The sequence below is a fragment of the Jatropha curcas genome, chromosome 9 (genome assembly GCF_041381405.1).
Source record: "Jatropha curcas cultivar XTBG-Jc1 chromosome 9, XTBG_Jcur_1.0, whole genome shotgun sequence".
In the NCBI taxonomy this organism is placed as follows: Eukaryota; Viridiplantae; Streptophyta; class Magnoliopsida; order Malpighiales; family Euphorbiaceae; genus Jatropha; species Jatropha curcas.
Window position 1 is genome coordinate 7,132,710 of NC_143159.1, and position 71,719 is coordinate 7,204,428.

The 71,719-nt window shown below is 30.9% G+C and overlaps 7 protein-coding genes across 8 annotated transcripts; 5 read left to right on the forward strand and 2 right to left on the reverse strand.

Moving 5' to 3' along the window:
• The first annotated feature begins 386 nt into the window (after nt 1–386).
• On the forward strand, nt 387–9,621 carry USP (UDP-sugar pyrophosphorylase). Its single transcript, XM_012222943.4, has 18 exons — nt 387–521; nt 670–799; nt 928–1,032; nt 1,456–1,572; nt 2,198–2,338; nt 3,836–3,935; nt 4,550–4,677; nt 4,768–4,839; nt 4,917–4,981; nt 5,369–5,429; nt 5,548–5,665; nt 6,085–6,209; nt 6,729–6,805; nt 7,010–7,115; nt 7,310–7,369; nt 8,291–8,371; nt 8,480–8,719; nt 9,184–9,621. The coding sequence occupies exons 2-18, from the start codon at nt 695–697 to the stop codon at nt 9,349–9,351; spliced, it is 1,869 nt and encodes a 622-aa protein (XP_012078333.1). The 5' UTR covers nt 387–521; nt 670–694; the 3' UTR covers nt 9,352–9,621.
• A 6,965-nt stretch (nt 9,622–16,586) lies between these two features.
• Nucleotides 16,587–17,447, forward strand: LOC105639007 (Calcium-binding EF-hand family protein). Its single transcript, XM_012222944.4, has one exon. The coding sequence runs from the start codon at nt 16,753–16,755 to the stop codon at nt 17,227–17,229; it is 477 nt and encodes a 158-aa protein (XP_012078334.1). The 5' UTR covers nt 16,587–16,752; the 3' UTR covers nt 17,230–17,447.
• An 11,147-nt stretch (nt 17,448–28,594) lies between these two features.
• LOC105639008 (putative methyltransferase PMT10) lies at nt 28,595–32,335 on the forward strand. The gene is made up of 9 exons (XM_012222945.4): nt 28,595–29,475; nt 29,770–29,919; nt 30,004–30,274; nt 30,403–30,513; nt 30,678–30,837; nt 31,058–31,315; nt 31,408–31,530; nt 31,736–31,813; nt 31,903–32,335. Exons 1-9 carry the CDS (start codon nt 28,855–28,857, stop codon nt 32,108–32,110), a joined length of 1,980 nt encoding a protein of 659 aa, XP_012078335.1. The 5' UTR covers nt 28,595–28,854; the 3' UTR covers nt 32,111–32,335.
• A 491-nt stretch (nt 32,336–32,826) lies between these two features.
• LOC105639009 (BTB/POZ domain-containing protein) lies at nt 32,827–34,852 on the reverse strand. Its single transcript, XM_012222946.3, has 2 exons — nt 34,438–34,852; nt 32,827–33,592 (listed from the first exon to the last, which is right to left on the reverse strand). The coding sequence occupies exons 1-2, from the start codon at nt 34,780–34,782 to the stop codon at nt 33,134–33,136; spliced, it is 804 nt and encodes a 267-aa protein (XP_012078336.1). The 5' UTR covers nt 34,783–34,852; the 3' UTR covers nt 32,827–33,133.
• A 4,784-nt stretch (nt 34,853–39,636) lies between these two features.
• On the forward strand, nt 39,637–47,319 carry LOC105639010 (RING/FYVE/PHD-type zinc finger family protein). 2 transcript variants are annotated; one of them, XM_012222947.4, is made up of 6 exons: nt 39,638–39,813; nt 40,256–40,578; nt 44,053–44,229; nt 44,338–44,667; nt 45,450–45,539; nt 45,956–47,319. In XM_012222947.4, the coding sequence occupies exons 2-6, from the start codon at nt 40,333–40,335 to the stop codon at nt 46,850–46,852; spliced, it is 1,740 nt and encodes a 579-aa protein (XP_012078337.1). In that variant the 5' UTR covers nt 39,638–39,813; nt 40,256–40,332; the 3' UTR covers nt 46,853–47,319. The 2 variants fall into 2 exon arrangements, with proteins under 2 accessions (XP_089582151.1, XP_012078337.1); XM_089726025.1 differs by lacking the exon at nt 44,053–44,229 and having other exon boundaries at nt 39,637–39,813.
• A 1,636-nt stretch (nt 47,320–48,955) lies between these two features.
• On the reverse strand, nt 48,956–50,656 carry LOC105639011 (protein SRG1). The gene is made up of 4 exons (XM_012222948.3): nt 50,371–50,656; nt 50,038–50,285; nt 49,556–49,880; nt 48,956–49,449 (listed from the first exon to the last, which is right to left on the reverse strand). The coding sequence occupies exons 1-4, from the start codon at nt 50,608–50,610 to the stop codon at nt 49,183–49,185; spliced, it is 1,080 nt and encodes a 359-aa protein (XP_012078338.1). The 5' UTR covers nt 50,611–50,656; the 3' UTR covers nt 48,956–49,182.
• Nucleotides 50,657–69,003: 18,347 nt separating this feature from the next.
• Nucleotides 69,004–70,545, forward strand: LOC105639012 (bidirectional sugar transporter SWEET9). The gene is made up of 6 exons (XM_089726072.1): nt 69,004–69,162; nt 69,253–69,289; nt 69,370–69,580; nt 69,753–69,914; nt 70,004–70,123; nt 70,218–70,545. The coding sequence occupies exons 1-6, from the start codon at nt 69,114–69,116 to the stop codon at nt 70,431–70,433; spliced, it is 795 nt and encodes a 264-aa protein (XP_089582198.1). The 5' UTR covers nt 69,004–69,113; the 3' UTR covers nt 70,434–70,545.
• The last annotated feature ends 1,174 nt before the right edge of the window (nt 70,546–71,719 follow it).

Genomic DNA, 71,719 nt, shown 5'->3' on the forward strand with positions numbered 1-71,719 from the left:
TGTTAAAGGCTACTTTAAAAATAGTTGTCGAGGAAAAATTACGATGTCACCTTAAAAGTACATTAAAAGCTAAGATAGTCTAAGGAGTTCTTTAACAATAGGAGCTATTAACGATTAGCTCTTAGCTACTAATAGTTATTGATTGTTAGCTATTAGCTTTTAACTTGTAGTTGTTTATATAATATTTTTAATTAACTTTGTTCAATAAAAATAACTGTTCAGTTAATTGTTTAACTTAAAAATGACAATTTAATTAATTGAATTTTAAAAATTTAATTAAAAGATAAACAGTAAATATGAAAAACTAATATTAGCGTGTTTAACGGCTCACAGGGAATTTCGCTCGGCCTCTAAAATTAAAAGTTACATTGTGGGAGCATACAAGTAGTCGAGATTGAATTTTTACTTCATAAAAATACCAAAAAGCTAATTCAAAAGACGTTGGGAATCCTGGAAGCTGGTGCGGAACGCTATCTTAAAGTTGTCGAACAGAGTAGAAGTGAACTAACGGTTGGTAACCGGTAAGTTCCAGTAGCCAGTCAACTTTTTTCCAAAATCAAAAGATCCACAATTTTAAATGATTGGCGACAGCAGAGCTTCCTTTCACGTAACTCGAACTCTGTTTTTCATATAACCAATCTCTCACCGATCGGATATTATAATATTTAGTTACAGAGAACAACAACATCAACAAATGGAATCCACTACGGAAGCTCTTTCGAAGCTTAACATCAATGGCGATTTTGCGTCCTCCGTCCCTAATTTACATAAAAACCTTCACCTTCTCCCCCCTGAGCAGGTATATACATACTGTTTGTGTGTGCATGTATTTGTTTTGTACTTTTCTTTATTTTTTTTTTTATGTATGGATGAATGCGGTTCTTGTTGTTGTTGGAAATGATGGTGGTGGTGGTGGTGACTTGGCAGATTGAGCTGGCGAAAATATTAGTAGAAATGGGGCAGAGTCATCTGTTTGAGCATTGGCCAGAACCTGGCGTTGATGATGAGGAGAAGAAAGCTTTGTTCGATCAGGTTTTGTTATTTTTTTTAAAAAATTTTATATTTAATCAAGAATTTTGTTTTAAATTGTTTTTTTCATGCGTTGATGAAAGTGGATCTGTTGATAAGAAAATAGGAATTACTTGAGAATTCAGAGAGTGGTCTGATTGGTTTTTAAACGACTTGATCTATTAGGCCCAAACCAGCAACTATGATGCTGTCCGGTAAGCAAATTTTGAATTTGATGCTACTTGTAAAGAACCCAAATTTGATGCTACTAAAGTTAAAGACATTTCATTCTTCCTTCTTAAGGGTATTTGGATTATAGGTGTAGTGTATATACAAGTGATTTTTGGTTGTCCAAATGAACGTTATACTGTAAACAAGTTGCATTTCTTCTTTTTAATTTAATTTTGTCAGCTAGTAACTTTAATGGCATTTGGGTGATCTATCTAGGTGGCTCGCCTCAATTCCAGCTACCCTGGAGGTTTGGCATCATATATTAAAACAGCAAGAGAACTGTTGGCCGATTCAAAAGCAGGAAAGAACCCCTTTGATGGCTTTACACCGTCTGTAAGTGAATATGGAATATCATGTTTAAAACTCAGTACTGTTTGTTCTGTGATTTGACTGATAATGCAGCAGCAGAAACTTAGTTTGCTATATTTTCTCCTTTAAATGCATTGTTCATGTTTAATGTAACATGGAACTGTTTTCGTATTGCAATGGTACTGCTTATTTTTCTCCTGAAATAATGAAATTTTTGGTTTTTATATCTTATCATGGTCCTGTGATTGTGAATTTAACTGTTGTCATGTTGTGCGCTTCAGAATAAATGTAATTTGAGGCTGCTCTGCTGTTATTAATTACTGAATATCTCTTTCCTCCATACTGTAATAATATCCTCTTGGTGTCAAAATTTTTTGACTTGATCCTTCTTCTGCAGTAGTGGAGCAACTTAGCCATTAAGCTTGATGATGGACTTTTGAATCAATTTGTGTTAATTTAAGAGTTCAAGCTGAAATAATGCAAGTAATCAATCAAATGATGAACGTGTCAAATTATATTCACCCTCAGCATTGACCATTTGTAGTTTATGCTTTGCACATAAATATTGGTCTTTTTGATGAGTGACATATGAAAAATGATACAGCAAATAACTAGAATCTTGGCTGATTCAGTATTAATAATATTTCAGGTTCCAACAGGAGAAAATTTAACTTTTGGTGACGAAAACTTTGTCAAATTTGAGGAGGCAGGAGTTAGAGAAGCCCAGAATGCTGCATTTGTGCTTGTTGCAGGTGGTCTTGGCGAACGTCTTGGATACAATGGAATAAAGGTGACTACCAATAGTCTCTGTTAACTTGCAAGGAAAGGAATTGCTAGTAATATACTATGATATATTAGTAATGCAGTAAACCCTGCTATCTTATTGTTGTTCTTATCTGCTTATACTACCTACCACTAAGGAGAAACTATGGCAAATCTTTTTCCCCTTAGCTCTCTCTAGGTTTAGTTCTTAGTTGAAGCACTTCTTTTTCACCAATTCTTTTATTGTATTTGATTTAAACAGTTTTATTTATCTCGACTCATTTGCCTTTTCCGTAGATGAGCAAATTATCATTATTTTGTTTTCTCCTTCTTTTATCCCTAGTTGGCTTGACCTCAAACTGCATATCCACTTGCAATTTCTCCTTATCCTTGAAATGACAAATCTGACTTCAAAATATTAGGAGCCTTTTCATTGCTTAATGAGCAGAATGACTTTTGAGGGGCCAAAAGCAATAAGACTAAAAACAAAGGCTTATGCAATCATTTCTACCTCTAATTTGGTTATTTGGCCCAAAACAATATTCCTTTTTACAGAGTCAATATGCAACTCAAATAAATGCATCCATCTAATTAGGTTCTATATGGATAATCTTTCTCAGTTTTACTCATTTAGCTCTATCTTTATAGAATGGTCTAATTCTCCTATATGCATTTTTACCATTTGTTTCGAGTCATCTTAGAATCACCTTGCATTTTGTTCTTCCATATCTTGAATATGCTATAAACTCTTTGTACCACTGCACCTATAATCATTGATGCCTAAACCATCTTAATTGCCACTTTTCCAAACCCCTCCCCCCCCCCCTCTTTTTTATGGGTGCCACTTCCACTTTTCTACAAATGGACTAATCCTGTATTTGATAATTTGTTCGGGTATTTCTGCATAACACCCCTATTGTTGCCTTGCTAATTTTATGGATTATGTTTCTTCAGTGTCCAACACCCCCATGGCCAGTCCAGTTCCATTTTTGTAGAACTTATCAACTTATCAGGGATTTCATGATCCAAAAGACCCCATTGCTGTTTCCTTTTCACGATTGTCATTCTCCTCATTCTTTCAATCCTGTTGTATGATAGAAAAGAGGTACAAAATTGCATACTTCGTAAAGCTTTCATACTCTCTAGATTAACTTGCTTCACTCTATTCTCCTAACATATATCATTTTCAGTTCTCCTCCTTAACTTGAATATGCTAGACGGTCAGTTTTTTTCTCCATTTCTCCAAATTAACTTCAAACTGAATCATCATCAGCAAAAAACACGCATCAATGATGAGAAATTAGTTTGTGTTGCCCCCTAATGTTTGCATATTAGTGATTGTTTCTCTCATATGCTCAGTCTCACTTGGTATTTAGTCGCAAAAAAAATAAAAAGGTAAAATGGAAAAAGAGAAGTAGAATCCTTCATGACTGTCAAAAGGAGTTTGGGAAGTGGAACTTCCCCAAGTCAAATGTTTTTATGACTATGTACCAACATTGTTAAAAGTTCTTTTTCATATATGCAGGTGGCTCTTCCAATGGAAACCACTACAGGAACTTGTTTCCTGCAGCATTACATAGAGTCGGTTCTAGCTCTTCAGGAAGCAAGCTATAGACTGACACAAGGTTTGACACCCACAGCTTATTGCCACAATAATATGTCTTGCCATTTGTTATGTTATATGTTCGATAACTATAATTTTACCAGATGTTCTTAGAAAAGTGGGAAAAGGCATAGCACAGAAAAATAACAAAATAAAAAAAAGAAGTGAAATTTTTTATTTTGTGTACTGAAAAAAGGAAAAAGAACAAATTTTAATTAATTTAACACACAGAGAAAGGAATGCTGCTTTTTTTGTTTTCATATGAAAGGCTCACTCTGAATTCTCGCTAAATGATTTCTTAATTGGAACTTTTAGGCCTACACGTTTTCTAAGATAGTGTTTATTATTTTTCTTTGTGGAGCAAGAAAGTGCAAAAAGTTCATTCAATGAACCTCTGCCTTGGTCTGGGGAACTAACCCAATGTTAAAGACATGTTAAAGGACAAATTTTGAAGTTTTGAATTATTTTATGCCTGATTTGTCATTAAGTTAGCATGAAACTTCTGTAGTTTGCAGCTAAAATTGACAACAATTGAAGCTTCTCAACTGAGGATGCATATTTCCTGATTTATAAATTATGACTCACTCATGATGCATTTTGCATTTTCTAGTAACCTTTTTGCTTTTACAAATTCAGGTGAATGTCAAAGGGATATTCCTTTTGTTATAATGACATCAGATGACACACATTCTCGTACATTAGAGCTCTTAGAATCAAATTCTTATTTTGGAATGAAAACATCACAGATCATACTTCTTAAGCAGGTATGAGATTAGTCATTAATGTAATTATTGGAAATCTTGTAAATATGTATATTAGCTGTATTGAAGTGTAAATTTTACTGTTTATTCCAGGAAAAAGTTGCATGCTTAGAAGATAATGATGCCAGGCTTGCTCTGGATCCACATAACAAATATAGGATTCAGGTAGGTATAATGCATATTATGTCATACATTATGACTTCAAAGCTGTTTGCACTCTTAACATTAAGTGGTTGTTTTAGACAAAACCTCACGGCCATGGCGATGTCCATTCACTTCTTTATTCTAGTGGCCTTCTTAGTAAATGGTATGTCTCAATGCTTTTCTAATTTGTGGAATTTGTTCATGAATCATGCTTTTGTTTCTTTTTTAAAGATATTCATTGTGTGAACTTCTATTTGTTTAACTTGAACTCACCATTTGAAATGTTGCTAGAATCACAAAAGTACAATTTGCTATCAAACAGTAATTTAAAGCCTCCTTTTCTTCCATTTTCTCACTTATGCGAAGAATTAATTGATTGGACCTAATCTAGATTAATGGCATGAAGTGCACCCTCTTGTTTTTCCCATTCCTATGTACATGGGTAGCAGTAAATATGATTGTCATGTTGTGTAACTTTGCCCTTTACACGATCTTTGGTTTAGCTATCGGTAGTGTCCTGATTTTAGTGCTACTTGCATTATTTTTTCAGGAGAGATGCTGGTTTGAGATGGGTTCTATTTTTCCAAGATACAAATGGACTTCTTTTCAAGGTTTGGTTGCTTAAATGCTTCTTGGTTTGTCCTTGTTTATGGAGTTTATTAATTATTATTAGAGATGTGTTCAGCTATAGATAGAGAATAATTGGTATTCGTACTTGAACTTGTGTAGGCAATTCCAGCTTCATTGGGCGTCAGTGCTACCAAACAATACCATGTTAACTCTCTTGCTGTTCCTCGGAAAGCTAAAGAAGCTATAGGAGGAATTACCAAGCTTACTCATGCTGATGGTATCATAAAAATCATTTCTTTTTCCAAATCAATATGCAATAAATATAGTATAACATTTTTTAGTTGCCCGTTAAAACAAGAAAGTTGTATCATGATTGTTTTTACATGGATAGTTATTCTCAACGGTTTTGGCCCTGAACCTAGGGGTTTTCTATTGGGTGATGGTTTCTTCTTATTCTTTGGGCTTGGAGGTTTGTGGGTGGAAGGCATGGGGCAAGAGGGGCATTGCTTGGTGCATTTCTTCTTGTTGCTATGAAATATATTTTCTTTTGGTATTTATGTTAAACCTTCTGGATACTGTTTTGAATATTTCAGAGCTTTTAGCAACTTAAGGGCAGGTACATATATGCACAGTGGTTAATGGATTCTATACTTTTTTGTCACAAACTCACATCACAAGACAAAATTCACTTTTCAGGGAGGTCGATGGTGATTAATGTTGAATACAATCAGCTTGATCCTCTTCTTAGAGCAACTGGGCATCCTGATGGAGATGTCAACTGCGAGACAGGCTATTCTCCTTTCCCAGGAAATATCAATCAAGTAAATTTCATGATATTTATCTGGCACTAATTTGTCTCCAAGAAGCATGTAACTGAATATAGTAACTGGTACAATGAAAAATGGATACTAATTATTTTTATATCTGTTGGCTCCATTATCACTCATAAAGATCCTTGGCATTCTAAAACTGGTCATCAGATTTTTCACAGGATGGCATGTAAATTTTGGAAATTTTTGTTTCTCATTCCATTAACTCCATTAAATTCTCTCATTTTCCCATCTTTCTCCCTTCCCACCTGGATTTGGAAGTGGGTACTACTTTAGTTGTCCATTATCTTCACAAACTGGTTGCTGGTGTTGATAAAATGAAATTCCTTAGATCAAATATAGGAATAAGAGATTGATCATAAAGACAGTAAATGAGATATCTCATATTTTGTTGATGGTGTATGGTAGAGTAACAACGTTATTGTTAATTTGGAGATTATGTTATGTTACAATGTTTGTCAAATTGTTCAATGCTTTGACTTTTCGTGTCAAATCTTAATTCTCTTGCAGTTGATTTTGGAACTTGGTCCTTATATTGAGGAGCTGAAGAAAACAGGAGGCGCTATTAAGGAGTTTGTTAACCCAAAGTAATTCTTTCTTCTGTTCTTTACATTTTTTATAACAACTCATTTGTATTATGTTAAGTGAAAAAATTTTGGAAGGTAATTCTTTCTTGTCATGCTGCAATGATCCTCTGATCCAGTACATTCATTTTAATTTTCGATCATTTGATTACTGTATAAAAGGGCAACACAGAATTCTTATCAGTTGTTTATTTATTCCTGCATCAGATACAAAGATGCCAGCAAAACTTCATTTAAATCTTCAACTCGACTTGAATGTATGATGCAAGATTATCCAAAAACATTGCCCCCATCAGCAAGGGTCGGATTTACGGTAATTATCTTGTCCAGAGGAGAAACATGATTTTAGTTTCTCACACTTCAGCATTCAGTTTAGATTGACTCACCATTGCTTATTTTATCTGTAATGAAAACAATTTCCTACCTGTGTTGTCATAGTATCTCCCTTCCTGGTGCTGTTGTTACTGTTATGGACATTGCTAAACCAGTTCTTACTTGTGGGATTAGGTGATGGATACGTGGCTTGCTTATGCACCTGTGAAGAACAATCCTGAGGATGCTGCTAAGGTAATGCCTTCCCTGAACATAAATTGTCTCTGTATTCAAGTTCGGAATATTGGAAATGTTCATCTGAAGACTGAACAATGGTTTTGAAAAAAATTGGAGGCCTGGATGTGGCTGTTCTTCAAAGTTAGAGACAGAGAAATCTCTGGAAAGTTGTACCAAGTTTTTTCCAGCTTGGTGGAATATATTCAATTGTGTTTTTTCTATTTTCTTTGTGCCACATTGTTGAGATACCTTTTCTGATGGGTTCTGGAAATGGTTGAGTCTCAGTTTCCTCTCAAAATGCATAGAAAATGCTGTCGAAAGTTCAAATTGGAATCTTGGGCATTTCTTTTCTCATTAGGATTTTCCTAAATAAGTATCTAAACATGATTTTCTCTAGTTGATTTTAATTTGTTCACTTGCTTGCACCTATTTTGTGAGTGTCTTAATGTCGTTATTGATTTACAGAAAAACAGCTAAACTTGATTTCTCTGATACTTTCACCTTCATGCAGGGGGTCTATATAGATTCTCATCTCTTATTAGTATTTGTGAGTTGAATATTTTGCTATCCACAAAAAAAAAAAAAAAAAAAAAAAGAAGTGAAGATAGTAAGGTTAGTCAATGGTTGAATTTAGATAGTATAGTATCTATTACGTAACTGAGAGATTGTGAGTTACTGGTTTGATATTGTTGGTCCTTCTATGGAGAAAAAATTGTTGGACTAAGCTTTCTGCATGTCCTGTCAAATCTCAGAAGATATTAAAGAAAGTAACAAAACACTATCGTAAGTGCATAATTACATTATTGCAGATGTATTAAATCGAAATTTAGAGGTTTATTTGATCCTTCTGTTGAATGGGAACTTTTCTGATTGGGATTCAATCTGAATTTACATTTCCAGTTTGATTTATTTTTTCTTATTTGATTGAATTTAATGAAGGTACCAAAAGGAAATCCATATCACAGTGCAACTTCTGGAGAAATGGCCATCTATCGTGCAAACAGCCTCATTCTCAGAAAGGTAAACTGTGCTATTTTTGGTACATTTCAATTATTGGAACCTTTCTCTCTATTTCTCAATTTAGTTTTCTCTTTTCACACCGACTCATTGTCTATTTATCTGCTCTAGGTTGGGGTACAAGTAGGTGATCCAGTTCAACAAGTGTTTAATGGGCAGGAGGTGGAAGTATGGCCTCGTATCACATGGAAACCAAAATGGGGATTGACATTTTCAGATGTCAAAAGAAAAGTTTCTGGTAGTTGCTCAATCTCTCAAAGGTCCACAATGGCCATTAAGGGTCGTAATATCTTTGTTGAAGATCTGTCCCTGGACGGAGCACTTGTGATTGAGTCTGTTGATGGAGCAGAGGTATGTATCCAGTAATGATAATTGACATGTCGACTGTGAAATGTGGCAACTGTCATGACGTTCTTTTTTTTTTTTTTTTTTAATTATCTTCTTTTTTCTGTTTTTCATTCTCACAAAGAAAAAAAAAACGAAATAAAATAAAATTATGTTTTTGTTCTTCGCCAAGAAGTTTGAAATTCTGCTACTTTTCCACATAACTTGACACTAGTATACTTCCTTGTTAACACAAGGGTGTAACAGCGTGATGTAAATTTATTTTTTGAATTTGACATTTCATTGGATCCAAAACACACTATCTGAAAATAAATCTGTTCGTTTTATTGACTCCAATTGGCACTTCAATTCCAAAATTAACCATTTCTCTGATACCTTGGCCTCTATGCAGAATTCAATATTTTGATGTCTATAAAACTATTTATGCAAGTCCATAACTTACATTCTTCCGATGATGAACCTTTTAACAGGTAAAAGTAGGAGGTTCTGTGCAGAACAAGGGTTGGATCATCGAAAGTGTTGACTACAAAGATACCTCAGTACCCGAAGAGATAAGGATCAGGGGTTTCAGAATCAAAAAAATCGAGCAGCTCGAGAAGCATTATAGTGAGCCCGGCAAATTTGACTTGAAGGCTTGAAGGTGAACTTACACAGAGACAACTCCTTTGTAGAGTTGATTTTCTTGACAAAGTTCAATGAATAAAATTGTAATTTACGCTTCAAGTTAGAAAAACAAAAAATCTCAGTAGTTCTTCCATTTCCTTTATTTGTTTTAGGGGTTTCACTCATTCTTTCTTTGTTTTTCTGGTCCCTTCTTCTGTGGAAGGAATAAGAATAATACTGAATTTTATTTTGCACAAAAAATTTTCCTGCATTTGAATAAAATGGCATGTGTTTTGTTCCTTGTACATGCATATGCTTAAACTTGAGATGACTTAAGGTTGTACAGTGTTTGGTGATAATCTCTCCTGCAGACAAAAGAATGATGCAGCAAGTAAAAATATTATTGTTTTGGTGTTGAATAGATAAATTCATACCTAAATTTTGTTACTTGTGTTATTTTAATCTTATGGGACTCAATTTTTATCTTAATCTATCAAACACTTCTACTTCTAAAATTAAACATATTAAATACTTTTTATAACTTGAATTATATCAATTAAGTACTTATTTAAAGGTTGAAAAATATGAAAATTATTGATTTAAAAGTTGTGTTAACTGCCAATAATATTGGTATTTAAATATTAATATTATTAAGATATATCTAATTATCTTTGAATAAAATTCTTAATAAATGTAGAAAAATAACCTAAAAATCCCCCACAAATCTCTCCCTACAACGGTTAACAAATAAAAGATTTGATTTTCTCCACTATTTCATCAAGAAATTCTTAAGTAGACTCAGTCTAACACGTCAGCTTATATACTCACCTAATAAAATATAGCCAAATCAGTATTTTATTTTTTCCAAAACTTATTCCTTATTAATTCTTTCGCGTTTCCCTCCAAAACTTATTCCTTATTAATTCTTTCACATTTCCCGTTTAGTTACAAATAATAAATGGAGTTACTGATGTGTATAGAAGCAAAAAAAAAAAAAAAAAAAAAAAAAAAAAAAAAGCAAAATGCTAATGGAGCTATATTTTATTTAGTGAGTCTATAGTTAACGTGGTAGACTGAATCTGCCTAAGACTTTTTCATTGGAAAAAAGGATTCAAACTTAGATTTATTGATAAATCGTAGCTATTTTTATCGCCGGGAAAAAAGCATGTCCTGATTCTATAAAAATAAAAAATAAAAAGAGGAACTTTGTATTTTCTTTTCTATTTGATTCCTTTTTTTTTTTTGTTGAGGTGTAGGAAGAACGTGATAGGTTGTGGACCAAACATTAAATCACGAATTTATGTTTTTATGACATTAGTGAATTTACCACAAAAGGTGGACATGTAGCCTTATACAGTCATAGAATTACGATTTATATCGAATTAATCGAATTTTTTTTTATGAAAAGATCAATTTAAAAAAAAAAAAGAAATGCAACCATTTCGGTTTGTCAATTTTTTAAATTTTGTATTCAGCTTAAAAATTATAATTATAATGAAATAACTTAACTACTTGATTTAACTGTTTGTGATAATTGATAGATGTTAACAGTGAATTTTATAACTTTAACTTCAACTTTATGACTTTCAACTTTAAGATACCTATTGTGCTCCTCAAATTAAGAATTTTGTAATATTAAATATTTTTTTATACTAACAACAACACTTTTTAAAGTTCTCTTGCCTTTTATATATGAAATATTGGTTTGATATATAGTTGATAGTATGAAGAAATATGATTCGATTTGATTAGTGTTTTGTGATTAAATTAATGAAGATTTGAGAGAAGAATAATGATGAGAAAATAGAGAGTGCTTGTAGATGGATTTTTCACGGAGAGGGTGATGGTTGGGAGAAATTATTAAGTAGACTCAGTCTACTACATCGGACTAACCTAATAAAATACAGTTACATCTTTCTTTTTTTCTGTACACATCAGTAACTCCTAGACCAACACAACTATATTTTTTATCTCTAACCAAACGGAAAATGTAAAAGAATTAATAAGGAATAAGTTTTTGAAAAAGTAAAATGCTGATATGGCTGTATTTTATTGGGTGAGTCTATAGGTGACGTGGTATAACTGTATTTTATTGGGTGAGTTTGTAAGTGACGTGGTAGACTAGTCTATCTAAGAATTTATCCTTTCCTAATATTTTTTTTAAAAAAAAAAAACATTTTTGTTAAAGATTTAGGTATTGCTATTAGATTTAGGCATATCTGTTTTCAATCAAACGTGGACGTATCACTTCATTTAAACCTCAAGATTCACAAATGTCTTCCTCTCAATTTTGTTGACTAAGAATTAATTATTAATTTCAAATCATATAAAAATTTCAATATTTAGTTCAGTTGAAAACTTGATTTCTTCATTGTTTTAATATTAAAAGATTTGAATTTTATAGTTATATCTTATTCTTAAAAATAAATAAATATTCCTCCTTTATAAAATTCCTACATATCATATATAGAGAAGCCATTTCAACAGACTGTGTTTATAGATTACAAGCTCCACCTCTGATCTCTCTCTAGTTAATTTATAAAATCTTTTCCATCAAAATTGTGTTCTTTCGCCTTTTTTTTTTTTTTTTTTTTTTTTGAGCTTTAGAAAATTCTTAATTCACTTCCTATTTTACAAAATATTAGTTTTAAAATGAATTAATTATTTATAATCAACAAGAGAAAGAAATTCACTTGTTACTTTCTCTGTCTCTTAATTATCAAATCTGGGGAAACATAATGTGATAAAGAAAACACATTTTTAATAACCATAAATAAATAAATTCACATGTTCTGTTGAAAATTTTGAAAAATAAAACAATTCGAAATTCATAATAAAAATTTGATAAATAAATGACAGTCACATAACAATAGAAAAGGGAAAAAAAAAAGTAAAAACGTAAAAATTATCCACAAATAAAATAAATAAGAGAAATAAAACATGAATAAACGGAACTATAGAAAAATGGAGATAATTAAAATCATTCAATTATAATTCAGTCCATTTATAATTCATTTGATTATTTAATAATAAAATTACCAATGTATCATTCTTCAGTATAATAGAAATTACAATCAATTATGATTAAATTTCAATATCCAAATAGAAGAAAAAGAAGTATCAATTGAGTTTTTTTTTTCACAAAGAGATTATTAAAATAAAAATTATATTCTATAAAATTTTAGTTAAAAAAATAACAGAAAGAGAAAATACATCTAAACTAATAGCTATTATATAACATAAAAATTAAAAATATTCAATTATAATTTAATATATACATAATTTTTTTATAGAAGAAATCAAATTAGAAATTTCACTAAGAGGAAACTGTATACATACACGGGATATAGATACAAATATTTCTATATTTTTATATAGAAAGTCTAATAATAAACCACTTATACAAAGAATAAAAAAACACAATCTTAATTTAAAGTATCTGATTGAGTTGACAGAGCATAATCTTTATGCTATAGACAATCGCTCACTTCATTTGTTGGCTATTTATGACCACTCTTCGACTTCATGGTTTTTCTACAAGTCCCATATGATTACATTTTCTTCATTCTATTGAAAAAGAGATCTGCATTTTTTTCTACATAACTATTCAAATAACAAAAGATGTTAGACAAAATCACCATAATGGTGATAACAATAACTCAGAAGTAGATCTGAGAACAAAATTCCAAGATATAAACAATAATAAATCTCAAAATATGAGGCGACAATAACTCAAATCTGTATACAGATTTGATGATTATTTGTAAAAAATAAAAAATAAAAAAAAGAGAAATGGGTGACTACCGGTGAGAGCTCACTGATGGTCACCCGTGAAAAAACAAAAGAGAACTTTTTAGAATTTTAGATTTTGGAGAAAGAGAGAACCATAATATCTATAATATAAAATATAAATTTAAAATAATATCTATATTAAAAAAAAAAGAATAAAAAAGTTGAAAAACCTGAAAAATAACCATAAAAATCATGTATCAGAGAAACATACATGAAAAGAAATGATAAAAAAATAAAGATAACTGCATTATTCAATTATAATTATTACAAGTATATATTGCACTCAATTATTCATCAATAATTAAAGTGTCAATGTATAATTATTCCACATAATTGTCACGACCCAACTTGACAAAGCCATCTAAAGAGATGGGTAGAACAAAGTTCCCGACAAGTTTTTATGATAACAGGCTATCTAGAATAGTGGAATACGGGACACATAAATGACTAGAATCATGCATTAAAGCAGAGAAAAGCGTTTTTTAGTGGAATGACTCGAAAAATTAGAAAAACTTCAAAGTTAAGCATGCTCGTGTAAAGGAAAGCTTAGGATAGGGCATTGACAAGTGGTATCGAGACAGACCATTCAAATAGATGTGTGGTTCGAGGACTAACTAGGTGGAAGTTGGTGGGCATGTGACAATCAAACGATCTGAAAAGGGTAGGCAGAACAAAGCTCTTAACGAATTTCTAAGATGATAGACTAGCTATAATGGAATGTGATTGCACAAGAATGAATCGCATTATGCATTAAAGCGGAGGAAACTAATCATTAAAAAAGTCTTTTAGTGGAATGACCTAAAAAGTTAGAAAAATTCCATATTAAACGTACTTGTTTAAAGTAAATTTTAAGATGAAAACCTTCTAGAAAGTTTTTCATTCCACTCGTGAATTCAGGCATAATAGGTGGTATTATCAATTGGAGTTAAGGAATGATTAAATTTTGATGCCTAAATTGAACACAAAGAAGCATGAATGTCACAATTTCTTAACAAAGAGGTTATTCATTGCCATCTCTGTATATAACACGATCTAAGATTATACATCAAATAATAACCTACACAATTTTATTTAGAAAGAAAAAGAGGAATATATGTAATATGAAAAGAATAAAAAAGTAAAAAAAAACATATAAAAATTAAATTCATTCATTTATAATTCTTTCACTGAATTATTTAATAATAAAAGTGCGTAATATATATATTATTGAGCAATATAATAGAAATAACAATCAATAATGATTACACTATCATGTCGAAATTGAATAAGTACTGAATCTCACCTTTATAAAAGGACATAAAAGAAAAAAAAAAAAAAAGAGAAACGAAAACTAAAGAACATAAAAATTAACCAAAAATAAAAAAAATAAAAAAATAGAACGTGAAAAGAAATGATAAAAAGAATGAAAATAATTAAATTATTCAATTATAATTCAGTACACATATAATTCATTCAATTATTTAATAGTAAAAGTGCTCAATATATCATTATTTAGTGTAGCAGAGACAACGATCTCTTCTTTTAAAAAAAAAATAATAATGATTAAATTTTAATATTCAAATTGAATAAAAAGACGTATTAAATCTCTCTTTTTTAAAAGAGAGAGTATGGACCGGTCTAGATAAATAGTTTACTTTTTCTTTGCCATGTCTACATGCAACATCAACATCGACCTAATTTATGTATCAAAAATCATATATATCCAATAAATTGTTAGTTAAATAATAGAAAAAAAAAATTATGCTAGTTTATCCTTTTAACCGATTCAATTGAATTGAAAATTCTTTGCAATTACAGTTATAAAATTTCTATTTAAGTAAAAATATTGAAATTTCTAATCCTGTTAATATTTTTAATTAATTTAATGGTTACTTTTTTTAATATTTGTCATTAATTGGAATAATAAAAAATGATGAAGATATTTTCATTTATCCAATATTCTCCCTTTCTATTTTTTATATATATTATGCATATAGATATTGACTTGGCCACTGGATAATTTCCGACTATTTTAGGACTGGAACTAGCTCGATAAAATCGGATTGAATTCGATTTGGAACTGGTTTTAATTTTTAACTCTCTACTTATAAGTTTATTTTTTAACGTGTGGCTTATAATATTATTCTATTACATTCAATTCGAAATTCTTTTTAGAAGAAAGAAAATTTACTTTAAAACTAACCAAATCAAACTAAGAACAAATTTATATAACTATGAAGACAATCGAAACCGGACCATTCTAGATTAAGTTCAAACCGGTTACCGGATATATACCCGAGAATTTTCCAGGAGCTTTCTTTAATAACTTCCTCGATGACATGAAGACAAGTCTCCGCATGCTTTCTATTTATGGAACTAGGCGTGTGGATAGGAAATCAAAACCTCATGGAAGTTAAATTTCCTTTTTTGGTATTTGTGCAAATTAATTAAATACGAGAACCAAGAAAATTTGAAGAGTCCTATCACTTCCCTTCCTTGTTTTGCAATTGGAAGAAAAAAAAGTTGAATTTGCATCTTTAACTTAAATGCAATGTACTAAAAGAAAATTATTACCATAATTTTATATCAAATTATTAAAAAGAAAAAAAGAACTTGTAGCTAAAAAGAATCAAATAATGATGTTCAATGTTATTATTTTATTTTTTTAATGAAAAATATGTTACATTTAATGATAGTGATAACATTTTATCAATTATTAAAATTATTATTTTATTTTTTCTAAAGAGAAATTGGACCTTTTTGCTCATTTGGCGTAATATTAGAATAATAATTATAGAAAAAGTTAATTTACGAACAAATTATGTATTTACTTTGACTTGTTTAGATTGAATCTATGTGACCATTTATGGACCAAATTAATAATTTTTTTTGTTAAAATAGGGTATTTTTTTACCATAATAAATAAAATACAGTATGGTCTATGTAATTTAGAGATACAATTAGCCAGTTCTTCAATTTTACGAAATAAATTAAAATATCATTTTAGTTTATTTCAGTCAGATTATAAGATCATCTTGTCCAATTTTTGTATCTTTTCCGTTAAGTGCCGTATGAAATGATGAAAACAATCATTTTATCTTTTTCTCAGATTTGGTATATTTTAAAAAATATTGGAACAAATTAGTTGTATTTTCAAATCACAAAACCGTACTGTAATTTTTCTAATAGAAAATTTTAATATCTCTCATTTGACTTATTTGTTCTCTTATTGACCAAACGAAAAAAATATAAAAATCGAACAAAAGTACTTAGTAGTATAACTAAAGCAAAATATAATAACAAATTGATATATTTTTAAAAAACACAGGATAAACTAATTATATTTTGCAAATTATACCATGCTGTAATTTTTTCTTTTTGAAAAATTAACGTGATCTTGATAAGTCTAATCCGAACTCAATTTCAGGGCAAATAAAACTTTATTCCTTTGCAATTGCAATTCCCGCGTGAAATTTCCTGTAAACTTCCTTTCAAGCATATCTTTACGGCTTTACCACAAAAAAAGAAAATTCATTTCGTCTCGGAAATCTCTGTACGTTACCCATTTCCTTACACATCAATCTCTTTATATATAGAATATCTCATTAGTCAATAAATTAAATCAGTAATCGCAATTGGTAATCATTCCATATCTCTCCGCATATATGTGTCCTTTAAGCGCCAAAGACTTGCACAGGATTTTCCAAAACCTCGACAGAAATGGCGATGGCGTCTTAAATTTAGAAGATCTAAATTGGCTTCTTGAAAGAATTGGAGTCTATTTCAGTCTGGAGGAGCTTGAATCTTCTGTAGGGAAGTCTAGTCTTAACTTCAAGGAGTTTTTGTCCTTTTACGACTCCATAACTAAACAAAACGACAGTGGCAATGGCGATGAAATAGTGGAAGAAGAGGAGGAGATGAAAGATCTTGCTAAGGCGTTTAAGGTGTTTGATATCAATGGGGATGGCTTCATTTCAAGTGAGGAGCTTCAAAGTGTGCTTTTAAGATTGGGATTGTGGGATGAAATGACTGGTAAAGATTGTAGGAGTATGATTTGTGTTTATGATACTAACTTTGATGGAGTTCTTGATTTTGAAGAATTCAAGAACATGATGCTCTGTGCTACTTCTGGAATTCTTTAAGAAAATAACATGTAGTTTTACACTTTTCATTTCAGGATTTGTCAATTGCTTTTTGGTTGATGGAATTTGTTTTTTTTTTTTATGAATAATTAAGCTTTGAAGCTTCAAGCGATGAGATGGGATGACAAACAATCCCTTAATTAGAGATTTCGAGTTTGAACTATGTGTATGAAGTCTTTTTATAAACCCGAGAAGGAACATTTTGCCCCTTGCGTGAACTTGTCTAGTGTGAATTTGAATTAACTGGGCCTATGAGCTTCAAAAACTAAATACCAAATGATTAAAACTAAAAATAATTAAAGATCTAATATCGCTTAACACCTTTTAATGGATGTTTATGTGACAGTAAATTATTGGATAATGGGGGAATGTGCCAATTGAAGTTTAACATATCTCACATTAGTAGGAACTAATGACGTTAAGACATTAGAACTTTAATTGTTAATTAAAGAAACAAAAACCTTTTTTGTCAAAAAAAATTACACATTTTAAAAATGAGAAGTGTAAGCCAAATCTTTATTAATGCTTTTCCTTAATTTTATTAGGATCTTCTTTCTCAAAAATTTTCATTGTAAATTCATCTTTGTTTTTCTTGAAGATATGTAGTTAATTATTGTGAACTAATTTTTTTTCTGTTACATTATATGTTTGAATATATCAATTTAGTATATTGTAAATTAGAATGCTCTAAATATAATATTGTAATATAAATTAATAAGTAGCAACATATATTTTGCTATATACTTGTTTTTTCAATTTACTAATATTAGAATCTGCGCGATGCAAGAACTGGGAAGCAATATTTAAGGATGAAATAATTTTTTATAACTTCGACACAAACACAACACAAAACTTAGACGGTCGACACGAACATGACACGTTTAATCAGTTTAATATCATAAACATGTTAAGTGGGTCGTATTGACTCATATACAACTTGTGTAACTCGCTTAATATAATAAATATGTTAAGTGGATGTATTGACCTATATATGACTCACATAACATGTTTATTGTATTTATAACTTTTAACTTATTTTATTCCAATCATATTTAAAAATAAAATTTTACACGTAAAATGCATAAATCAGATTTATAATTAAAATAAAAAAGTAATACAACAATAAAATTTAAATAGATTTTAATTGGAGTATTTATATCTAACATTAAAATTACTTTTTTACTCTTAAATAAACAAGCTACTCGCCTAACCCGCGTGTCATAAATGGCTGACTCGTTCATGACAAAAACTCGTTTAGTCTCAACTCTAACAACATTTATTTCGCATGTTAGGTGAATCATGTGCGCGTGTCGTGACCCACTTTGACACTCGTAGTATAATCTATATAAAAAAAATGCACACACACTATTAATGTACTTTCAATAGTGATAATAATTTTAAAAATTTAACTAATTATATTGAAATAAGAAATTAAGTATTTTTTATTTTATGTTTATGATTTATTATAAATAATTATTTATTTATTTGAAATATTAATGTATTATAGTTATTTAGTGTAGTGTGTCCTAAGCGTGTAGATCTTTTACTTTTTTAAAAATTATAGCACGTGTATATTCCCGTATCATGTGATGAATTATTTTTTTAATATATTTTTTTTATCTTTTTTTATTAATGAATAATCAAAAAATAAAAAGGAATTAAATTTTTTTCCGAAAAACTTTTGTTACTTAGTTTTTTGGATATAAAAGAAAAATAAAATTAATTTTTCTCTACAAATTTATCTTTATAGATTTTTATTTTCCTTCTAATTTAAAGAGAAAATTATTGAAATTCTTTTCCCTTATATTCGTTTCTTATTTCTAAATAAAATAGTTTTTGCTTATTAATATTAATTTATTTTTTTCCTCCCATATGATATTATCTGAAAATATAATTATTTTTTTTCGCTTATAATTCTCATGATGTGTAGCGTAATATGAAAAAATGAAATAGTATTTTATAATATCATTCAAAAATAAAATTATATAACAAAATAATAAATTATATCTTATTGAGATATACTGAAAAGCTGTGATGCTAAGATATGTCTTATTAAGTATAATATGAAGCTTTTCATAAGGTATGTAATAGCAAAATAGTATTTTTCGCTTATAATTCTCATAATGCGTAGCGTAATATGAAAAGATGAAATAGTATTTTATAATATTATTCAAAAATAAAATTATATAATAAAATAATAAATTATATCTTATTGAGATATGCTGAAAAGTTGTGAAGCTAAGATATGTCTTATTAAGTATAATATGGAGTTTTTCATAAGGTATGTAATAGCAAAAGTCATGTATGGTATGACCTATGTAAAAAAATGCATACACACTATTAATATATTTTTCAATAGTAATAATAATTGTGAGAATTTAACTATTGAAATAAGAAATTAAGTATTTTTTTTATTTTATGTTTATGAGTCATTATAAATGATTGTTTATTTATTTGAAATATTAATATATTACTTATCTAGTGTAGTGTATTCCAACTATATAGATGTCCTACTTTTTAAAAATTGTTGTATCCGTACGTTCTCGTATCTCGTGTCCCCTGTTGTGCAACCTAGCTCCTGGTATATGAGAGTACTCCTTACACCAAGTTAATCAACCAAGGTTTTTTTTTATTATCAAAAAGAAATAAAGTTTTTTTTTAATTTGCTTTTGTGTCATTGAAATAAGATATTAAGTATTTTTTTTTTTTATGTTTATGATTTATTATAAATGATTGTTTATTTATTTGAAATATTAATGTATTACATATTTAGTTTACTATGTCTAAGCGTGTGGATGTTATACCTTTTTTAAAAATTATCGTATCTGCATCTTCTCATATTTCGTGTCCCGTGTCCATGCAATCTAACTCCTGATATATGAGACTTTTTCTTACACCAAACTAATCAACTAAGATTTTTTTTTTATTACCAATAGAAATAAAGTGTTTTTTTTATTATTTGCTTTTGTGTCGTTGAAACAAGAAATTAAGTATTCTTTTTATTTTATGTTTATGATTTATTATAAATGATTGTTTATTTATTTGTGTGTTACTTTTTTAGTGCACTATGTCCAAAGCGTGTGGATGTCCTGCCTTTTTAAAAATTGTTATATCTAGTTTCCTGGAACATAGCTGCTCTATGAGATAGCTGCTATATGAGACTACTTATTACACCAAGCTAATCAACCAAGGTTTTTTTATTACCAATAAAAATGAAGTTTTTTTTTTTTAAATTTGTTTTTGTGTCATTGAATAAGAAATTATTTTTTTTATTTTGTGCTTATAATTTATTATAAATGATTGTTTATTTATTTGAAATATTAATGTATTATTTATTTAGTGTACTGTGTCCTAATCGTGTGAATGTCCTATTTTTGTTAAAAAATTATCGCATCTCGTCCGTTCTTATATCTCGTATCCAGTATTTGTGTAACTTAACTCCTGGTATATGAGACTACTCCATGCACTAAGCTAATCAACTAAGATTTTTTTATTACCAATAAAAATGTAAGTTTTTTTTTTTTAATTTGCTTTTGCGTCATTGAAATAAGAAATTTAGTGTTTTTTTATTTTATATTTATTAGAAATGATTGTTTGTTTATTTGAAATATTATTGTATTACTTATTTAGTGTAGTGTGTCCTAACCATGTGGATGTCCTACTTTTTAAAACTAATTATATTAAAATAAAAAATAAAGTATTTTTTAATTTATATTTTTTTGTTTATTATAAATGATTGTTTATTTATTATCATATATCTTGTATGTTCCATATCTCGTGTCCTGTGTCCGTGCAATCTAGCTCTTGATATAAATTATATCTCATTTTATGGCTTGTATTATTTATATTTTAATTTAATTTAATGTATTATTTTGATGAGATGTAACTAATAGATATTATCATGATAAAGACATTATCTAAAAATATAAAATAATTTATCTTCTTACAATTGTTATCGTTAAACCTTATCTTCTTATAATCATGCTAAATAATTATTGTCCTCCTTATATTTGGTAATTTTAGAAGTTTACACTTGACTTCCATATAATGCAAACTGCTCTACTTTTATATATATATAGATATTAGGGTTTGATAGAGATTGATTTTTTCAATACCCAAATGCGGATATAGTTGTGAACCAAATTGATTAGTTTGATATGATGAGATTAATTTGTTTTTTAAAATGTTAGGTTCAATTTTAATTAAAAAAAATCATTTGTTTTTTTTTCCATATGATTTTTATTATATAAAACAAAACTTTAAAAACCCTAAAAATTAAACTAACTTTTAATCTAAAAATAAATTAAGCGAAATTAAAATTGAATCTATCAATTTGATTTCATTTTGTAAACAATTTGGTTCAATTATTATTAAATCAGTTGGGTTTCAACAGATCAGACCAAATAATAACCCTAGTTCTTGCAAGCTGAAGAGGACCATGAATAAGTATTTTGGACTCTTCTAATTTTATTATTATATGTTATAAGTCATTTTTTTTTATTAAAAATGAAATGTATGAAAGTCAATCTGGATTGTCGCTGAAGGAAATAGTACAGTAAGGGGTACATTGCCGTCTAAGTCAAAGTCTTTTATTTGATTTGTCAACCTAATTTTAATTTGTTCAACAAAGGTTTACTGTTACATACATTTCCAAAAACGTTAACTTCTCTAACTACCCTGATAACTGTCAAAGACCTCTACGTATGCCAAAATTTAAAGAGTCCAGTTTAGAATTATCACAAGGATTCTGCTCAGTGCTCATACCAGAATGCCTTATATGTCATCTAGTATGTAGATTCTAATTTCTATTAGAACTGGTCCTTAAACCGCCGCGATGTGATGCATGGATTGTATAATTTTCTGTTTTTTTAATTTGATTGAATATAATTTTCAAGAAAATTGTTTTACTTTATATTTATGTTGCTTTAATTTAAATAATTTGTTTATATACTTTTGATTAAATAATGGAAGGTAAAATTATAAGTTCTTTTTTAAATTTTCAAATATTGAACTGAAATATTAATGAGCATAATTAATTATTGTAACCAAATTACTGTTATTCAATTGATGTACTTAGTTAATTATTTATTTTTTCTTTGCAACTCCCATATATTTAAATTAAATGAAGTATAAGAATATTTAATCTTAATGAAATAAATTTTAGTGAATTGAAATTAATATTTTAATTTTATTGGTTAATCTAATTATATTATTTAATTAATTTTTATTAACTATGACTCTATTATCACTCCATTAGTTTTTTTTATAGAATAAAAAATATTTAATAAAAAAACTTTATATTTATTATATATTAATTATAATGAAATCTTATTAGTTTAATTGTAACTCCATTATTTAATAAAGAGCATTTAATTTTTATTTAAATATGAAAGATATTAATTATAATGAAAAAATAAAATGTCATATCATCACTTCCGTATTCTAATATATTGCCACATAAGCATTTAGGCCTTATAAATTATATATTTATATAAATTAATGTTTAAATTTTGTTACTCATTATTTTTATTTTATAGCAATAACTTTAAATATTCAATTAGTGGTAAAAAATATTAATTACTATATTTATTCCATAATACTTGTCAAATTTGGAATTTCACGTCTTTCAGAAAATTATTAAATTTATCTAAATTATTAAGTAACTTAATTACATTAGCCTTAATTTAATATATTCAAATACTAAATAATTATTGCCATATACAAGGATAACCATGGAGAAAATTTTTATTACTCTTTAAAATCACAAATGCGATAAATATTTTGGAAATTGATAAGTATTTTAGCTTACTTGTTGAAGTTGCAGGGGCCTTGCTCTATTTCTACTTTCTGCTTTTATAGGTACTCTAAATGGTTAATAGATGCTCAACTCTTGTGATTGTACATTGTATATGAGGCCAAGAAGTGCTCTAGAGTCTAGAGTGCCAATTTCTTTGATGCGTGTTTTCTCAAGTAAAATGTGTTTGGTTTAGAGTAGTTTTCTAGAATGTGTGGTGCATGTTGTTCGTCTTCATTGACTTTTAGTAAATATAATTTAATTTTTTATATAATTTTTATTATAAATTATAATATTATGAACAATTTAAAAATATAAAAGTATTCATAAAATAGAAAAAATAACGTTTTACGAAATAATAAAATAAAAAAAAATTCAGTAGTTAAATAACTCGTTTAGAAAATAACGTATATATTTATAATAATATATTATTATAATTTGACAATCAATTTAAAGTTAATTAACTTAATTTTTCAAATATAATATAATAACATAAATTGTCTATACTACTAAAATATTATGTAGTTTGCTAATATAACGTAATATATCATAATTTTGTATTATATGTATTTCTAGTGAGTTTTATTTTCTATTTTATATCAAACAATAAATCTAATAATATATTATTTAATAAATAATAATATAAATTATATTTATTTTTTATATAATAAATTACTTGTAGGAAATAATTATAACAAATCAAATTAAGGATTTATTAACAAAAATAATTAAATATATTATATTTTTATCATATTTTATATTTATCTTATACAGTATAATATAACCAATCAAAAATGAACTACCTTTATTTTTTCATCTAATAAAATTAAAATCCTTAAAAATATATTATATTCTTACCATATTTAATACATACCTTATTTGGTATCCATCAAATAGTATTACCATATTAAATTATATTACCATAAAATATGTATATATGACTATATATATTATTATTATATTACCATATATATATATATATATATATATATATTGTATACCTTATTTAATGTTATATTATACGGTTTCGATTCCAAAACTATCATTTCTAGTTATAAGTAGAAATTTGGAACCGAATAATGTTATCGTATTTTATATATAATTAATTATCTTATATTTTATATATCATATTTTTATTTTATCTAATAAAATTTAAATTTAAATGAGAAATTAATATGATCAATCAAAATTAAATTATTTTTATTTTCAATAAATCAAATTAAAATGTTTAATGATATTTTTATCAATCCAAACTTAATAGGGGCATTTTTTTACAATTTCTATGTTCCCCATTTTCACTTTTATATATTATTATAGGTAGATTATAAGTTAATCTATTTAAAATAATTTAAAAGTCAAAAGTAGTACCATTATATATAATTATCTATTTAAATATATTTTTTGACTAAATAAAAAAATTGTATAATCTTACCAAATATAAAAAATGTCTCTCATCTTTTACTTGATTTTAAATTTAAAGTGAAAAAGTGAAAAAGTAAGTAATCAAATCAAATATTCCATGCATTTCAAAATGTAATTCGTTTTTGAGCGATTGTTTTGTCCCAAAATATAAGTCATTTTGAATATTTTAAAGAGTAATAAATAATAATTTTCTAATTTTGCTCTTATTTATATTAGATAAAATAACTATCTTTAAGTTACTTTTAATTTTGCATGCCAAAATATAACATAATAGTAAGTGCATATATGACTTGGCAATAGATCCAGATTTAAATTCCTTCCCCGAATACTAAAAAAAAAAACTTTTAATTTTGAGATAAAAAATAAATTGATAAAAATTACCTTTAATGTTATTATAAGTTAGAGAAATTAATTATTTTTTAATTTTCGTGTAAAAAATCTTAAACGAGGGAAAAAATTCCATCCTTTGTTGTTGAGGGGCGCCCACTTGTTGCTCTTTCTTTATACTTATTTATCATCAACAGTGTTGTAAGCCGAATAAATAAATAAATAATACTCATTTCACAGCCCAAAACCAAGGCCCATAGTCGTTTTTTATAAAATGGGTCGAACAAAAATATAAAAAATATATTTATGTGATTAAGTTAATATATATAATATGAATGATATATATTTCTGTTAAGAAAAATAAATTTATTTATAAAAAATATTGATGAAAAATTAAAATTATATCAAAATTTTGTTAAAGGAAATTCTAATTATTTTTGCAATTGTTAATATGGGTAGTTAGTAACTTATAACTATTAGCTGAAAAATGCTAGTTTGATAAAATCACGGTGAAAGATGATTATATTTATAAATTATCATATATCATATATTTTTTATTTTTCAAAATAAATATATGATTTTTATCTTAATATATTACATAAAAATATAACAATAATAATCAAATAATTAATTATTATGTATACAATTACAAATATATTCATAATAAAATATTAATTTTGTTTAATAATTATTTTTATTAATTTAACATAACTTCAAATATAAAATAAATACAATTTAGACATCTCTATGTGTAATATACTGTAGAATAAGAACATTAGTGCCTTATGTCAGAAAAGGAAAACACTAATCCCGATTGAAATTCTAACCAAAGAGAAGTTGGTTAATATAACAAAAGAATTGGATTCTATAATTTTCTGATTTAAAAAATTAAATTCTTTCTCAAATTACTCTAATATTTTTAGTGAAATATATTTAAGATTAGTAATTTGAAAAATATATGAACCCTTCCTCCCATAATTTTGTCATTGTTTAACTTGCACACAGATTAAGAAAAATTTAATTATTATAGATAGATTATAATTTTTACTTTATTTTTTTAATATATCTTAATTTTAATATCAATAACTAGATATAGATATATCGCATGGTCATGGATATAAATTAATTTTCAAATCTATCGATTATTTGGAAAAGGAAAAAAAAAAAAAAAAGAAAAGAAAAAGTTGAACAAAACAAAGTTTGAAGTCATCCATTTTGAAAGTAAAAATATGGGATAATGATGAGTTATCAGAAAATAGAAATATTCAAAAGGCATATAATTAGAATTTATTATTATCAACTACTTAAAATCTTTATTGTCAAATAAGACAAAACCCCTTAGATATTTTTGATTCAATACTTTGTATAATATATAATATTATTATATAATATATAATATTATTTATGCTAATTAGGTGGTTGTCTGGTTGGTCTTCTTATTTATTTAAGGAGTGAGAAGTCTCGAGTTTGAGTCCCATAATTATTTTCACAAATTTGGTGAGCCAATGATTTCATAAATTTTAATGTCCTCGATCAAAACATTATACATTATAGTTTACTTTACAAGTTGCAAATTGTCTATAAATTCACTTAGTGGTTGAATACTAAAATTTAGTTTATCCATTAATCCATAATAAGCCTATAAAATTTATTTTCATTAATATTTAAGTTACAATTTATAACTATATAATTCATGCTTTATGATAATTTGATTTAAGTCTCTTCCCTTTTGAAGTTTCTGCATAAATTCGCGATATCTCTTCTTGAATACTGCATAAACAGGAATTTAATTTCAATAACAATAAAATAAAAATTTAAACTTTTTTTTTTTAAATCAGTTTGTCCTTTTTGCACGTGTGAAGGGTATCTATATATTATTGCCTGTAACGTGAAGGCTGTGGTGATAATTGCTAGAGCAAGAGTACTAGTTTCCAGGAGATTGAAATTAAGATACATCTTAATACCATTATCCAAGCAACAACACATGTAATGGAACCCGAAAATCCAATTACAAAAATTATTACTTTGGTGGAAATCAAAGAAATTGATCTTTAATTGGTTGGTTTCTATTTGAATTCTTACCACGAATATGAAAATTTGAGTTGCAGAACTCAAAGCAACACTTAAAGATATATGCTGCATTTTATGACCAAATACTCATTATGGAAATTTTCAATTGTGCCAATACCCCATTTCTAGTTGTGGCAACAGTACATCTGCTACAACACACTGAAGAGGAAATAATAGATATCTTGAAGCAGCACCAAACATGTCCTTTACGTGCATAGATTATACTTTGGGTATTAGACATATATTTAAATAATACCTGATCTGGATTTATATCTTCAAATTATCAGTATACCTGAACCAACCAAGGTTCAAAATAAGTCTCCTGATAAGTTTTGCATTGATCTGGATCTATCTTGCTTCTGTGTAGGGATTTCAAATTGTATTTATCTCATTCATAATGTTATTGTTATAACCATTTAATTTTTCTTTTGTTTATGATTTTATAATTTTGTTTGACCGCCTGCAATTCAGCTTAAATGGGTGATTTAAGCTGAATTTGATAAAATTACTGTGTAATTTGGACATAAAAGTTAGATCTGACCTTTTAATTCTTAGGTGACAAAGTCAGGGGGCCAAAAATGAACTTTATTCCTTTTTTTTCGTTCATGTTTTGTAAAGTTTCACCAATTATCTTTCAAATAATTTATAAACATAAAAGATAGATAAGATACGGAGGATGTTAGAAGGGAAGCCAGGAATTAAAAAGTTAAAATGTCTAGCACCAATGAGTCTTAGAATACGTGGGAGTCTAAAGAATACGTAGGAGTCTAACATGCATATTCATTGAACCACATTTCGATTTGATATGTAGTTTAAGTCCACTAAATCTAGGCATGGGCCGCCAAAATTCACGGTTTAAAATTTTTTAAAATGTTGAGCCTGAATTGATTTTTGAATTGTCAGTTTTGGTCCGATTTTGATTTCGATCAGTTCTAGTGCGGTTTTGATGAACCGACATTTTCAATTATGGTTTTCGGTGATATTTTTTTTTTTTTTAAAAAATCAATTCCATGTTACATCTTTCTTTCAAAAATATTAATATAAATTTGAAAAATATTGGTAAATTTTATTTTAAATAAATTTTAGAATGCTCATACTCATATAATAATAAAATTAATTACTTTTTACAAAATAATCAAATAAATGATCACTTTATTTTCTCTAAATGTTATTAATTAAATAAAATATTAAAAAATTTTAGAAAATGCTTCGAAAGAATGTAATTTTGAATTTAGTAAATAATTTAAAAGCAAAAAAAAAAGGTAAAAACAATATAAGTTTAGACTAAATACTTTTCTTTTTTTTTTTTTACCATTTTATTTTTTAGATTTTTAACTTTTAAAGTAAAGTGTATTTTCAAAAAAAGAAATCTTAAGTAAAGTATATCATTAGTAAAATATTATTTAGACTTTTAGAAGTATATATAATAGACTAAGTGATAATCATTTTGAAAATAAAAATAGAAAATTTTCGGTTCGAACCGGTCTGGAACCATCGGTTTCAGGCTGATTCAAGTTGAAATTTTAATATTCATATGAATATTAACGGCCTTAAACTGTCGATTACAGTTTAAAATTTTAAACTTATAATTTCGATCCAATTTTAATTTATTTTCAGTACGGTTCGATTTCTGTTGAAAATGAACCAGCCGCAATGTCTAACTAAATCAATCCAAATTCCAAAGGAACCCAAATTTTAATTTATAAATTAATGGGCTTTTGTCCTCTTGTCTTCTTCTAAGGTACGGTGGCCACAATTCTTTACAATTCCGTCTCGCCGCCTGAACCTGAACTGAGATCCGATGGGACCCACTGCCAGCACCTTAGAATCCACGTGCGCTCTTAAATACACAGTTCTTTTCCAATCCCACTCCCAGCTGCGTGCACGCAAACAAGCACTTCAACTTGTCCATCAGTTACTGTAAATTCCCGCTTTTAAGTCCAAACTCAGTCCTCGCCCGCCGTACCCTCTACGTTCCAGTATCGGCATCGCCACCGCTGCTTTCCAAAGCAATGAAATCCACCGCCATAACCACCGCCGCGGTGGATGTCGTTAAAACTCCCAACTTCGTCAAAATTTTAGCGCTTGCGCTTCTATCTTTCTCTCTAGTCGCCTTTTTTTATTACCTCACTCCCATTCCATTCGCCACGTCCACTCTCTCCTCCCCCGCAATAGGAGGCGTCACCAACAGCGCCATTACCTCATCATACGCGCTCCCACCTCATCCTAAACCAAATCGGGTTCATCCACCGTCGTGGGTGACGGTGGCTCCGAGGATTGGTATAGTGGATGAGAGCGGGGCAATGACGGTGGATTTTGAAATTGGGGACTTCGATTCGAGTGAATTAGAGACGCTGAGGAATTTGAGCGACTGGAGAGAAGAGGAGAAGGAAGAACAGGATAATGGCACTGAAATTAGAGTTGGCTATAACAAGTACAAGGTTTGCGAAGATACTATGATCGACTATATACCTTGTTTGGAAAATGTAGACGAACTCAGAAGGCTGAATCTGAGTAATAGTGTAGAAAAGTTCGAAAGGCATTGTCCTGAAGAAGGCAAGGGACTGGATTGTTTGGTGCCCATGCCTAAAGAGTACCAGAAACGCATTCCCTGGCCCAAGAGCAGAGATGAGGTAATGTATAATTAAGAAACAAATTATAAAAAAAAATCACATTTCTATCTATTCCTTAATGAAAATTCGTAGCTTTATATCTCTTTTGTTTTGTTGTCTGAACTGCTGATCGAATATGCAACCTATTGAATAGGTTGACTAGATTCACCATTAAAAATTTACCTTTTTAAGGTGATTGAGATATGTTTTAGATTTTTGTAAGGCACCTTTTGGAATACGAGGTTAATTGTTTGACCTAGTTCAGTTTTAGCAAAGGTTTTTCTCTGGGCTAACAATGGTGTTATTTAGTAACAGGTGTGGTTCAGTAATGTTAACCATGCAACTCTTGTTAAGGACAAGAGTGGCAAGAATTGGATATCAAGAAAAGGGGATAAGTTAACTTTTGCAGGAGGGGGACCACAATTTGTTGATGGGATAGAAGAGTACTTAAACCAAATTTCACAGGTTGGATTTTGTAAAAATTCCCAATATTTATTACTTTTGATCTGCTGCATTAGATTGATAACTCTGCCAATTGTTTATGAGCAGATGGTTCCCGATATTGCATTTGGGCAAAGCACCCGTGTTGCCTTAGATATTGGTTGTAGAGTAGCGAGTTTTGGTGCCTATTTGTTACAGCGTAATGTGACCACTCTATCAATAGCACCAAAAGATGCCACTGAGAACCAGATTCAATTTGCACTTGAGCGTGGAGTTCCTGCGATGGTAGCAATATTTGGTACACGCCGTTTATTGTATCCAAGCCAAGCTTTTGACTTGATACATTGTTCGAGATGTGGAGTTGATTGGATCCGTGATGGTATAAATACATCTACAAGCTTGATTCTTCGTGTTCAATGTGGAATTATTTGGCTGTAATGGTAAATACTCCCATTAAGTATTTCAATTGATAATTTACGGCTATTCCTTTCTTTGGCTGTAAGGAAGATGGAATTTTGCTTCTGGAGGCAAACAGAATGCTAAGAGGAGGAGGATACTTTGTGTGGGCTGCACAACCTGTATATAAACAAGAAGACAATCTGCAACAACAATGGATAGGTACCCAACCATATTATTGTTCTTGTATATTCGGTTCTGGAGTTTCTTTTTTGCAATAATATTCATGACCGGTTCTTGTGTTCATTTCATATAGATAATGTCAAAGATGAGGTCTTCTATCTTTTGATTGCTTGATTATTGATTTATGGCACTATTATGTGCAGAACTGCAGAATCTCACCAGTCATATTTGTTGGGAACTTGTAAAGAAGGAAGGCTTTATTGCCATATGGCGGAAGCCCTTAAACAATAGTTGCTATGTTACTCGTGAAGCTGGAACACAACCTCCACTGTGTGACTCTAGTGATGATCCTGACAACGTTTGGTATACCCTTCTCCAAAATTGCCTATTTGTTCACTTTTTAGTTAAGTAGCATGATAAATGTAGTAGGTGCACTTTTTATTATGAATTTTCCTGTAATTTCAACCAATCAAAGATTAAGTCATTTGAAAAAAAAAAAAACAAAATAGTTTTGAAAGAGGACCAAAGTAAGCATTGCTTAGATTAAAACAATAATGCCAAAGAATTGTGATGCTTTGTACAGGTATATTAACTTGAAGGCATGCATACCTCCACTGCCTGAGAATGGTTATGGAGTGAACGTTACCACATGGCCTATACGCCTTCATAATTCACCAGAGAGACTACAGAGCATAAAAATGGATGCCTCAATATCCAGAAAGGAACTCTTCAAGGCAGAATCAAAATATTGGAATGAGATCATAAAGGGTTATATTAATGGTTACCATTGGAAACAGATGAATTTCCGAAATGTGATGGATATGAGGGCTGGATTTGGAGGGTATAGCCTTCTTGATATTTGCATATTAGTAGGAATGATTTTAAAGCCTACGTTGACTTAAATTAATTTTTTGGTGATTTCAACTATTGCAGATTTGCAGCGGCATTACATGATCTGCAGATTGATTGCTGGGTTATGAACGTTGTACCTGTTAGCGGATTTAACACTTTGCCTGTTATTTATGATCGTGGACTTATAGGAGTAATGCATGACTGGTATGTAAAATCCCTGTTTTCTAAAGTTCAATTCTTTATTCTTATATCTACCTATCCTTGGAATTTTATATGTAGTGCTTAGTCAAGCCAACTTTCACATACCTACTTCAAATTGCTCGGATTGTGAAGCTAATTTTGATTGACAGTTTTATAACAGTATGATTAATAGTTAAAAATTCTTGAGTCTCAAAATTTTGCTTCGCAGGTGCGAGCCATTTGATACTTACCCCAGAACATATGACCTGATACATGCAGCAGGTTTGTTCTCCGCGGAGCAGAAAAGGTACAAGTAACATAGAACACGACCTATCATCCTTTTTCCTATTGACGGAGACTGAATATTAACATCTGGAAATTTTTATTACACACTAGGCAAAAATGCAATATCTCAACTATAATGCTTGAAATGGATCGGATGCTAAGACCTGGTGGAATTGCTTACGTACGTGATACAGTATTGATCATGGGTGAAATTGAAGCAATAGCAAGGGCCATGGGCTGGGTGCCTTCTCTTCATGATACAGGTGAAGGTCCCCATGCGAGCTGGAAGGTTTTGATATGTGATAAACGTATGCCATGATCATATCCTCTTTCCCTCTAAGAGAAGATGGGACTTCTCACTGATGGATTCTGCAATTTTATCTTTGAGTTTTATTAGTGTTATTATTTCCTTGTAGCCAAAAGTTCTTGATTTCTTCAATATAATCATCACTGTAAATTAATCATTTTCTCTTGTATTCCTAGTCATAATTGAAATCCACAATAATTTAATAGGGAAAAGGGTATTATTTTATTTTTCCCCACAGTATCAGTTTTTTATTGTAGGCCTCTAGATTGTCATATTTTATCCATATTTTATTTGAACGATTAATTTCTGTTTTAACTTTTTGAAGGCGGTGACCTAACACGTTGTAACTTTTCAGTAAACAACAAGCTTAAAAGCTTTTCCTTTCTTCTCTTTAATGTAGATGACAAATTCATACGACAACGACAAAACAAAAGGAGAGAGAAAAGGCGTTAAAGGTTGTAAAAGAAGGCCAGAAAGCATTATGACTTCGGTCGTATGGAGAAGAGCCAAAGAGATGTTTAGAAAAATAATAATTAAAAGAGAGCTTCAAAAGATCACAAATGCTAACCTTCAAAAAATAAATCTCTCTTTTTTGGCTCCAGGCCTCAAGAGCTGTTACTGAAATTATGATACTTTTCAGATAGAACTTGATTCCATACATCTGTCATTTTGAATATAGCATTGAGAAAGATGGACAACAATTAATTGAGAAAAAGAACAAACTGAGATGAGAGAACAAGAAGAAATTAAGGCTGCTTTCAAGTTTAACATAAATGTCAATGGACAAATGCTAAAATTATACTTCTGTTATAATCTTGCAAAGCTTTCCTCCCAATGGTATTCACCATTCACCCATCCCAGTGTAAAACTCCGCTTAACACTAATGTTATTTATCCACACAAGTCTAAAAACTTTCCAACAAATCCATTGCAAAATTGCCAAGTTAGACATCTCTACATCAAGCATCGGTCCCCAAAATGAAAAATGATCTGTGCTTCAAACCTATTTACCAGCAGACCTATGTTTGCCATGGCTTCATGGAAGAATCCTTTGTGCTGCTGTATTAACCTGTTTGGAGAGATAAGCTTCATAAATCTCCACCACAAGTCGAGGATCCCTTTCCACAAGCTCCATATACTCCTCCCGTTTGGTAAGTTTGTCCATGTTGTCTGTGATCAACGACAATGCTGCTTCAAGCATCTGTTTTGCATTGTGCTGATGTGCGAAGGTATAACTTGGGACTGAATTGTCCCAATTCAATTTAGACACCAAAAATTTCTCACAATAAGCCTTGAGATGCTTAACCTGGTATTTTTCAGCTAAAACTAGAAGGTTACAAGCCATTTGCTCATCAAGGCATGCTTCAGCTGTGTATAGATAGTTGACAAAGGCACGAAGTGCATCATATGATACATCACTAATCTTGATGGTGCCACTCCGGCTTTCTTCCATCTCATTCTCGAGCATTGCTTTAAACACCGGGGAACGACTTGCCTTGTCAGAAAAATGTACAAGAGCAACAAACCCATGAGTAAATTTCTCCAAATTATACATAGTGCAGAGAACGCAAACTTTTCTTTATGGTTAACACTCTCCTCTACATGCTGCTATATTGCTTTTGGGAAATATGCAATCAATATACTCCCAAAAAGAAAAACGAGAAAGGAAATTCAATCAAAGAATTACATAATTGAATCCAAATGCAAAATGGGTATCCATTAGGAATTCATTTGCAAATTGCAATGTCATTCAACATGTTCAAATGGGTAGGCTACATGTATGAGATGAAATGTGAACAGTTAACAGACATTAATAATTGGAAACAATTCAATTCATAGATCAATAATGTAATAAAGCAAAACACGACAGCTGGGTTAACAATACGAAGATAAAATGCATATGGGGATGAGTAAAAAACAAGGCTGAAAGTTGGATAGAGAAGGCAACGGTTAATAAAAGGTTGGAAACTGCTCTTTCACCAACAAGTGAAGAATCCTCTTTTCGACTCTGACTCTCAGAAAACGCAAAACTTTATAAGTAATTATGAATATAAGATTGTCAATGCATCTATTTGCTGTATCAATAGGCAAGGTCAGATAAAAGTAGATGCAAATTCAAAATTTTAAAATATCTCTAGTCCTATTTATATAGAAAATATATAATAACTTCTCAAATTAGACACAGATGCCCATTGGCATTGAAAATCCTCATTGAAAGTAGATAATAAATAGACTTCCTAATCCTCCATACTCCATGATCTCTCCTGTGATCTTTAACTAATCATGTGAATCTATGAAACAAGCTACCAGAGTATCAAAATTGGGAATTTGGGTACTGACCAAAATGGCCTTATGGGCAGGGACGGGGACGGGAGAGCCAGTTGGACCATTATCAGAGGAGGCGACCAAAACGACGTCGGTGAAGCAAGGTCCAGTTGACCTGTTACTATGGCTGTGATCGAGTGGAGACCAGAATCGCAAGAAGGCAACTTTGGCTTTGAGATCTTCGATTTCTCTCTTGAGCTCCTCTTCGGTCTCACTGGCCTCCTCGTAGCACTCCTTGCAAGTGCCGGCGTCAACCGTCCCGTACTCTTCTTTGCACGATATGCAGCGCATAGTTTCGGTTTCGGAATCAGTATCGGTGTCGGAGTCAGCCCGAGAATGCTCGCACCGGCGGCCTCTCATATTCTGGGGGTCTTTTGGAAGCGTAGAATGGAGTGAAGCGAAAGCACCTTTCAACTAAGTCACTAACGAGTGCTTTATTGTGAAAAGCCCATTATTTTGAAGACGAGGTTTTTGTTTTTTTTTTTTTTTTTTAGTACTATTATTTTTTGTTTGAACAATTAATAAATTATTTTTTGATATCTTTAAATTAAATTTCGTAAATTTAAGAATACATATCATCAAATTAAATAAGGTTAAAAAGATGAAAAACAAAATTCCAATATCTTAACCCCATAACTTTTATTTTGAATAATGTTATTAATAATTTAAGAGACATACACTCACTATTAATTATTAATTAATTCTAGATCAGTACTTATTTTTTACTCGTTATTTACATTTATTCATTTATTTTTTTATAAAAACCAAATATTATAGTCAAATATTAACTACAGATTTTCAATAGTTAAAAGTAAGATTTTAAGTTGGCCACTTAAAATCTTTTAAATTACTATCAAATATTATATATATTTTTAAAATTTAAAATTTTATCATTTTCTTTATCTATATCCTAATTATATATATATTATTTTTTACTTATCTCCTTTCAAATTAAAAATCTTTTTTTACACCATATTTTAATCTTTATAGACTATGGGTGTGAATTTAATAATAATTTAGGCTTAATTAATTAATTGGTTTTTAAGATATTAGAGCAACATGATTAATTGATTAATAATTAGCTAGATAAATATCTTGGGAGTTCACTGGAGATGGTTAACAAAGGTATCAAGCTACTGTTTGCATAATCTGTGATCATGACCAGTTGAGGTAAGTGCACCAACAACTTGAGCAGTTGACTCGTCATCTTGTGGAAGTGATAACCGTTAGGTGCTCTATAAAAGCTAAAGTCAAATATAGAAGAAGGCCCAACAATCAACTCAAAAAATCGAACACAAAAACAATTTAACTATTTCTCAAAGCCATCCTATTTAAATCTCTTTCAGTTTTATCGTATTTTTCTTTCCAAGTATTTGTCAAATTTTCTTTTCTATTGATATCTTTTTGAATACAATATTTTTAATTTTCAAACACTATCTTTTGGGTGATATTTAAGTAGGTTAATTAAGCATCAAATGGCAAAAGAATCATCGTATGCTCTAGAAGATAGTTTTCCATGACCGAAATAGTTCTAAACGTATTGTGTGATACTTTGTTTACAATTTATTTTCAACCGTCAATGAAAATTTTATCATGGATCTAAACCTATTTCAGTCCACCGATTAGAAGTTCAGGTAGTATAATTGCTCTTACAATTAGTAAATTTTATTACCCGACGCGTTTAAGATATTAGTTAATGTTTTCATAATGCAAATAATTGGTGGCACACTACTATTGCTACTTTCTATTCTTTTTTGTTTTTTGAATTGTTATTGTTGAGGTTCACCAATACCTCAAAAAAAATGTGCTATAGACATAAAGTTATCAGGCTACATGACTCAGAAGAATGGCATACTGCAGGTTTTGAAAATCTTATTCCACAAAACATAGAGTATCCTGAAGGAGGATCTAATCCTTAGAGAAAGAAGAGATTCAGACTCCCAATTCTAAACCCAAAGAACTAAACATAAATTTGTTACTGAACAGAACCAAAAGCAGAATAAGTTGGTTTCTGTTTCTTTTATTTCTAATATTGACTCATTCTCTTGTTGAATTCTTGAAGAAAGGCTGAGAAAAGCAGACAAAGACTCTTGAAAATGATGAAACTTATGTTTGAGAAGTATTACTCTCCTAGATCTGCTGTTGTTTCATCATCCATTGACAGACAAGTGACCAAGAAGAAGAAGTTGATTCTACCTTTAAGAATAATAGAGATTTTGGGGGCACCAACCTGAAGCTTCCCTAGAGGGCAATGATGCAAGTTGTATCCAACTAGAAAAGAGCGCCAAGCTCTACACAAGAGGGAGGAGAAGGTGACACAACACTCTTATGTCATTGCTTCGATCTAGTTGCCCTACTGACAGACTTCAGGGTTCTTCCTCAAATCCACAATTACATAAATCCTGTAATTCATCTTGAAGTTTATGAATCAGAAGTTGTACTATCAAATGCACCAACTTCCCAATATGACAGTTGGCTTGGGGCTGAGAGTTATCGAAGTACCAGGGGAATTGTTCTGTCTTTGATTCTTTATATCTCACCAGCAGGTACTCCAACTACTATAGTTCCAGGTGATTTTATTCTTCCAATTCAATTTACTATGAAAACTTTAAGGATGTTGTACAGGGGCTTTATAGGCTCGGCCTCAAGAAAATTAGCCCCCATGAATTTTATAGGCTAAACTATATTTTGATAGGTGTTCAGGATCATCCGAAAGAAATGAATCTAGGAATCTCTAAAAGTCCAAAAGTTACGATCATTAACAGTCTGTTAAAGAAAAATATTAAAAAAAGAAGATTATTGATTTATCAAATTTGTATTTATCGACTTGACCGATTCACATACTTGAAGAATTAAAAATTAAAAGAGTTTTTTAATTCATTTATTGTACAAATTACTGTTTAACAAATTAATTGAGTTATTATACAAGAGTTTTTTATTAAAAAAAATTAAAACAACGTCGTTTTAAGTAAATCGGTAAATCTAAATTTTGAATTTTTTAGATACTAAACTATTTATCAATTATCGAAGTTTGTCTAAACAATTTATTGACCGTCTACTGTTTACCAAATTATTTTTATTGAATATCTTGGTTTGGCTCTATAAATTGGTATTTACCGAATTTTGTTCACTTCTAGGTATCATAAGATTTCTTTACATAACATACAGATGTGAATTTATGCATTACGCCTATTGGCTTATAGCTATAAAGATGACCATGACACTTAATCAAACACGAATGTTTGAGTGATTTATATCAATTCACCTTTTATATGATGCCTATAAAGAGAAGCTTTTCATGATTGGAATCCATAATTTATTTTTCTTACTTCAAATTTTGAGCAACTAAATACTTGTCGTATTATATATATATAATGATAGAGAAGCTTTATCCTTTGCCTTCCTTAATTTCTTTTTCTTAAACAATGTCAAATTTTCTTTCTGTTTTGCCTAGATTCTTGTTTCTCAACTTTAATGAAATAAGGTGATTAATTGTTTTTTTAATTAAAAATCCTATATTGTTCTGCAAACCTTGGAATTATTATCGCTTCTTAGCTCAATACTCACACATTTTTCTAAAAATATTATGAAGTTCATGTTCGCTGACAATGGAAAACCTTCGACTCACGCATTTTTGGCAAATTGTGAAATTCACACATGTTGACAATGAGAAACTTTGAATGAATCGATATCAAACTTAAAACTGATGGAAAAAGCTCATTTTTTGGTATCTTAAGCCTTTTTCTGTTAAAGTTAGAGAAAATAGAGAAGCTTTATGCTTTGCTTACTTTCTAATTTGTATAGATTCATGGTTCTCAATTTTTTATAAAATATAATGTTTAAGTATTCTTTTAATTGAAAATCTTACGTTCTCCTTTTGAATTGAAATTATTATCATTATCTTTTTCAGCTTAACACTCATGCATTTTTTTTTAAATTGTGAATTTTACGTTTGCATTGACAATGAAAAACCTTCGACTCATACATTTTTTTCCAAATTGTGAAGTTCATGCACGTTGACAATGGAAAATTTTGGATGCATTAAGATAAAAAACTTATAAGAAAGGCTAATTTTTTTAGGTACTTTGCGAGCCTTTTTATGTTAAAATTAGAAAAGATAGAGAAGCTTTAGGTTTTGTTTCTTTATTTTTTTTTCTTAAACAATATGAACTTTACTTCCTAATTTGCATTCTTTGTTCTCAACTTTAACAAAATATGGTAGTTAATTGATTTTCTTTTAATTGAAAATCTCATATTCTCCCTTGAATTGGAATTACTATTATTTTTTCAACTCAACACTCACACAATTTTCTTAAATTGTGAAGTTCATGCGCGCTAACAATGTAAAACCTTCATCTCACACATTTTTCTCAAATTGTGAAATTCACGCACACCAACCGTTAAAGGAAAATCTTGAACTTGCATATTTTTCTGAAATTATAAAGTTCACGTGTGTTGATAATGAGAAACCTTGGACGAATTGAGATTTTTCATCAAACAAACTAATTAATTTGAAATGACTAAATCATAAATTGGTTGTTGATTTGGTATGGTTTGATAAGAATTAAGAACAAAGTAACAATTCATTCAAATAGAAAAGAATTAAATTATCATCAACAAAGCTTAGACTTGTTCTACGCTTTAAAAATTAAGCTGAAGCTAACTTCAAATTGGGAGGAAGAGAAACAAAACCTCTTCTAAGCTATGCGAGCGTGGAGCATGCTCTCGTCTTAATCTCATCAGCACAGGCTGTTGAGTCGATGCTTGCCATGTCAATCCCGAAAGGATCAGCTCCAAGATTTCATGAACTCAATTTCTTCGCTTCTCAATCAATTTGAAATTTGATTGCTAAGTTAAGCTAAAACAAAGATATGAAGACGAAACTAAGATTCCGAAAAATTAATCCAACAAAAAAGAAAATCTCAAGGAGAACAGAACAATAAGCCCAAGATCACAAGATCTCCCATTTTCTTTTATTTTCTCCTACTTTCCCATCAACCAAATAGATGACTCACGTAGATGGCCTAATTAACCCAAAACAAAAGACAACATCCACTGAGCTTGGGCGGGCAATATGGGGGACTCAAAAGTCTGACTCTCAGGGACCAGTAAGAAAACCGCCACGTGTCAGTCAAAACCGGCTGTTCCTAACACCACCCGGTTTTTCACCACCAGATCCGACCCACTAACAAATAAAAGAACCAGAGAAAAACGTAAATGTACAATAGAAAAACAAGGATAACGAGCAAAAACTGAAAGAGTCTGTTCAAAAAATTTAAAAACTACACGGATAAGACCTGCAACTTGCAAGCCAAGTCCTCTGTCAAACAAGCCAACCACGCTTCTCAGATTTTAGGGTTTGAGTTTCAAGGGATAAAAATCTCTACTTGGGTAAGCTTGATTTCTCTCTTTTGTTATTTCTTTTGATTTTTTCTATTTATTATTTGTTGTTTTTGTTATTCTGTTTGGTAAACGAGAAAATGTGAAAGAAAGAAAAGAAAAAAAAAAAGTGAAACCAAACTTTTTTGAGCCTTTAATCTAAAATTCCTCTGTGGTCTATAATAAACAAATGCTCAGTTGCTGAAGTCTCGTGCATGAATTTGACTTAATTTTACTTGAGAAGCCAAAGCACCAGTAGAGATTAGAGGCAAAGACTCGTTTTATTCAATGTTCTTTTCCTTTGTCGTGTTTTCTTGCTTAACTCACTGAAAATTCATTCCGTCTAAGCTTTATTTAATGAAAATATTACTAATTCATAGTAGTTTTATTGATATATTGCTCTGTCTAAATGGCAGTTTACTTGAATTTTGATTCATTGAAATTGTTGTCACAGTGAAACCCTAATTTGGGGCTGAGAATCTTTGAATTAGGGTTGCTCGTTTTCTTAGATTTTCTTTGTCACTTAAAGAGATGGGCAGTGGTGAGGGAACAAGCATTGGTGAAAGCACATGTGAGGGAGTTCAGTACTTGAAAAGTGAAGCAGTGAATACTGGTTTTGGAAATAGGATTGGCAATGATAGCGGTAATGGTGGCTCCGGGCCCATTGAGGGTTTTCGAACTTACAAGAGGCGGAAGCACATAAAGTCGAGTTCAGAAAGTAAAGGTCAAGAGGATGGGAGAGGTTCAATGGAAGCTGCTAGTAAATTGGCAGATGAGGTAATCTCTACCCATTTATCTTTGACATCTTATGTGTAAGTTTGTTTTTTGTATGAATCAATTGATAAAATGAATTTGCTGTTATTTTTCTCTTATATTAATTCATTTTGAGGATATTCTGTTTCTATGCAATAGTATCTTGGAAGTATAAGTAAAATATTGGGTTATAAGTGGTACTACAGAGAAAATCTGACTGGGCATTCTCTACTTTCTTTATTGTTGGCTGGAAGATCTTATGGTCCAAGCCAAAACAGATTGTTCTTAGTTAGGCAAGGCTAGTTTTATTTCCTGCTGCAGCATTGGCAGATCCAATGTTGTTAAACAGGATTGGAATGTTGTTAAACAGCATTGGAACCCTAAAGCTCCAAGGGCACTTGAAGCCCAGGCAGTTAGACACAAGGTAAGGCATGCGTGTGACTGAAGTTAGGTATACATCTTTAAAATAAAATGAATCGTAATGTCTATGAAAAAATATTTGTAACACATCGTCATAGCAAGGGTTAAAGAGATATAGTAGTGAATAAGTTAGCTTAAATGGGAGAACATCACTTTATTGCTAAAAGGATGTATGTTCAGATCCCACTGGGGCTGTTAAATTTCATAAACCTTCTGTTAATAACTTGCAAAGTGATTGAGCAAAATAATCTTAAACAGATATGATCAAAATTTAGCCTTAATGCCTCCACCATATAAGAAAAGCTTGGAATTTCTTGACCAGAATAATTCTATGCAGGTTTCTATTCTTTTGTGGAAGTATTATGGTGTTCATTTGACAGACCTTGCTGATTAAGGGAAATTTGAAAATTTCAGGAAAGGAAAAGGAGAATGGAAAAAGAGAAGAGAGGGAAAAGAGAGGAATAGGAGAATAAAAAGTTGAGGAAATAAATTAGATGGCTGAGAAGGTTAAGATGATAAATGAAATGGTTGAGAGAGGTCAAGGATGTCACATGGAGAATAAACTAAAGAGATTTTAAGATGAGAGTAGCATTCGTTGAAATGAAACTAGTCCTACTACCTTACTTCTCTTTGCTTTTTACCATATCTATTTAGAAGCGTGCTTTTTACGCGTCTTGTGCCCAAAAAGTAGGCATTTGCCTTTTGAAACCCACGTGTGCCAAGATGAAGGTGCCTCACCTTATGTTTCTGAAGCCCTTCACTGACACTTCATACTTTATATGCTGTTCAGATTTCTGTGGAGCAAAATGCACTAATAGCCCTTGTCTGGACATAAAGATTCAGGGGTATCCCCTTGGTTTTTTTTTTTTTTTTTTTTGTTTGTCATACTCTAAAATATTTTACATGAATTTTTAATTAGGCTACAGGATCATCTACTTTCTAATAAAACTTAGAAGATATTCGTATTTTATTTTTCTCATAAATTCACATTTCCAAAGAATCATGTTGACTTAAGGCAGACCTGGTAAACCATTCTAGATTCTTAACGGTGGGTTGGGGCTTGGAAATCAGGGACTTAGGAGCTTCAATTAAATGGTCTGGCAACTAAACTTGGGTTGATTACATTGATGTTTGGCAAATGAATGGCTGTTTGGTGCCAGAACAGTAACTTCAGATTATTGCATTTTTGTAAATGTAGTGGAATTTAACTCTCTCTCTCTCTCTCTCTCTCTCTCTCTCTCTATGGGATGACTAATATGGTGGATATAGGCAAAATTTTGTGATCTATAATTACTTTAGTACGAAGGGCAAGTTGTAATTTGATGGTGCAATTAGCTAGAAATAAAAAAATGGGGTTGCAGATATTTTGGAATGGTGAGGAGATCTGGGGATTCAAAGTTTCTTTGGCCGGTTAACTAACTGTAGGCTTTGGTATCTGAAAACACGAACTGATGGGATTGTATATGGTCTTGAAAGGTTTTTAGGTATACCAAGGATATTTGAAGATTTTGAACTGCACTGAAGGGATACAGTTTTGGGCCTGATTAACAAAAGATTTTTCTTGGAAGAGTAATGGTTCTATATATAACCGATTTTAGAAGAAGAAAAATGTGCTATAACACACTTGGCATGCATTTGTGTTTTCAAAACTCTTAAGAGAATAATTTTAATCAGTAGTTGTTAATAAAGGGAAGGGTTAAGACTTCTACTGGGAAATAACATGAAAGACAAATTTTGATTTGAAGGTTATGTTAAGACTCTTAGAAATTCTTAGAGGACTGTGGCTCAACTTCATAGTTCACACAAACCTTAAATAAAAGTCTCCATTGTGTTTCACTATATGGCCATACACAAGAAAAACAAAGGTAGCTGGTATTCCCATGGAGAACAGCTGTTTGCTCCTTTTGTGTAGCTGAATCACATTATTGACCTGCTTACTTTTAAACGGATGATTTGTCACATGGATGATTTGTTAAATGGTTGATTTTGTTCGACAAGATCTATTCTTTAATTTTTTCATTTTTCTTATCTCTAAAATGAGATGTGTTTCGTGAGTTTTACTCCTTTTTCCACAGTTGTTCTTACAGACTGAGCTAAACTGTGACCCGGGGTAAGCTTATTTAAATTTGCCTATAATTTTGATAGTCTGATTAACATGCCCCAAGTAATAAAAATTTTGCTAACATGGACAAAGAAAGATCAGAATAAGGCATACTTGTTGTCTGCTTATATATGATTTTCTGAAGATGCTTTATTTGCAGTTTTTGTATGATATGCATCTTTATGAGTATAAAGGTGTAGCTGCGGCTTGGTCATCGGGAATAAAAGACTAGGAATGGGAATCAAACTCTCATTCCTTGGGTGTTTGGTTACATAGAACGTAAGAGATGGAGTGAATGGACCTTGATTACTTGTTTTTGATTCTAGAAACTGGCTACGGTATAAACCTCTATTCCTATTCCCACTCTTCATTCTTGGTAACCAAATAGAGGTTATAGAGGCCTATTAGTGCTATATGATATGGATTTTACAAATTCTGAATTAGTGGCTATCTAGGTGACAAAACTATTATTAGTCAAGGGGAAAGAAAAAGAAAGAGGGAAAGAAGGTGATAAAACTTCCGAAGTTCAGATGGCAACTAACTTCCTGCTACTGGATCAATAATTGATCAGAGACTCTACACTATGGCTATCATTAAAAGTTTTCTAGTGGGATTTATTTAATGAAGGCTAATAGGAAGACATATGGTTGGTCTTATTATACCTTACCCCGTACTTTAGATCCATCCCTAAATTGTTGGAGATTTGAAATGGAGCAAAATATTGTAATTTAACTGTAATATATCCATTATTTGTTTAAGGTCCCCCCCCCCCCCCCCCCCCCCCCAAAAAAAAAAAAAAAAAAAAAAAAAAAACGGAAGAGAGAGGAACACCATGGAGTTTGTCTATATGATTTATGAAAGTTTATCTTTTGTACAACTTGTCTTTTCCTCCTTTCGCTTGATTTCTCTAGTTTTGGTCCTTAAAAGTTTAAAATATTTATAATTTTTTTAACCTAGCTATCTGTGGTTTCTTGTAGACCACAAAAGAGCCGCCAGATTGTCCTCTTAAGGATCATGCTTCCTTGGATGGTCCAAATGATCTTTCACACAAGCAGTTCAGAAATTTTTTTCTTGAACGCATTTGTGAGTCATTAAATGATGAACAGGGTGGTATACAGGGGTGCATCCAAGATGCACTTAAGATGACAGTTAAGGTTTGTGCTGTTGCCAAATGGCATGTCTCACAATGATATTATGTCTTGATTGCTGTTCGTTTTTAATTTCTTTGTATTGTTGGTCCAATTTTTTTGTTGTTTTTGTAGGAATCTGATACTTTTGACAAAGATAAACACAAGTGCTACTCCCAAGCAGGGTGGATGCCTAATGGAACTCACTGTACAGCCAAAGGACTTGTGGATTTCACATCTAATGAAACTTCGGATGAATCTCATCGTCCTGTCACTGAGATGTGCCGACATGCTTTAGTTAACATTTTACTTTCTGAAAATTTCACCTTATTGTGTAAGCTACTCTGCGAAAATTTCCAAGAAGTGAAGGCTGACAACCTTATAAGCTTAAGCCTCATAAACATAAGGATGAAAGATGGAGTTTATGAGCGCTCACCTTTTCTTTTTTGTACAGATATTCAACGGGTAATTTGTGCAATGTGCTATTGTGCTTCTTCTATAAAGTTAGAACTTCGTCTGTTAGTTACGTGGCTTGTATGATTTTGCTTTGTGTTTAAATAGATGCTGGAATGTGTTCATTTTTATTGTTATGAAGATGTACTGATGCACTGACATGTTTTTCAAACTCTGAAGGGTATATTATGGTGTTAATGTGCACCTTATGTGTTTGAGTTTGTATTTTAGATATATTTTAGATGCTGATGTGCCTGCAAAATGTTTATCTCTTGGCCTTTCTTTGCAGAGCATCTCACTTGTAGTACTTATCTCATCACTGCATGCCATTTCACAGTTGAATCAATTTGCAGGCCTTTTTATTTCTTTGTTTTTCTCCCCTTGTATCACTAGCCACATTATCACCTTCACTTTTTTTGACAAACGTATGTACAAAACAATTTTATTATCATACGTTTTCCAGGCATATCGGGGGTCCTGAAAACCAAGTTTGATGCCTAAATATTAATTTTTCCCTTAATTGATTACATTTTAATAAATAATAGAACTTGTGTATTGTTAATTGTAATATATGTCAATTAGTTTGTCATATATAATGTAGTGATCACAATTTAATTTGTTATTGTCACGCATAGTTATATGAAATCAAATATCAAAGCATATTTCTAAGAAATTTCAAAATTACTCCACAATTACGTGCTTTCATGTTTGCTGAGGGTGACACTTGTTATATGAAGATATGTCAATATCTATTTATTGCAGCAATAATTTGGAAAAATAATTTATCTTTTCAGGTATGGAGAAAGTTTCAAGGAATTGGTCTTGAGTTGATGTCTCTTGGAAAGAGTCTCTCAGATTTGTCTTTGACTTGCTTTAATGAACAGGTAATATACCCAACTTGCAGATAGTTTTTTATCAGACTGGAAATTTGGCTTGTGGGAGGGTGTGCGATGGTCAGACCATGTACAATTTTTGCTGGGTGGTCAGGCAACATACAATTTTGCTTAATAAAATTATCACATCATATGAATTTTCATCATTTTAAAATTACATTATAGATTTTGTTGTAGATTCTTCTGATGAACTAAAGTAAATCGTTTCTGAAGATGAAACCATGATGTAGCATCTTAGATTGTATTATACTGTCATTTAGCTTTATCATAATGGCATTAGTAATCTATGTTACTACTGAATTATACAAATCAGTAGAGGTGAATATTTGTAGTAATTATGTTTAGATTTTTTGTTAGACTGGTTGGTTAGTTCTGAGAAATATTTGAATTTCTTGGCTATGGAGCAGTTCCGCAACCCAGAATCTTATTTTCATGGTAAATTGGAGCAATTCTGCACATGCCGGCATTGTGGGGGCAAAGCAGATGGGAGGGATTGTTTAGTATGTGATTCATGTGAGGAAATGTACCATGTATCCTGTATTCAACCTGCTGTCAAAGAGATTCCACTAAAAAGTTGGTACTGTGCAAGCTGCACTGCAGTAGGAATGGGATCTCCTCATGAGAATTGTGTGGTGTGCAAGAGGCTGAATGCCCCCAGGGCCCTATGTAATGACACTGATGATGAAATGAAATATGCAACAATTGAAAGAACATTCAGCAAGTTTGAAGAGACTTCAAATTGCTCTAGGGATGATTTTCGTCAACCGCCAGTGGGTAATAAGAGCTCATGTGTCTGTAAAATATGTGGAAGTGAGGTGGAAAATGGTGAAAAGGTGAAGATATGTGAGCACAATGGATGCCCTTACAAGTATTACCATGTGAGGTGCCTGACCACTAACCTTTTAAAATCCTATGGTCCTCGTTGGTATTGCTCTTCTTGTCTATGTAGAGTTTGCCTTCTTGATAGAGATGATCATCAGATTGTTTTATGTGATGGTTGTGATCATGCATTTCACCTGTATTGTTTGAATCCACCACGCACTTCTGTGCCAAGAGGGAAGTGGTTCTGCAGACAATGTGATGTGAAAATCAAGGAAATACGCAGGGTAAAGAAGGCATATGAGAAACAAGGAAATAGAATGAAAAGGAAAGACGAAATGGGCAGAAGTGCATGTGAGAATCTTGGGAAGAAACTGGATGTGAACTGTGATCAGGAATCAGATAAAGATAGGGAACCAATGGAAATGCTTGTAAAAGCAGCTCTAAATTTTGAAGAAAAAATGCCTGGCATTAGAAATACATGACATTTCAGGAGGGAAGAAGAATAAAAAATTCATTGGTTTTTGTCGAGAAAAAAAAAAAAGATTTTGATGTTGTACAAGGAACTGTCGCCAAGATTTTTGTTTTTGCCACAGTATGGATGACTAATCTTTTGTTAGGCTGTAAAATTTTTGCTGACATTTGGATGCATGATTCAGTGCAAGGCAAGATTCTGACGGCTTGTATATTTGCTAGTTGGCAATTCCAAACACATGACATTAGTTTAAGGATCAGGGAATCATTAGATCTGTTTGCTGGGAGCAATCATTTGGACAACAATGGGTGCTCCATATTCTGCAGGAGTTTCAACTGAATATATTACTTATTTTTGAAGGCATTAGCAGAGGCTGATGTTTCTCAGCGATGTTGTAAAATGGATAAACTGTCCTAACATGTTTATAGTGAAAGTGAAAGGATGTTTTTACATTTGTTATCTATTTTTTCTTTATTATTCTCTCTCTCTCTCTCTCTCTCTCTCTCTGTGAGAGTGTTTATTGTTCCATTGACCTGAGTTTGATGTCCTCCTCTCTCTTTAGTTGTCTTTTCAGATCATTTTTCTGGGATGATTGAATAGTCTGGTGAAGCCATAGCTGTATCTCATGGCACTTGATGTACATACATTTATCTTTTAGGGTCTGTATGATATTGTTCAGATTGAAATTGTTCTTTCAAGAAAAAAAGAAATAGATATTTAAAATAGTGCTTAAGACTGTTGCTTAATAGTTTTAAAATTTTTATGATTAGGACGTGTGGAATTTATCTTAATAAATTTTAACTAATCTTAAAGTGGAAAAGTTAAAATGTTTATTATTAAACTGGAATGAATAGAGTAAAATTTTTTCACTAACCTATCGTCCTTGGGTTCACCCGTTGTAGTAGCTGCAATGTTTGATCGGAAGGGAGGTTGAAATAACTGTTCGATCCCGCAGACGTTGGGTTCAGCGGCTGTAGTAGCCGCAATGTTCGATCCCACGGGAGGTCGAAAGAACCTCTCGATCCCGCGGAGGTCGAGCTTGGAAGGCGCCTGGAAAAGTAAATGGCCTTGTGCTTAACTCCCTGCCCAGCCCTACTGCTAAATTTTTCCATACAATTTTTTTTTTCCCATTAAATTTGTTCACTTTATAAACAAATTCACTTTATTTTTGTTCTCCCAAAAACTTATCTTATTTTTTAAAGTCAGAATGAAAAACAATTATTTTAGTAATATGTCATACCATTATTTTACAACTAAACTAAAATAACATGTTGATTAATTTGGTTAAGATAACCTTTATCTCACATCATTAATTTGATTTTTTTTTTTTAAAATATTGGGAGAGAGATTCGAACCTGAATTTTATTATCACGTCGTAAATGTATGTATTACTAGACTACGGTCTTAGCGTGCCATGATTAATTTGATTAAAGATAGTTTTAGAAAATTATAATATGTTTAATATGTATAATGGTAAAATGGAAAAAGTTCTTTAATTATTTCTTAATATTTATAAAGTGACAAATATTTATGAAAAAAAAAACTACTCTCAAACGACTTACTATATGCAGAAATTGTTATATTTTAACACGAATTAGATGTAACTTGATTCATATTAAATTCTTGTTTCTCTAATTTAAACAAGTTTTATTAATATGATACGATCTTTTTGTTGTGTGACAAATATTATAATATTAGTCTAACTCAGAAATGCTGCAGTTCTTCCGATGGTTCTAAAATCAGCCGTTGAACTTAACATTATTAACATCGTCACCACAGCCACAAATGATGGATTGTGGCTTTCTCCGGTTGAGATTGCTGCTCAGATACCCACGAAGAATCCAGATGCACCAGTCTTGCTGGACCGGATGTTGAACACTTGCTCCAGCGCTATCCGTCCTCCAAAGAGAATGGACAAAGTGAAAGCCAGCGCTATCCGTCCACCAAAGAGAATGGACAAAGTGAAAGATTGTATATATATATATATATATATATATATATATATATAAATATCTATATATTGTGAAACTGCATGATGAGTAAGCAGAAATAACCTCACATGAGCAGAACGTAGTAAGATACTTCAACTGATAAAGAAAGGAAAAAGAGAAAATGAAACAGCACATAATAACATAATCCATTTATTTTTTTTTCACTATATGTATTGTGAAACTGCTGATGAGGAATCAGATAACCTCACATTTCTTATACTGAACAGAACAAGATACTTCAATTGAGAAAGAAAGGAAAAAGAAAGAGGAAAAACGCAGAATAACATAATTTATTTATTGTTTTTCAATATGATTTGGTTATTATTAAACTAAAATAGGCATCAATCTATCAGTTGTTTTTAGCTTCTTCATTTTGAATTCTCGTTTCATCAATGAATGATTTTCCGACGAGTTCTTTTGAAAAAAATCCCTTCATGTAATCTTCAACACCAAATTTCCTAAATAAAGCAGGCCTCTCTTGGGTAACAAGGCTTGGTGCTGGACCCATTTCTCCATCTAGCTTAGCACTATAAAAAGTAGCAATGGAAATTCTCTCTTTAACTGAGTTTACAGCTGCTCTATGCTCAATACTTCTGTAGATTCCGTTAGTAAAAATCTACAGAGATTAAAGAATAATAACAACAATAAATCAAAACTTGCTTAGGCCAAGATCAATTAACTTTCTTTTTGTAAATCTTTGAGGCCATTTTATTTATTATTACCTCTACCATATCACCAATATTGATGATAAATGCTTTTGGGAGAGGTTTAACAGAAACCCACTTGCCATCTTTCTTTATCTGTAACCCTTCCACTTCATTAACCTGAAGGAGGACCGTAAGGCCATTTGGATCAGAGTGTGAGTTGAGACCCATAGCTAGCTCTGGTTGTGGGCATGGAGGATAGTAATTCATTCTCATTTGCTGCAATCCTTCTTCAAATAGTTCTTTTATTTCTTCAGGTTTCATTCCCAGAGCTTGTGCCATGAAGTAGAGGATTTTCATGGAAAGATTTTTTGTTTCTGCTGAATAAGCTTCCAAAGTTTCTCTGCATACAAACACAGATCTTTATGAAACCGACTAAATTAGCTCAGATATTTTCTTTATTCCTTTTTGTTAATTAAGCTTTCACTTAAATAAGCTTTTTGCAATCCGAAACTTTTAAGGTATTTCAGAATTTGTGTGAGAGAGAAAGAGAGAGACACCTGAATGGGAGAGGGAGCTTTGGGAACAAATGAGGTTTCCTCATATTAGGTGGGAGAGTGACCATGTAGAATATATCTCCCCAATCAAGCTTTTGCTCCTCAGACACAACAAAAGCCTGTCCAAATCCTTCCATTTCTCCTGGTACTTGCCAATATTTTTTCTTCTCATCCATTGGGAGATTGAAGAACTCTTGAATTTCCACCTTCAATTTTTCCACTAATGAACTGCTCACTCCATGATTTATCAGCTGCAAAACATATCGATTATCTTTCTGGTAGTAGTAATTTAGAAATTAAACATAGATAATATAATATAATAAAATTTTTAATTACCTGGAAGAAACCCCAGTCTTTGCATGCATGGTGGAACTTATCGAGCTCAATATCCATGAATTCTTGAGAAAATAACTTTGACATGTCAATCACTGGAACCTGGATGCTAGATATGATTGGAGAACCTATATCAGGTCGCAAATATCGAGGCGGGAGATCTGTCAATGGTTCTTTTGCTAGCTCCTGCACGCTAGGCACTATAAGAGAGCTTCCAAGCGTTTTAGGTTCTGCAGGTTCCATGGCTTTTGTCTTCTTATCCTCCTGTTCTGTTCTTCCAAGAATTTCTAGGAATGTATACACATATATATAGGTCCATTTTTCTCCTTCTACTGCTCATTCCTCTCATGAAAGTAGGATGGGTGGTCCCAAATTATCATCTTAATTTGATTATTTTTGAAGTAACAAACACTCCATTCTTTGTATCCCTCCCATCTACATTTTCCTTCAGATTGCATTAATTGAATTTCGGTTTTTTTAACGGTAGTAGGCTGAGTGGTTAGGGGTCATCAATTCTCGGTCTCTAACCGAGAATCGAATCGAATCAAATCGATTCAATTCGGTTGGATTCAAATAATTCTTTTAAAAATTTGATTACCGATTGGTTTGAGTATATAAAATCATTTGGTTTTGGGTTTTGATTTGGTTACTATATATAATTAATCGAATTTATTTTACATCCAAAATAACTAATTGGGTTGAAATAACTGAATCCAAACCGAATCAAATTGATTTAATTTAGTTTGGATAAGTTATTATACTATTTGATTTTGAATTTCAATACTGTAAAAGTATATATTCAACTAAACTGAAATCGAGCTAATTTGGCTTGATTCAGTTTAGTTAACCGAATACTCACTTCTATAAGTTGTACCAAATTATAATATTATTTCCTTTTGTTTTAAATAAAATAATCTTTGTAATTTTTTATTATATTAATTCCTAGTTTTTTAATGATGATTTTCAGGTATAAGTCTAATATAAGGTCGGTGGCTATATCCCGATGCACTAAACTTTGCCGAATTATCTTACTAAATTCAAATGTATCTTACTATTTAAACTACTTTTTATGTGTTCTATTTGACGTGTATCTCTATCAACAAATATATTACCGCTGCTATATTAATCAGATATTTAAATAACAAAGTCATTATTGTTGCCACCACCAATATTATCTAACTATATAATTTTTATTGTCTTTTAATTAGCTTCACTAAATAATTTAATATGAGTAATTTTAATTCTAATGGAATAGCATAAATCATTTTTAATATTAATATAAAGATATGTTAGAATAATGATTGAGGGATCAACTTTATCCATGTCTATTAAAAATAGACATGACTACAATTTCGAAACTATTAAATTTGATTTCGGAATCGACGGTTTTGACTCCTAAAAAATGTGAAATTGGAATCCAATTATTCTTAAACGGTTTCAAAGATAGTTTTAGTGACTATAGATTTTGGTTTGATTCTGATTTGGAACTGAAACTATATTTTTTTTTTCAATTTTTATTTTTAATTCTTTTAGATTGATATTATGAATAAATAATAATAACAATAATACTATGATTAATAAAAATCTAAAATTTATTTTAAAAATTAATAAAAAATAGAAAATAAATTGAGAATTTCATTTATAATCTTTAATTTTACAATTCTTTTTTCTTGTTTCGTGGTTCCAGACTATTAGTTTTGATTAAAAAAAATAGAAAGTAAAATTTATCATGATGTCATAGTTTCAATTATAGTTTGAAATCGAAAACTATTCATCATGATTTAATTTTAATTTAAACCGACCTGATTTTGATTTGATTCTATTTTAAAATCAAACTATGGCATAAAGCTCTTTTTGCTCACAAGAAAAAGTCTTACACGTCTTTGATTGATTTTGGAAATAAAACACAGTTCTTTCTTTCCCTCTATTCTTTGTTCCCTCAATTTGCACTTCCCTCCAAATTGCATGTGCATTTCCAAATAATGTATTTAGAAACGTGGTTTTTTTTTTTTTTTTTTAACAAACTTCTTGTATCACACCTTAATTTTTAGTAAACATTACTATTTACTTATTTATATATTTATCATGCACTTTTACCTCCTGATCATCTACTACGTTATCTCTCTTCAAATACTGACTTCATAACTCGATGCGATCAAGTGCAGAATTCAGCATGTTAACTTTTTGGGTTACTAATTATCCTATTGCCTTTGAAATTATTACATGTCTATTTATAATACAATGAAATTAATCACATTTTCTTATATGTAAATAGCAATATCCGATAATTTATAAATTTCATAGTAAATATTTAGGAAAAAAAGAAAAACAATGGACATGAGAAATGAATTTGTTAATTTTTTTTATCTCCATTTTCATCAAACTCATGAAGGTAGATATTAAAGAGGCCTGTGCGAGTGAAACCATATGCAATCAACTATTGATGATTCATCGCATTGGGTTGGTCTATCATTCATAGCACGTCTGTAGAAACCATAGGACGAAGCGGCTTTGGTGAGGGCTCTCATATATCATATTATTTTTGGTATCTCCACTGCATCAGACTAAATCCTACCTGCATCGCATTGGGTTGGTCTATGATGAGTAAAGTGCTTGAAGTATTTATTTTATCCATAAAGATTAAACCTTCGACTTCACTCAAGAGAGAATAATATCAAACCACTCGTCTTAAAAGAGAATAATATTCACTTGAGGGAGAATAATGCCAAACTACTCGTCTCAAAAGAGAATAATGTTCTAAAAGAAAAGGAAAATAAAAAAAAGAAACTTAAAATATTAGAACTTTACATTACCTTCTCCATCATGGCAGCAACCTGTATATTGGCTAGGGAATTAAAAAGTGAAGATTAGACCGTATGCAATGTATATTTATAGACATCTAAAACCTTGAAGGCTTGAAGTTGGCTTGGCAGATGCACTTCTCTCAGCTTGTGGTGGAGTGCGATAATATGGAAGTTGTTCAACTCATCGATTTTCATCTAGTGGTGCTGTACAACAATTGGTCATTGCCATTAGAGGTCTTTTGCAGCAGAATTGGTCTTGCAACGTTTTTCATGTGTTAAGGGATTACGCGTTGATGGATCATGAATATTACTTACATGTAATCTTATATTTTTATAAATTTGAATTGCAGAAATTAATATGTTATATGTTATACTTTATGTTATCAAATAATTGAGCACCTTTTTGCTAGTTATAATTTTTTTTTCTTTTGTTATATATTACATATTATATATGAATTCATCATGTTGTTTAATTATAATTAAAACAGTTATTAAATTATTTTAATGATATCAAACTGCAAACCAAAATGCACCAAACTACTTTATTGCGGTCTGAAATTTTTAATTTGGTTCGAAAATTTTTTCTAACTGCACCAAGTCAAACCGTGCTCACCCCTAAAAATGAATATCAAAGTAAACAAGTTGGTAAAATACATTAAGAAGTTCCTAAACTTTTCAAGTTGTAGCTATTGAGCCCTTAGAGTTTTATTTGTCCACATTAAAGGTCTGTTCGACAAAATTAATTGTTTTAGTAGCTGTTAGCTATTTTAGTAGCGTTTAGCTGTTAGCTGTTTGAGTAGTTTTTCATAAACACTAAAAGCTAAATGTTATATGAGTTAACTTTTGATAAAACGCTATCTTAACATTTAAAAGCTAGTTCAAACATTATGTTACTGAACATTATAAAAAACAGTAGTTAGCGAGCTACTTAAAAAACTGTTGTCCAACACACTGAAGTCCTCGTACTATTATTTATAGTGACATTTAGACTTATTTAACTATAAACATTAACAACGTTAAGTCCAGTGTTGTAAAATTGGACCGAACCATTGGTTTTTTTTCTTTTTTTTTTTTTGCAAATAATTTTATAATAAAAAATAATGACATATATAATTATAAAGATTTGATTGTTTTTTTAAATTATAAATATCAAATATCAAAATATAAGTACTCATTTTTATGTTATTCATCTTTCATTTGAAATATTATACATTCGATATAGAGCTATACGGGTTTGGACTTTGTTAGATTTATTGATTTAAAGTACTTAATTTATATGTGTGATGTTGGGTTTGGGTTCCCTTCCTATGTGGTAAAAACCCATATTTTGAAATCCATTAAACTAATTATTATTTTACAATTTTGCCCCTCAACTAACAGCCATATTGATGATATTTTTGGCTACTATTTGATTGATTCACACATCCAAAAACCGTGTGAGAAAAACAGAAAAGAAGAGGAGAGGAGAGGGATTTTTTCTGCACAGCCCCATCCAGCACCAGCCATTGTGTTCTGGAGATTCCCGAAGTTCCAACCGTTGGATCTTTGTGATGTTTGGGAATGTTGTTCTTTACTCTCTGTTCTTTATTCTCACCAAAGGGATTTTGATTTGGAGTTCAGAGATTGAGTTATGGCTCTGAATCCAAAGCTGTCCTGTTCTGCTTCCAGCTCTGCATAACTTCACCTTCTTCAGCGTTTTCGGTAGTCACCCTTTGTCGGATTGGGCTGATTTTTGGTGAGCATGTTCCTAACATCCAATTCTTGATTTTGGCTGATCAGTTTAATTTTTGGATGAGTAGAACATTTTTAAATGTATTTAGAACAGTAGCTGTGTTTTGTGATCACTTTATTGTGTTGCTACACATTTGTTTGTGGTATAGCTACATGTTTTGTGGTTGTAGCTTGTTGTAATTTGTAAGACAATATTTGTGATAGTGAACTTTATTTCCTTGGACTGGAGGAGAGGTACCATGGTTTTTATCCTTCACACCGGAGGAGTTTTCCACGTAAAAAGATTTGTGTTCGTGTGGTGAACGTTATTTTTGATTGTGCATGATTTGGGGCAGCTTGTGTTACTTGAATTTGTTACTCATTGTTACTCCTAATAGATTCATTCAAGTGGGGAAGTTTTTGTTGTGAAGTTATTTTGTGTTACTTCCCATCATAGTGGTATCAGAGCTGTGGTTATTTTGTTGATTGAGCAGTTTTGCTTATTTGAATTATGGAGGTAAAATGAGTAAAATGATTTGTTTGGATGGCAAAAACTATCACACTTGGAAAGGAAAGATGAAAGATCTTTTGTTTTTAAAGAAACTACATTTGCCTGTATTTGCTACTAGTAAGCCAGAGTCTAAGTCTGATGAGAATGGGAGTTTGAGCATCAGCAAGTATGGGTTGAGGATAATGTATATAATCATATTGTTAATGATACACATGCCAAAACTTTGTGGGAAAAGCTAGAATCTTTGTATGCTTCTAAAACTGGTAACAACAAGTTGTTCTTACTTAAGCAAGCCATACGCTTGCAGTACAAAGAATGGAGCTCAGTACTTGACCACGTAAATGAATTTCAGGGTATCTTTGATCAGTTATCCAGTATGGGTGTCAAGTTTTATGAGGATATTATGGGACTTTGGTTGTTGAATACACTTCCTGACTCTTGGGAAAACTTCAAGGTATCTTTGACAAATTCTGCTCCTGATGGTGTTGTAACTATGCAGTATGTGAAGAGTGGTGTTCTGAATGAAGAAGTAAGAAGGAGAACTCAGGGTGCTTCCACATCACAGTCAGATATTTTGGTTACTGAAAACAGGGGGAGAAGCAAAAGTAGAAGTCATGATCACAACAGTAGAAGCAAGAGTAGGAGTAAATCAAAGTCAAGGTATAAGGACCTTAAATGTCATTATTGTGGTAAATCTGGGCATATCAAACGGTACTGTTGCAAGTGGAAAAAGGATAGCAAACACAATAAAGGCAAGCAAGAAAAGAATGGCAATGATGAAAATGGTGATCGTGTCAGTGTTGCTACTTCAATTGATTTGGCTGTTGTTCATGATGGAAGTATGATTAATGTTGCCAGCAATGAGGTTCTTTGGGTACTTGATAGTGGAGCTTCACACCATGTTGCTTCAAAGAGAGAATTCTTCACATCTTACACTCCTGGTGATTTTGGAACTTTACGGATGGGAAATGAATCTGTATCCAGAGTAGTGGGCATTGGCAATGTAACTGTGGTGACCAACCTTGGTATGAAGTTGATACTTAAGAATGTTAAACATGCACCAGATGTGAGGTTGAATTTGGTATCCTGTGAAACTTTATATCATTATGGATATGGTACCAATTTGTTTAATCATGGCATTGTTTATAAAGGCTCTTTGGTTGTGGCTAAAGGTTTTAGAGGTTCATGTTTGTATTGGCTACAGACTACTATCCCTACAGAACTTGTGAATGCAGTTGAAAGTGATAGTTCAACAGAATTATGGCATAAGAGATTGAGTCACATCAGTGAAAAGGGTCTGAATATTCTAGCTAAGAAGAATTTGCTTTTTGGTTTGCAAGGTGGAGAGTTAGACACTTGTGAGCATTGTTTGGCTGGAAAACAGAAACGAGTCTCCTTTAAACATCATCCTCCTTCTAGAAAAGAAGAGTTGTTAGAGCTAGTACACTCAGATGTATGTGGTCCTTTGAAGGATAAGTCACTTGGTGGTGCACAACACTTTGTGACTCTAATTGATGATCACTTAAGAAAGCTTTGGGTTTGTGTGTTAAAGTCAAAGGATCAGGTACTCGGTGCATTTAGAGAATTTCACACTTATGCTGAGAGAGAAACAGGTAAAAAGTTGAAATGTGTTCGTACTGATAATGGAGGTGAATATTGTGGGCCATTTGATTCTTATTGTCGAGAGCATGGTATCAGACATCAGAAAAGACCTCCCAAGACTCCACAGTTGAATGGCTTGGCAGAAAGGATGAACAGAACTTTGATGGAGAGAGTTAGATGTGTGCTTTCAGATGCAAAACTACCTAATTCCTTTTGGGGTGAGGCATTGTATGCAGTTGCACATGTCATCAATCTTACTCCTACCGTTCCTTTGCATAATGATGTTCCTGATAGTTTTTGGTATGGTAAGAAGCATTCTTATGAGCATCTACGGGTATTTGGGTGCAAATGTTTTGTTCATGTTTCTAAAGATGAAAGGTCCAAGCTAGATGCCAAGACAAGATAATGTATCTTCATTGGCTACAGTCAAGATGAGTTTGGCTATAGGTGTTATGATCCTATTGAGAAGAAAGTTTACAGAAGCCATGATGTGGTCTTTATTGAATATCAGACTATTGAAGATATTGGCAAAGTGGAGAAACCAAAACCTCAGAATAACAGCTTGGTTGATGTAGATCCAGTTCCGTCAGCTTCAACACCTGTTGCAGTTGATGTTAGAAATCAGGTTGATCTTCAGGATAATATTGAAGAGGCAGATGAGGTTGATATTCCTGTAGATGATGCAACTGATGATCAGTGTGAGACACTTGAGGGATAACAAGAGGCTCCAGTCAGAAGGTTTACCAGAAATCATATTCCATCTACAAGGTATTCTCCTTGTGAGTATGTATTGTTGACAGATGCAGATGAGCCAGAATACTACCAAGAAGCTGTTGAGAGTGAGGAAAAGACAAAATGGATTATTGCTATGAAAGATGAAATGCAATCCTTATATGACAATGATACTTTTGAACTGGTGAAGCTTCCTAAAGATAGAAAAGCCTTGAAGAATAGGTGGATCTATAAGGTGAAGCATGAAGAGAATTCATCATCCCCACAGTATAAAGCGAGATTAGTTGTCAAGGGCTTTAGTAAAAGAAAGGGGATTGATTTTGAAGAAATTTTCTCACTAGTGGTTAAGATGTCTTCCCTTGTCCTACTGAGTCGAGTCATTGCATAGAGTCGAGTTGAGTTGGGCTGAATCAAAACCCAGTTCGAGCCATTAGAGTCCAGAGTGGGGTCGAATGGGATTTACTATAATCAAAGTGGACTTACTTGAATGAAGTAAAAAGATCAAAGTATAAGGCTTAGGACTTACTTGCACTAAAATCTAAAGCTTAGGTATTAAGTTGTAACCTATTGACAATTGAGGTACCATTTAGTAATTTTCACATAAAATCATTGATATTTTGGAGCCTACCCGTGATTACCATTTCATTTTCCTTTCTTCATCCTTATCTTCATCTCCTTCATCTCCTTTACTCAAATTCCTTTCTCCATCTTCTTCAACTTTATCTCCATCAATTTTAATGATATTCAAGCATTAACTTCAACCTCTATTCTATCCAAGTAAGTAAACCTTCTTGAATTTCATAATTTAGTCATTTGGTGATATTTGTAGATTATTCATAAGAGTTCTTGTATAGGAGAGGTGAGCTCAAAGGTAGAAGCAAAAGGAAGCTAAGGAGAAGAGTTCAAGCTTTTTGAGTGAAGGTTTGATATCTCTTTTAATTTACCACTTTCCTTGCATGAGAATTTGTGTAGTGTGTTGATAATGAGAAAATATGTTGCTTAATGTTGAGTGAAAGGACTAGAAATGGTGAGAAAGCATGGAATGAAATGAATAAATGAAGTAGATATTGAGTTTATATTGAAACAGGTTTGCTGCAAAAATTGACCAGTAACTTCACCTTGATTTTGATCCTACTTAATGATGTACTTAGGAAGTGGTCTAGAAGAGTTATTTGTTCCTCTATGTGTTATCTTTCCATGGGTTTTTGAATAACTTAAATCGGAGTTATAGATTGAGAGATATGATCAAAATAGTACAGATTGCGCAAGATGGAAACACGACGCGCGCTCGCAAATTTCATGTCGAGCTCGCGAATTGTGCCTGTAAACTCTCTGACTCTCATTTTGTGCTTCTCGCACTTGCGAATTTCATGGCGCGCTCGCGAATTTTGCCTGTAAACCCTCTGACTCTCTTGTGTGCTTCTCGCGCTCGCGACTTGTGTTCTGAAGCTCTTTTGAACCTCTTTTTCTATGCAATTGTATGCCTTTGCTCAAATTGTATTCCTACAATCATTTTAAAATAAAAAGACAACATGAGAACATGTATCAAAACAACATGCAAGCATGCAAATGATGTGAAACAAGGTAAACAATATGGTTTATGAAGTTATGAAGACGTTAATATGCTTTTGTTTTATGCTATTGACATACCGATATTATGCTCCATTGAGGTTAGGTAGAAACCACATAGATAAGGCTATGTCGCGACATAGGATAGCATATCTGCACCCCATACAGTTTGGTACTCCGGCTACAGGCCGTTGAGTGGATATGATTATATATGGGCCATAGCAGCCCAGTCATACAATATTCATCCAGTTTCATACAGTTCTTCTTATCACTTTGGTTTCACTATAACCTTATGGAGCCATACAGTTATATTGACTAAACATTGCATAAGTCATACAGCATAACAAACATCAAGAACGATAATCAAAGTACAATGAAAGTATCATGATATGTGTGCTTACATGTTTAGTTATCCATATGTGTTTACATGTTTATTTCTACATATGTATGTGCTTATTTGTTTCTTTATAAGTTGAGATATCCACTGAGCTTTATTTGCTCAGCGAGTTTCTTGTTTTACTCGTAGGTTTTGGGACTGGACCATAGAGAGTCAGCTTACAACTGCTACAGTTCATCTTTGGAAGACCCAGTCTTCAGGGTAGCTACTCATTTTGATGTTTTGGTTCTGTATATACTTATCAGGGCATGTACAGGGCATATAGTTGGGCCCATTTCATTTTCGAAACTAGTGTAATGTCTTGTAAACATTAAGTACATATCTATATATGATTAATGTAGAAAGCAACAACATGATATATTATTCAGCATACACTATGATATCAGCATGACAGGACATAGAGTCAACCAGATTGTAGCGTCTCGGCTCGGTTCATTCGGGTTTACGGGTGGACCGGGGAGGGATGTTACAAGGCTTATCTTGGGTTTAGCTGCTACACTTGATTTAGAGATTGAGCAGATGGATGTGAAAACTGCATTTCTTCATGGTGACTTAGAAGAGGAAATTTATATGGAGCAGCCTGAAGGTTTTGTGGTGAAGGGCAAAGAAAATTATGTTTGCAAGTTGAAAAAGAGCTTGTATGGTTTAAAAAAAGCACCAAGGCAGTGGTATAAGAAGTTTGAGTCTGTTATGGTTCAGCAAGGCTATAAAAAGACTACTTCTGATCATTGTGTTTTTGTGCAAAGTTTTTCTGACAATGACTTTATCATTTTGCTGTTGTATGTTGACGATATGCTTATTGTAGGTCCTAATTCCTCCAGAATTATGAATTTGAAGAAAGACTTGAGCAAGTCTTTTTCTATGAAGGATTTGGGCTCGGCAAAGCAGATTCTTGGCATAAAGGTCATTCGTGACAGAAGATGCAAGAAATTATGGCTTTCACAAGAGAAGTACATTGAGAAGTTACTACAACAGTTCAATATGGCTAAGGCTAAGGCTGTAAGTACACCTCTCCCTACATCTATTAGATTGAGTGTGAAGCAGTCTCCTTCCAATGAGCAAGGGAAAGAATCCATGCAAAAAGTTCCTTATGCATCTGCAGTAGGAAGTTTGATGTATGCTATGGTTTGTACTAGACCCGATATAGCTCATGCAGTTGGTACAGTTAGTAGATTTCTTTCTAATCCAGGTAAGGAGCATTGGAATGCAGTTAAATGGATATTGAGATATCTCCGTGGTACTTCAAGTTTGAAGTTGTGTTTTGGGTCTGAAAAGCTTATGCTTTGTGGTTACACTGATTTTGATATGGCTGGGGATATTGATTCTAGAAAGTTTACTTCTGGGTACTTGATTATATTTGCAGGGGGAGCTGTGGCATGGCAATCCAGGTTGCAGAAATGTATTGCTTTATCTACTACAGAGGCTGAGTTCATTGCAGCTACCGAAGCATGCAAGGAGTTGCTATGGATGAAAAAGTTGGTGAATGAGCTTGGCTTTACTCGGGAAATGTATGTTTTATTTTGCGATAGCCAAAGTGCTATTCATCTTGGTAAGAATCCAACTTTTCATGGTAGATCTAAACATATTGATGTGAGATATCATTGGATCCGTGATGTTTTGGATTCTAAGTCAATTGAGCTTGAGAAGATTCATACGGATGATAATGGTGCTGATATGTGCACAAAGTCTCTACCAAGAATGAAGTTTGAAGTATGCTGTTTGAGTACCGGTTTGAGCCCTCCTTCCACATAGTCGGGAAGGGGGAGAATTGTTGGGTTTGGGTGCCCTTCCTATGTGGTAAAAGCCGATATTTTGAAGTCCATTAAACTAATTATTATTTTACACCTTTGCCCCTCAACTAACAGCCATATTTATGATTTTTTTTGCTGCTATTTGTTTGATTTACAAATCCAAAAACCGTGCGAGAAAAACAGAAAAGAAGAGGAGAGGAGAGGGATTTTTTCTGCACAGCCCCATCCAGCACCAGCCATCAGGTTCTGGAGATTTCCGGAGTTCCAACCATTGGATCTTTGTGATATTTGGGTATGTTGTTCTTTACTCTCTGTTCTTGATTCTCACCGAAGGGATTTTGATTTTGGAGGTTTAGAGATTGAGTTATGGCTCTGAATCCGAAGCTGTCCTGTTCTGCTTCCAGCTCTGCATAGCTTCATCTTCTTCAGCGTTTTCGGCAGTCACCCTTTGTCGGATTGAGCTGATTTTTGGTGAGCATGTTCCTAACATCCAATTCTTGATTCTGGCCAATCAGTTTAATTTTTGGATGAGTAGAACATTTTTAAATGTATTTAGAACAGTAGCTGCGTTTTGTGATCACTCTATTGTGTTGCTATACATTTGTTTGTGGTTGTTTGTGGTATAGCTACATTTTTTGTGGTTGTAGCTTGCTGTAATTTGTAAGACAATATTTGTGATTGTGAACTTTATTTCCTTGGACCGGAGGAGAGGTCCCGTGGTTTTTATCCTTCACGCCAGAGGAGTTTTCCACGTAAAAAGATTTGTGTTCGTGTGGTGAATGTTATTTTTGATTGTGCATGATTTGGGGCAGCTTGTGTTACTTGAATTTGTTACTCATTGTTACTCCTAATAGATTCATTCAAGTGGGGAAGTTTTTGTTGTGAAGTTATTTTGCGTTACTTCCCATCATGTGATTCAATGGTTTTTTGACGTAACACATCCTATCAAGTATGCAAACTCATGGGTTGTGATCGCTAATTCAGCATAATAATAATAATAATAATAATAATAATAATATTTGCGTACTAGAATATATTTTAATATTTTTAGAATTAAATATAATTTGTATATTATTTATTAACAATTAAACTTAATGTAAAAAAAAATAGTAGTACAAGGGCTTAATGTAGATAAAAAAACACTTTAAGAGCTCAATAGCTAAACTTTGTAAAATTTCAAAAGCTTTTGGATGTATTTTACCTATAAATAATGTACAGTTCAAGAAACCAAAATTAGAACAGGGTATACACTCTTCTATCTTTGTCAAAATATTGATTCAAAAATTTCATATACAGCTACAAAAGTAGCTAGAGTGTGTGTGCTCTCCTTCAATGTTACAATAATAGCAAACAAATATATATACATAAAAAAAATTATTTTGTAAAAAAATTAAAAACAAATAGCATCCAATGTGAGAAGTAGCATGTCCAAAGAGTTAAACTCCAAAAGTTTCTAGCAATTGAGAATTTTAATTCTTAACAGAAAATTAGAATAAAAACAAGTTGAAAAAGGGAAAATAAAAAACATTTTTTTATTTGTACGTCTATGCTGCTTGCACTTCTTGTGATCCCATTTTTTTTTTAATTTATGTTTTTTTTTTCTTTTAGTTTACTAATTTAGATCTACAATCATTTTCCGATAAAATTCTCTAAATAATAACCACTTATTTATTCTTTTATTAATTTTCCATTGTTGCTTTGTTAATTTTGTTACGTCCATTGCAATGTTTTCTCTTTCCATAACTATTTCTTTTTGCTAAATATATAAATTTATTTCTATATTTTCTGGAAAAAAAATCTTATAGCGCTCTAAACTTTTAGATGTAAAATATTAATTTGATACATAAATGATATAAATTTTTGGAAAAATAATTTAACTCATGAGATGGTTCACATTAGCTCAAGTAGTCAATGTGGATCCCTAATATATTATATTTTATTCTCTGATTTTGAACAATTTAAAATTAAGGTATAATCCTGATAAAAGTTTGTAATTGGGGTGCTTAGGGTTAAATTAGGTATAACCATTACAAAATGCAAAATTAAGTGTTTATTAGATGATTAGGCCAATAATTATGTTATCCTCAAGAATTTTAGGGTTTAATAATCGTAAAAATTAAGCACTTATCAATTATTGAGAATAAAATAATTAAGCAAACGTTTATCAATTATGTATGATTATTGTATTTGTGGCTTGTCAATGGCAATTAAAAAAAAACAATTAAATTAAATATTCAATTAAAACTAGAATCCTCTCTCTCTTTCTCGGGGGAAGAATTCTTTTTAACTGCAGAGTTGATGGAGATATTAGAGTTTCATAGCATCTCTAATGCTAATGTAAATTATTCTTATTTAATTGTCACATTATAAAAATGGATTTTTTTTAAATGCTTTTCAATGCTAATATTCATTTGGTATATTAAGTTGAGATGTGAAAAAAAAAAAAAAAAAACATTGTCAACCGCACATTCTATTTCTAAAAGATTTATTAGACATGAAGGCACTTATTGCTCTACAGTGATTGGTTGCATATTGAATTATGGGCCTAAAAAATAAAAGAATAACAAGGATGGAGGAGGATTCAAAACTAGCGCATTAAAGAGAGAGATTTTTAAAATTCAATGTCTATAAATAGACATTCAACCATATCATCATTCACATATTCCATATTATATATCACACACAATTCATATTAACATTGGAGATGCTCTTAGGCATTTATCAAAATGGCTGCAATATTTAGGGGCCATGTTAAAGTTCATGCAGTTATATTACAAGCCCTTTAGATTGGCTCAAATTGACAACCTAATCTTTGTTGATTGAGATTTTTTATAATAACCTTTGTTACTGTCTTTTTTGCAGCTCAATTAATGAGCATAGTGGTAGACAAAATGTGGAGGGCGATTAATAATTAATCTTATGTCTCTAAAGCATGAGTAATGGTTACTTTTATGAGCGGTTTGATAGAAATATGTTTGATTTTATAGATCTGAGCATGAATAAGAGTACATATGCTGACCAAGTTTCATAATATGGCAGATATTTTAATTGTTGCGTACTACTTATAAAAAAGTTCTTTAAATTCATATTTTATACTTTTAATTTGAGCGCAAATTTAAATTTTTTCTAATAACCTTAATTGTAATATTTTGTTAACTAAGTTTGTACTCACTTTCCAAGAAATGTGCATTAATTTACGCATGAAGCACGAATATAACTAAGTATACGTATTTTTCTTGCGAGGTTGGCTTAAAATAGTCACAAGTTTATATTATTACATCATATATTTAAAAAATTGCCTTTATGCAGGTATTAAACTTTATTAATATGTGCACAAATTATGATGATCTCACATCATTGAATCATTCAATGATAGAACAATCTTAAGCAAAACGATAACGCTTTTATGTTTGACAATCATGATGTATGAGGATAGTTTTCTTCTTACTAGTGCCTATTTACGAAAACAATGTAAATCTATTGAAATGTTCTAATTTGAAGTTGACGAGACTCTTACAATTCTTAAAGATTTTAGTTAATAAATGTACCATTAAAATACTATATTACTGAGTTGGCTTTTTTATCGTTAATTATATATTTAAGGTTGATTAGATTTATTATAGATAAAAACATAGATAAAAATTTATATTTAACTACTTTCTTAATTCCAAAATTTTTTTTTTCAGTTTTTTCTAAAGTAAGAAAACATAGAGTGCATTTATGTATTAGTTTGTCGATATTTTATAATGACTTTTAATAATTTGTAAAAAGTGGCTGCTTTTAATAAATTGTTGGATATAAAATAATAGCTTCAGTTACCGATATTAATAATTTCTAATAATTTGTTAAGAAGTGATTTTTCTTTTGTGATTTACAAAATAATAGTTCAAGTTTTGGATATTTTGTAATATTTTTAAATATTTTGTAAAAGGTGACTATTTTTTATAGAAGCTATCAGATTATAAACTATTAACTTCGTTATCAATATTTTGTGATATTTTTAAATAAGCTATAAAACATTGCTTTTTTTTTTTTTTTTTTTTTTTTTTTTTTTTTTTATAGAAGTTGTAGATTACAAAATAATAGCTCCGATATTTTGTAACACTTTCTAGTATTTTTATAAAAGGTAATTTTTTTTTGTAAAAGTTAGCGGTCTACAAAATAATTGCTCCAATTGCTAGTATGTTGTAACATTTTTTAATATTTTGTATAATACAGCTTTTTTTTTTTTATTTATAATAAGTGCTGTTTACAAAATAATATTGCATATTATTAATATTTTGTAATATTTTCACATATTTTGTAAAAATTATAGTTTCTTAAATGGAAGTTTATAAAATAATAAGTTTGGTCGCTAAAGTTTTATAAAGATTTCTAATTTGTACTCCATCCGTTCTACTTTAATAACACCAAAAAACATTTTATTTTGCTCCACTTGTGCTTATTTAGGACTTTAAAAGTATATTATTATTTTTTAATTTTACCCATATATATATCATTTTTTTTTAATATTGGGGGAGGAAAATTCGAACCTAGATCTATTATAAGGTTGTATATGTACTTATCACTAGGCTATGCCTTGGTCTAATTACCCATATATTTAGTAGATGCAATTTGTTTTGATATTTATATTTATTTTTCTTTTTTTATCATTATTTTTAATTGTAGTTAACTTAAAATTTTGACCACACACATAACTAAAAGTTATTCATTATATGAAGCATGAAAAAAATGAAATGGAAGTACTACTCTAATGTTGATTCTTTAATATAAGATAAAATTAATATATAAAATTAAATGGGGAGTTTTTAATTTTAAGAAGGGAAATTTAGGTATTTTATTACATATTTTTAGAAAACTAATGTGTTCCAATCATTTTCTTAATTCTTGTTAAAAGACGAAATGTTGCTATTAAAGCAGAAAGATGGAGTAATACTTTCTAAAAAGTTTTTTTTTTTTTTTTTTTTTTGTGTAAACTCAAGTAAAAATAAGTAAAATTTACTTGAATTTACTTACAAGTCATGATGCATAAACACTCAACAAACTTAATAGATAACACTTACACCAAATATAAGAGTGGAACGGTCTGAGGAAGACACATAGGACAAACAAGAGTATTCTGCCCATTTATTAAGGAAAAGTAAAGACAAAAAAATACAAATAAACTACAGATTGTGACTCAGTTGGTAATGCAGGCTGTGCATGAAGGAAGAGTTTTCGGGTTCGATTCTCATTAAAGACACATGCAGAAGGGGCGAAGAGCCTAACTGTGACTAAGCCCGAGTTGAATTTAATTAGTTTCTGGTAATAAGATCCGGGTACCAGTGGTTTATATATAAAAAAAAAATCCAAATAGGAAAATTTTTTAAAATAACAGTTATTCCATTGCTTGGAATATGGTTCATGGGATATATCGGGAGTAGGCTAATAATTTCTAATTTAAAAATGTAATTGGAAATAAGACACCATAAATTTTTAGAACAAATTTCTTGACAAAAATAAATAAATAAAACTATAATAAAACACGACAAATTTTTAAAGTAACAATCAAAAGAAAAGATATATACTATACAAGATTTTCCGTGTTGGAAATACATAATTGGTACTTGATTTGGTAATTGTTCTTTCTATTTGCTTTGCTTGGAAACGATGTTGGAAAATGTTGGGCTTCGGTGGCCGTAATGTTCGGCATTCTCACAAAGTATTGTCCCAATAAATTTCTCTTCTTAAATTTTAGTCCCTTTATATGTTAGATAAAAGAATATAAATAATAAAAAAATATAATGTAACAACCTGTAATATCAATAATTTTAATATACATGACCAACGGTCAATCAGGAGGATTTAATTAATTTTTTCACACAGCGTTATTTTAATTCGTACGATCTCTAATGAATAAAAAAATATAATCAACTTAGGTCGATCGGAGAAAATATATGTTAGAAAGCTTTTCCCGACTTGATGCCATACATGCAGAATTGTACACAAAAGAAAAAACGAAAAGGAAAAAAGAAAAAGCACAAGAAAAAAAATAAATAAAAGGACAATTCATGCAGGACATCTGGCTTGACACGATACGAGCAGAATTACACACAAAAAACCAAAATATATATCAATCCATGCATGACACGGCGGGAGCAGAATTACACACAAAAAAGATTCGAAAGATGCCATAAGGCACTAATTAATGAATACATGTATTCACCCAATCTGTCAATCCATCAATTTTGTTTGGTTGTCCAATTTAGATGCATGCTGATGATATGGTTCCAAGTATTCACAAATTATAAATAACTGAATACCAAACACACGTATTTATTTATTTATGCATGTTAATTAATGGTTGTAATTCTTACACCTCGTATCTATATTTTATATAAATTGGTGTGAATAATGTTTTATAATTTAATATTTTATCACATGAGTCGGGTTGGCCTTCTAACATTGTATAGAAGATATAAAGATTGAGAGATATGAAATTTGAATCCTCTGCACCGTAGAAGTTATCACTAATTTAGTGAATATTATTTAAAGTAGGAATGACTACATGTCATATATCTATTTAAAATGCAACATCTTAATCTAACTAGATTGTAAATTAGATAACCGAATCCATTTCAAACCCGTTTAGAAATTCAACTTTAATACCGAACCCGATTATAATTATATGCTTAAATACTTGCCCGTTTAGCTTTAAAAATAACTTTTTTATTTTTCAAAAGTAAAATGTAAGTAAAAATTATAAAATTATTACTTTGACTTAATAAAAAATATATATTATAAATATTAAATATAATTATAGCATTAATTATAATTTGTACATATAATATTTTGTTTAGAACAATAATTATTTTAAATTTTTTGGAATATTAATTAAACGGGTAACGGGTAGCGGTACTCGAGTCCTTGAATCCAAACCCAATCTGGATAGTAAAAATACTAGCCAAACATTTCCCAAAACTGGTTTATTCACTACCCGAACCCGCCAAAATTGGATTGAATCAGGTTTGCCGAATCGGGTAAAATTGTCACTCCTAATTCAAAGAGAAAGGATATCCTTACTATGTTGTCCATGATGTTATTACTGTCGTTGGAGCTCCAAGTATTTTTTTTTTTTTTAGAAAAAAACAAAAATCATTTAATACTTCTATTAAATGAAAATACCTTTCATGATTATATCAATTGATGGGAAATACACTGCATAGACTCATTTGACGAAAGAATGAGCATGTGGTGCAAGAGGTTACAACATATCCAGCAAACTTTCTTAACTTAAAATAGCAGAAACCGATCTTCAAGACCCTAATCTTGAGACTATTCTCTAAAGGGAAATGTTTGATTATTGATCAATGTTGATGGCAATGAAATTAAACAAGACAATTTCATAGAGATATTACTACTAATGGTATTCAAAACAAAACTTAAAAGTTCTTCCAAAAGGCACAGGCATTAATTCATCATTTTTATTTCCCAAATTGTGGTGTCTATAGTTGCATTTCCACCTAAAACTCAGTGGCCTAACACTTCTAATCTTCCGTATATAAGTTAAACGTTCTTCAGAGAGAGTTTCATCATCGTCTTCTTAGTGTTATTCTTTTAAGTAATATTAACTAGTTCCTAATTTTTTTAGGCTTTAAGAGCAACTACACCTAGAAGTCTTGATCAAAGATATGGCGTTCTTGACCCATGAGGAACTCTCTGTTATATTTGGTGTCTTGGGTAAAACTATAATTATGCATTTGAATCTGTTTTGCAGCTCAATTATCAAGTTATTATCTAATGATTCCTAATTTCTGTTTCTGTCCATAGGTAACGTTATATCATTCATGGTGTTCTTGGCGCCAGTGTAAGAGCTTCGAATAAACAAAATTAACATATCATCAATTTAATTAATTACTTTTCTGACATATTAAGTTAAATTTTCAGGCCAACCTTTCACAAAATTTATAAGAAGAAATCATCAGAAGGGTTTCAATCCATACCATATGTGGTTGCACTTATGAGTGCAATATTGCTGTTATATTATGCTCTTCTGAAGAAACATGCATTGCTGATAGTCGGTATCAATGCTTTTGGATGTGCCTTGGAAGTTGCTTACATTATATTGTACCTTATTTATGCGCCAAAGAAGGAGAAGGTGATTAATAAATTAATTTCAACACTCTTCATAATAATTACTATATATTTTAAACTTGGAGAATTAAAAAATTGAGTGATGCTAAATAGATCAAATTAAAAGTAACTCTATTCAGGAAATAGCGACGGTCTCTTTCATGTTATACAGAAATTTAATAACAAATCACTTGCAGATGTTTACATTGAAGTTAATCCTTGTCTTCAACATTGGAGCTTTTGGGTTGATGATATTACTGACAATGTTACTGATAAAGGGCTCCCAAAGAGTAAATACTGTTGGGTGGATATGTGCAGCTTTTAGTGTTGCGGTATTTGCAGCGCCATTAAGCATAATGGTACTAAATTAATTACTCTAATTAAAATAAAAAATAAATTAATTTTTGTAATACTCGAACTGATTGAAAAATTATTTTGCATTTTACAGATGCGAGTGGTACGAACAAGAAGCGTTGAATTTATGCCATTCCCATTATCATTGTTCCTCACTCTCTCTGCTACAACTTGGTTCTTATATGGACTTTTTGTGAAGGATTTCTTTATTGCAGTGAGTACTATAACAGTAAATTGAAAAAGAAAAATTCAATTTTTTAAAAATAATTTTCTCAATTTTAATCTTTTATGATTTTCCCATGTGTCAGCTACCAAATGTGCTGGGATTTCTATTTGGCATTGCTCAAATGGCATTGTATATGATATACAAAAATGCGAAAAAAGAGGATAAAGGAGCTACAGAGATCAAAATGAGTACAACTGAGAATATTTGCCATGAAAATGAGCAGTGCAAGGAGATGAAGTCTGCTATGGTCATGACTATGAAGTGTGAACACATTGAATCAAATGAGAGTAATGTGTGAATCACTTTTGTGAGCATGAAATGCACACATCTTTAGGTACCTTTGTAGTTTATATCTTTTATATTTTATGCCTTTTAAGTGAATAAAATGATACTATAATATTATCCTTAAATGATTGGCTTGTCCAAACTAGGATGGGTGTAAGTGGAGAACTTTATTATTTGGGTATAATTTTTTGAATAAGCTAAGTTTTTTTTTTTTGGATTTAAAATAATAAAATAAATTTAATTTTGCTAAAAAAAAAAAAGGGGGGGGGCTAGTCCTGCTTAAAGCCTTCTACGTCTTTTTTTACAATTTTTAGTTTCATATTGAGCATTTGATTGTCAAGTAATTAACAGTAAATCAATTTGTGAAATTAGAGGTTGTTTAAAGTATGAAATAATCTTTACTCTAATTCCTAAACTTGCAAATCCAATTGAGATCCAAGATGTCTGGCCAATCTCTTTGGTGAATAGCCTATACAAATACAAGTTGCTTAGAGAAGTTGTACAATTTCATAGCGTGGATCGTTAAAAAAGTTGATTTTTTGGAAAATTGTTTATTGCTCTTAAGTTCGGCGTGTAAATTGAGTTTTATTCTTTAAATTAAATTCTATTGATTAAAAATAAAATAAAAAATTACTCTTATTGTGCAGTGCAGTCGTATTATTTCGGTCCATTGGACACTTCAATAAATAAAATAAATAAATAAATAACTAAAAAATAAGAAATCTTTAATAGTGTACAACATAATTATAAATTTAATAAAGTGACAAATTTAATACAATCCATAATTGAGAAGTTTTATATTTATTAACATTTTAAAATTATAATATTTTATATTATCTTATATATATATATATTTGATTTTGAATGTATGTTTTATTTACTTTCAGGACCAAGATTATACATATATTTAGACTTTCATAGGGTTTCGCTATCAAAAATTTCATTACTTTACTTTCGTTATTAAGGATTTCCAATGAAAAATATGCCGAACACTCATTCATCACTCGAGGTATTATTATGGCAAGTTGGTGATGTATTAAGTTTAATTTTATTAATTTTAATTCTATATCAATATTATTCTATAGCTATATCTTATCAATGATACATAAAATAGTACAATCTTAAGTCTAGTCGTCTTCATGTATTTATACATAAAATATTATCTATTGTTTTATAATTTTTTTTATACTTTTTTAATTATTGTACTCAATTGTTTTTTTACTAAGAATTAAATAAGTATAAACATCAATCTTTGTAAATGATAAAGAATTATAAATTAAATAACGAATACCTAAAATA

Coding starts and splice junctions, on each gene's coding strand:
- USP (XM_012222943.4), top strand. CDS start 695: ATGGAATCCACTACGGAAGCTCTTTCGAAGCTTAACATCAATGGCGAT. Junction 800..927: donor ACCTTCTCCCCCCTGAGCAG/GTATATACATAC, acceptor GTGACTTGGCAG/ATTGAGCTGGCGAAAATATT. Junction 5,666..6,084: donor CAAGCTTACTCATGCTGATG/GTATCATAAAAA, acceptor TTCACTTTTCAG/GGAGGTCGATGGTGATTAAT.
- LOC105639007 (XM_012222944.4), top strand. CDS start 16,753: ATGTGTCCTTTAAGCGCCAAAGACTTGCACAGGATTTTCCAAAACCTC.
- LOC105639008 (XM_012222945.4), top strand. CDS start 28,855: ATGAAATCCACCGCCATAACCACCGCCGCGGTGGATGTCGTTAAAACT. Junction 29,920..30,003: donor ACTTAAACCAAATTTCACAG/GTTGGATTTTGT, acceptor GTTTATGAGCAG/ATGGTTCCCGATATTGCATT. Junction 30,838..31,057: donor GATGATCCTGACAACGTTTG/GTATACCCTTCT, acceptor TGCTTTGTACAG/GTATATTAACTTGAAGGCAT.
- LOC105639009 (XM_012222946.3), bottom strand. CDS start 34,782: ATGAGAGGCCGCCGGTGCGAGCATTCTCGGGCTGACTCCGACACCGAT. Junction 33,593..34,437: donor CTGCCCATAAGGCCATTTTG/GTCAGTACCCAA, acceptor TTTTCTGACAAG/GCAAGTCGTTCCCCGGTGTT.
- LOC105639010 (XM_012222947.4), top strand. CDS start 40,333: ATGGGCAGTGGTGAGGGAACAAGCATTGGTGAAAGCACATGTGAGGGA. Junction 40,579..44,052: donor CTAGTAAATTGGCAGATGAG/GTAATCTCTACC, acceptor GGTTTCTTGTAG/ACCACAAAAGAGCCGCCAGA. Junction 44,668..45,449: donor TTTGTACAGATATTCAACGG/GTAATTTGTGCA, acceptor TTATCTTTTCAG/GTATGGAGAAAGTTTCAAGG.
- LOC105639011 (XM_012222948.3), bottom strand. CDS start 50,610: ATGGAACCTGCAGAACCTAAAACGCTTGGAAGCTCTCTTATAGTGCCT. Junction 50,286..50,370: donor AAGACTGGGGTTTCTTCCAG/GTAATTAAAAAT, acceptor TATGTTTTGCAG/CTGATAAATCATGGAGTGAG. Junction 49,450..49,555: donor ATATTGGTGATATGGTAGAG/GTAATAATAAAT, acceptor TAATCTCTGTAG/ATTTTTACTAACGGAATCTA.
- LOC105639012 (XM_089726072.1), top strand. CDS start 69,114: ATGGCGTTCTTGACCCATGAGGAACTCTCTGTTATATTTGGTGTCTTG. Junction 69,163..69,252: donor TGTTATATTTGGTGTCTTGG/GTAAAACTATAA, acceptor TTCTGTCCATAG/GTAACGTTATATCATTCATG. Junction 69,290..69,369: donor ATGGTGTTCTTGGCGCCAGT/GTAAGAGCTTCG, acceptor TTAAATTTTCAG/GCCAACCTTTCACAAAATTT.